Raw genomic sequence first — 71,884 nt, 5'->3', positions numbered from 1 at the left:
TGAAAGGCACAGCCAATGAAGGAACAAGCGGAAGAATCTAGGGTAAGTATTTTAATCTGAGGGACATGAGTCTCCCTCACCCCAGTTGGGATCCGCTTAGGCAAAACACTGATATTAACCCTTTGCAGAATGGAACAATGCACTGGAGTAGCCCAGAGAGCCACAAAATGGAAAAATAAAAATTTAAAAAAAAAAAAAAGGAGAGAGTTAGACTGACATAGTGCTGAAAATTATCTTCTTGGTGAGATTTTCCCCAGTGCTGAGGCACCCATTTTTTATTATCTTCAGCTGTGAAGTTCAGTCTTGTGGGATCCTATTGCACTGACACTTTTTTAGGAAACCTTTCCAGGAGTGGTGGGGCTGGCAGATGGGCACCCCAGGCTGGTTGTAATATGAAGGTGAAGAATGAAGATGATGCACACTCACGCAGCACAGCCCATGGTCATAAAAAAATTAATGAATCAACTTTCAAAGGTTCCATAATGTTTTCCAAAAACATTGTAAATCATCCTGTAATGCAAGAAAGATTACAGAAGAAGGTTTCAATGAAGGTGACAGCTGTCACATTCCCAAATGCAGTGAGAGATTTTGCTGTTCACAAGGTGATAATCTTTTTGGTTGAGGCTCTATAAAATGTCCATTTGTAGGATTCTTTTGTTAATTTTTACTAGCTTTTAACACATGTTTACACTAAAATGATAAAAGGGAAGCTTTACTTCTGGAAATGAGATAAGTATCACAGTGGTATAAATTCTTTCGGTTTCTTTTAACCACTTGTTTTACTGTCCAGCATACTGTCCTACTCTGGCATACAAAAGAGTTTAAAACAGTTCTCTAAGAGAAGTTGTTAAATGTTTTTCTTTTTCTTTGGGGGAGGTGGGATGTAAAATAACTTCATCAAATTCTAGAGAGTATCCCCTCTTCCCACCTTCCCTTTACCCTGTGCTACAAGAATCCTTGTTCAAGTTCAGGATTTTATTCTGTTAGGTGCTTCTCAAGCTTATGATCAGAGATAGTATTATCTTCTCTAAGAATCTAAATGGGAAAAACAACTATTACTGCAACATTGAAGCAACAGAAATACAAGATAAGGAGAATTAACCAAAGACAGATCAGTGGCAGTTCTAGGAATATAGGTCAGCTATTTCAGTGTCCTTTTGGTGCTCTTTATGAGCAGCTCTCTGCTGTGGGGAAGTCTGTAAGACATCTTTTCAAACTAGGGAAGTACTCTTATCTTGTGGTTGTAATCTAAATTTTGTGTGTTTGTGCCTGTAATTGAGTTACAAACAATGCTGTGTAACTGCATCAGCAGCCATTTGGTTGTCATGAGAAACCGAATCCTTCAGGTTTTGGGCATATCGCACTGGCAATTGAGGTTGAAATGGCTCCTTTGGAAATATACCCTGACTGACACATCACATAGTTCTGCCCTATGCTTGCCTGCATTCACTGCTCCTTAACTCGCTCCTCCTGGTGCCCATTCTCTGTGCCCAACCAAGGAACTTTTCGCTTCCTTCGGGAAGCGAGGGTGCTGCCCCGGCTCTCCGCAACCCAGGCTCAGCGCTGATAATGTTTATTACTGAATCACACTGCACTTCTTGGGAGCCAGGGTTTTTTTTTAATTAAAAATGATTGGAATCTCAAACGTAGGGCCCTCTGCCTGCAGGAATGAATGCAGGGGCTGCAATCTGACAGTCCTGGGCAGAATCAAGCCTTGCTATTTCGCTTACGCTGTTTATAAATGCGTAGGCAAACAGACAGGACCCCAGTGGGACAGTTAGACTGTCTTCCTTGTCCCAAGGCACAATCAACATTCCTGTTTGCTTCGCTCAGCATTCCTGTATGGTTGGGCTTTGGTTTAATTTTGAATCTGTTGATTAAATGTGATTTTTTTACGGGGAATTTTATAGTCAGTTTTTACCACATGGAGAATTTTTATTGTTAATTACCATGGTATCATTAGACAGAGTAGATGTTTGGAGAGGGAAAGCTGTGCACAGCTAGTTGCCCTCTGCAGCACGAACATTCAGCTCCCAACATTAACATGATTTGTTTGACTCCTACTAACACCACAATCAAAAATATTGTGCCAGTAGCGCAGAGTGAACTGGAGTTCAAGAGCCAGCACCCCTGCTAATGGAAATGAGTGCTAAGGAGCTGCCATTACTTAAGCCAGCAGAGGATGTTGCCTTGGGTTTTACACGTTTGTTTTTCCAGAAATTGTCACAAAGACACTAGTTTTGTTTTAACTAGACAGAAAGCCAGGCCAGAGTTCTGTCTGCAGATCGTAGCGCTGCAAAGTGGAAGAAGTGAGTCTGCGCCAGCACAAAGTGAGCATATCTCTGAGGTGAGCTAGTTGATTACAGAAGGGAGGGGGACCGGCTGCCAGCTCTCCCCACTGGAGAACAGTTCTGGGCAGCAGCGAGGGAGAGTGTGCCAAGAGAGAAAGTCAAATGTCCAGTATGGGAATGGGGGCCATTAACAGAACTCTGGTTTTGGGGATCATAACATGTGAGTTGGCTTTTACATGTAATCTCCTTCTGCATTCTCCGTTATGAAGTGCCTTGGTACAAGCACTGAAGATAGTCTTGTATCTTTTCTTTTCTGTAATTGTGAAGAAAACCATCAACATCTTCAATACCTTTCTGCAGGCACAGGAACTTCTGAGCAATTAGAACTGGGATTTAGTCTGTTGAAGTCATTTACATGAAAAACACTACAGAAATAAGGAGGGTCTTAAACCTATGATTCTCATTGCTAGAGCATAGTTATATAAAAATATCAGACAAAAAGCTGAAGGTAAATTGGATCAAATAGGATCACTGGATTGGTTTTGCATGTGGTGCAATCTGTGGAGCCTGTATATGTAGTGTGCGTAATATGGAAGGCGTGCACAGCACCCGGGGTGCAAATTGTGCGCAGGATTCCTGCAATGAAAACCCAACTTTCTTACATCTTTTTCAAAGGTGGAACATTCATCTGAGGGATTTCCAACACTACCGCTAGCATGTGTAAGCTACCACATTTAATTTGTATCTGGAGTTTGTACCTATAAATGGCATCAAATATGCATTTGTCTGCTGCTAATTAATTGCAGGGAATAGGGCTTGCAGATGCTGCTGTTGTAGCATGTAGCAAAACCAAATCCTTGCCCAAAAGTATTTCTGGTTTAAAAAGAATTTGCATAGATATTTTGTAAAACTACAAGAAATGGCTACTTTCAGCAAACCAGGTGCCTGTACTTGAGCATGTGTGTGTCTGGTGCTTAAATTAAAGCTTGTGTCACCTTGCTGTTTTCTTAAGTCTGTTCTCATTGACAGTCATTATAAAATGCTAAGGTCCTGTGCCATATATTAGTGTCATGAGCACCTTTACAACTGTGATGACAAACTAATGATGTGTCAAGGTGATCAGGAGCAGCAGAAGCCTTGAACATGTTTCGAAGAGTGGGTTTGCTTAATGGAAAATAACACCTTAAGATTTGCACAAGGAAATCATTTTAAACCAGGAAAACAAAATAACCTTGGAAGAAGCATCTGGATATTAGACAGTTATTCAGAGCTCATAATACACTGTGGTACTGTATGTGGCTCCCTCGGTAGCTAAAATTAGGTGATTATGTAAGGAGACCACAGCACACATCTGAATAGCTACTGTATTGGGTTAATGATGTCACTCATCTTTATTGAGTCTTTAGCTATTCTATGGCTTGGCTGGGGCGCAGTGTGAATTCAGGAGTCATGAAATCATAGCCAAGTTAAACTTCAGTGAAGTAAACACAACAGAGCTTTTACAAGGGAAAGCAAAACAACTCCCAACCAAAGGCCTCCCATTGTGACTCCCAGGTGATGTTGCCACCAGTGGTTATTCCCTGTAAACCTTCAGGAAAGCACATTTATAGCTTTTAAACCAATGATAACAGAAATGCCACAATGAATCTTTCAGTTTGCGATTGGTTTGGAGAGATCAGATAGCTATTGATTTTAGCATTTTGATCGTTGACTATGAAATTTGTTATGTTTGCATTGAGGTCCTACCACTAAGACAATTTATGAACTCTGTACTGTGTACACTGTTGACATGTATAAATAAATATGTGTATGCCAAAGGTAAAACGAGAATTAAATTTTATCCACACATACTAATACGCCTTAGCTTTCACACCAGATACAATCCAAATCCAAATTGAATGTCCTATCATACTTTTCATAAAAGTGGTTTATTTTCTCACCTACGTTACATGCTGTAGCTTTTTCACACTTGGCAGTAGTATATATGCCATACATTTCTCCACACAGTTGCTGAGCCTTTCTTCTGATTAGTTGCCAATTTTGTATCAGGAGACTGAGGAGGACCATCAAGTAAAGGTGTGGATGCAGAGACAGACAAGTTTTCCTCAAATTTTGTGTGGCTAAGCAGCTCTGAGCCATGTCAGCAGTTACTCATTGTCATGGCTCTGGTGCCTTCATCTAGAACGTTCCTGTTTAGACAAGCTTTGGGGCTGCCCTCTAAAGTTTCTCCATGGGTTCTCTCTTCCAGTGGCCTTGAATTCTGGTATCACAGGCTCTGGCAGACAAGGCCTTTACAAGGCAGAAACCTGGAAGTAAATGAAAGCCTGTTTATTCCTCAGAAGGTGTCCAGACCTGCAGAGTCACAGGGCTTTAAAACGCCAGAAGTACTTGTTTGGGAGATAACTTGGCGATGAGCAATGAGTGTCCATGCTGGGAGCAAGGCGTTGATGGTGGCTGCGGTTTGCAGCCCTGGCAGTGCATGTGCGAGCGCCTGTGCTGGCCACAGGCAGAGCTCCGCTCTTCCAGAACAGAAAGCAGACTGCTTTTGGAAACTTGCTCTTTCCCTCGATATCTACTCCCTTCTTTGAAGTAACCGTTCCCACGCGTTTCCTGTCAGGGGGTTCCCTGGGCCCCCACTCTCTTTTCACTCCCTTCTTTTTTAATCCGGGAAGCTGTCTGCTTTGGGAAAGTTTGCCTGGGATTGCACTGTAGCCATTTGTTTGCAATGAATGAGAAGCATTTTTCATTTTCTCTGAATTATTGTTGCCAGATACCATGTGTACACATGTTGCAGGCCATCTTGCAGAGGGAGCTGGCAAATCTGCAAAGCCGATGTGCACGGCTTCGGCAACTGAAATGGGCTTCTCTCAGCCAGACCCCTGCTGAGGTCAGGAAACACACATTTATTGCTCTCTGTAAGATTTCAAAAAGAAGGTTGTCTTCAGCTGGGCTGAAATACTGATGTTGCAGCCCGGCCTCCCAGATCCAACGACCTTTCTGCTTTCTCACTGCACTCTCTTCTGTCCTGTTTGCTAAGCAGTTTTGGCAATTCTCGGCAGCACAGGCAGTCTAGAGCAAGCGTTAGGCTTTTGGGGAACAATTAGAAAGCACATGGATGATGAGATTACAACTGTGCAACTTAATGCAGTATTAGGACTCTCTTTTCAAGTGATTTTCCTCCTCTTAAACTGATGATGTGAAAGTTGTTGCTGTCCTCATCGTCTTCAGGAGGGTGGTTCTGTAGTGGTTAGCTATCAGAAGGGAGTGGTTTTTTTCTGCTTTGTTTTTTTTTTTTTTAATTTTACCATGCCCCAGAAAGTGTGAATATGTCTACCCTGATTAGCATCCCATCAGTTGGCTGATCACAGGACTTATCAGGATGGACACGACCTACTTGCAGACTAGTATTGGAAGAGAAGTGCCGGGAGTGGATAGCTAAGGATTTCCCTGATAGGATATTTCATCTTTGCAAAGCCAGAGCACTTTGTTTCAGCTTTGCCATACAGGCTGAAGTGCTGTGTGAGATCCATGGGAGAGGTGAGCTGAGCTCCCTTTTTTGCTTGGCCTAGAAAGCCTTGGCTGAATGGATGGGTTATCACAAAAGGTTTCCGTTTTGCTGAGCTGACTTCTTCTGATGGAGAAACAAGCAGCTGAGTTTGAAAAAGCATAGGAAAAACAGTCACTCTTTACTGTTCTTCTTAAAATGTTTGTACATGGAAATGCTAAGAAGTCCAAGGAGCAGATTATTTGCTTGGTTCCTCTTGCTAAACAGTTGTCTGTGAGAATCCCTGTAGGTCTAAATGAGACTGGTAACCAGTGAAGCAGCATCTCTCCGCACTGATCCTTGCGTGCAATTCCTTGGATGAGGCTCAGAGGACATGCTTTAACTTGGTCAGCCCTGAACTGGTCAGGCAGTCAGCCTAGATGATTGTTGTAGGTCCCTTCCAACTGGAATAGTCTAGTCTATTCTGTTCTGAGACTTCATATGGACACAGGCAGCCCCACAGCATCAGCAAACCCCTGGGCACAACAGAGGCCGCTACACATTTACATACCACCCCTTTGCAGTGTCATGCCACTGGTATTAGACTTCTGTTGGATGTGAATGCAGGCAACTGTTTGTATTTCTCAGGTGCATTGGCCTTGTTGCCCACAGTCACAGTGTCTGTGCTCAGGGAGGGTGGCAGAGTCCAGGCACAGAGAACAGCAGCCCGGAGCCGTGGATCACGGCATGTGTGGCTTCTGCATTTGTGTTAGTGAGCAGAGCAGGAAAGGGATTTTTCCATGGGGCCTCCTGAAGAAAGGCAAAATCAGTACACACAGTGAGTTTTCACTGCTGCTTACGGCTCTTGTATGGGGATGGATATAAATATCAAGACATCAGCTGGGCCGTTTCTAGAGTGTGAGAAATTATTGAGCCAAAGCACTAAAAAGTGAAAAAGAGGCCCTGTTTTAAAAATATGCTATTTCTTGGGGAAAAAACAGCCATAAATGTCATCAACAGGCTAGAGACAAGAAAGGCAATAGTACCAAATGATGAGTGGGACTAGGGGGGGATGTGTGTTACAGAAACCAGGTCTCTCTCTCTCTCATAAGGAACAATGCTTGACAGTTTGAGAAGAGCTGACAATAAAACGCATGATTAAATGAGCACCAGAGAGCAGACTCAGCCATAAAACTATACATTTAGTGGCTGTCCTAGCTAAGCCACAGCAGTATTTATTGAGTTATAACACTGGAAGAGGTGAATAAACATGACTGAGACCATGTGGGCTCAGAGGGATTACCTTTGTTTTCAAGAGAGGCTTTACCATATTTGCTCAAAAACCTTCACACAGTGTAATTTTAAAGTACACATCTGACCCTGTAGTTAGTGTCAAAGAAGATAGCAGAGATTTATGGTTTATCATGAGATGGGTAAATTAAACCAATACATGAAGCTTTTAATGAACTTTCTTGTCCTAAATACAATAGTGTTGCTGTGGCCTCTGATTCTGGCCACTCCTGTTTTCCATTTATCCTTCAGACAGTGGAGATGGGGAAACAATTTTAGGCTGTGCATTATTTCACCTTGTGCAAAAAGTATGTCAGGGAGGGAAATGTCATGTCATGTAACCGATGTCGTGTAGGAAAAATCTATGCGATTTGTTTACATTAAATATGGCCACTATCACATCTATTCTAAAAGAATAGACAAAGATTTAAAGGGATTTAAAATCATCTCCCAAAAGCAGCTAGCCAAAGAGATATCATGTCACAGAGGTGCTTCGTTGGTTCATACTAGCCCACAATATACAGACTCACTCACAGTCAAATATAAACCATGGTCTACTATTGAGATTTACTTGCATTGCCCTATGATAGTCACATATTACTGACACTAAGAAATCAGCCTAAGGTGTTACCAAGCCTTTCTTAATAGATTAGTGGAGCAAATTCCAAGGTTTTGGAGAAGTTTTTTTTAACTACTCCAAATTTTGTTCCACCAGTTTTCAGAATCACAAAGGGAGGTTTCCATACTCCTTGCAAAAATGCCTTGTTATCACTGGCTTGCTCTGGATTTTTAAATGAGATTTCCACTTGTAGAAATGAAACCAGATATCCAGATATCCTTCATAGGAAAAGACTTGCTGTTAGCAGAATTTGACCTCCTAGATAAACATGAGAAAAAAACTGCTGCAGGACTTTCTTCAGCTTCCCCCTGATATCTGCCCCTTAGGTTGTCTTCATTTCTTCATTGTGGTAGGCACACAGTCCATGTGGGAGCCACAGACACGTTCTCTTTTGGAAACATTTTTGCATTTACCCACTTGTTTCCTGGCCTGACAGAACCCCTTTTTCACTGATTATCACAGCTTGGCGGGGTGGCCTGTGCCACATTTTGGCTTCTCCCTGAACCCCTTGTTTGCAGCAGCACTTGGTCACCATTGCTTGCCTTTGGGCTACTGCCATACCCCTTCCTCCAGTAAGAAGGGCCTACTCATTGCCTATGATGCTTTTTTATTTAAGGCAGCCCTCTGGGTAGCTCCCAGAAGACAAGGTCCCTTTAATTAACTTTCTGTGAGCACAAGACACGAGATTTGTTCCTAAGTCAGCTGGGTGCCTCAAACCTGGAGACTTTGGGTCTCCATGCCTTGATAGCTCTGGGAGGTGGGTATCTGTTGGTACCGCACAGTGGCCCAGCCCTGGTGCAATGCCTTCTGGCCCCACAGTGGCTGCACAGAATGGTTTCATATCAGTAAAATGAAATCTTATTTTGGCTGCCACTCGATATCTTGTATAGATCAACACAATTGTAGTTAGTTGGGTTCAGATCTGATATTTGGCAAAAAGTTTGGTGTTAAATGAAGGGGATTCCCAGAAGGATGCAATGTGTTGTCTCTGAAGCCCTGCCTCTGGTGAGTCCCCATCCAGGACCTGAAAGAAATTATTGGAAACAGAATGGAGAACAGAGCAGAAAGTATCAATGTGCCTCTATGGAAATCCAGGGTTTGCTTCCATCCAGCACCCTGATGGGAGCATCTTCCCCCCAGGAGGAATGTGGTCCAACTGGAAGAGATAGAGGAGGCACGGATGGTGAGAGGTATGAGGGCTCCTCAGATTGGACAGACCCACGTGAACTACGAAGGTGGAGAAAAACTGGCAACTCATCAGGACACAGTAATGAGTGGGCAGTTGATGAAATGGAGGTTTAGTGCCAGCAGAGAAGTTCTTGCTCACATTGCACAGAATTAAATTGCCCCAGAGTGCAGGGGAGCCCGAAAGAATAAATTCACAGAGGAGGACGTTGGGTGCCTTCCCAGGGATACAGACCTGCCAAGGGCTGTTGGACACCAATAAAACATCTGGCTCAGAAAGTTCCCTGAACTGCAAATTGTTGGAGCTGGGGTGGGGTTTCCAGGGAAAATACCACTCCCAATTTGCCTTTTTATTCTACTCTTTCCTTTCCCAGCTGAGGGCCACTACCAGAGATAGGGTATTGGGAGATCTTCATCCTTGTCCTGGCTGTGCAGTCACTCTCACCCCCAGAAGACCTGCCTACTCCTGCGGGTAAGGAGTCTCCATGTCTTTCAAAATTCAGTTATCCAGAGTTGATCTCTAAGGTCTGTTTGGGTTTTTTTTTAAGGAAATTTTTCATCTCCAGATTAAAGCTGCTCTCAAAAATAATACCAAATGCTAACAAGGAGTGCCTGTTGAACCCCTGTTTGTATCTGAGAGGGGAATGATTTTAACCTGTTTACAGTATCTGTGATGCCAGAGATTAATGTGGGAGTGATGAGACAGTCAAGGAAGAGAAAGCTGTGAGACAGCACCAATGGAAACAGAGAAAAGAAGAGGAAATTAGCAACATGGTAAGAGCACAGTGAAATGTCTTGAATCTCTGGAAATCCCAGGGCATGTGAAATAAGTAAGAGAAATTTGGAACAGAAACAGAAAGACTAGGGGGATTGCACAAGGATCCTGTCTTCGTATTTGTATGTGAATATTGCCAAGAAAATCAACAGCTCTGATATACTTATTTACATTCCTGTGAAACTGGAGCGACTCCACAACAGTCAGTGGAGCAGCTCTGGTGAGCACGTCGGTTGCTTTAGACCTGCTAGGACCACCTGGGGATAAGGTGTGCAGCTCTGGGCCAGGGACTGATGTTTTTATCTACCTTCCCTGGGATGACAAAGAGGGAAATGTTCCTCATTCAGTGTGCTGACAGGCAGGAAACCAAAAATTTGGGGCAGCGGGAGGATACCTGCACCTGTGGCCCAGGGCTGGGACTGCTGTCAAAAAGCTAGAGAAGTTGTTCACAAAAGTTCAGCCCTGTGGGTAATTACAGCATCCCTTTCCAGGCTTCAGAAACCCATCGTGCTTCTTGCCATTTCTTCAGCTGCAAAGCAGAAAGGTTTCCACACTTGTGACTGACCCTTTTGGGCAAAAGAGAATAAAATGCCGCAGTTTTGAAGTGAAAAAGCCAACTGCAAGTGCAGACATTTCAGTGCTGACCTCGAGTACTGGTGCTCGGTGCCTGCCCAAGGAAACTTCCCGGCATCAGGCTGAGCTGAGCACTGTGTTTCTCTCACTGGACACTGCTGTGGCTTGTCTGAAAGCCACTGGGGTTAATACTGCTAGAATATATGGTTTGTTTAGCTATTTTTATTGACCCATGAATACAGCTACTGTATAATTTATTGTAACGTTAGTAGTTCAGTCCTGTGATGTTTGCTAGAGAAAATCTTCGCTTCAAGCCAGTGGGAAATTTTGCTAGGGTGAGGAGTAAAGACCTGGCCTCTGCTTTGCCTTTTTTGTTTTCCATTGCAACACAATTAACCTTTTCATTAGAAGAGCTCTGTTCCAAATAAGCAAACTTCTTAATGTGTATTACCGAGCCATTTCAAGCTGTGTCTTGCTTTGGAACAAAACATCTTTGTTCCAGCCATGCGTGACATTTGAAGACCTATTTATACAATGTGTCAGCTCCATTTGTTTTCTTCGTCCCGATATTTTCCTCTGTATTTTTGGTTAGCCATCCAGATTGCAAGGAGCAAGGCCGCTGCTGGTTTCCTCCTGTTCTGTTCCAGACCGAGGCACTGGCTGCCTTTGGCCTTTCTCCCCTTTTGCGGGCAGAGGTGAAACAACCCAAAATCAAACACAGTTTTGCCTGCTTCATCCTCTCTGCACTGAGACCAGCAGCACCAGACTGCTATGGGATGGAGCGCACAGAGAGCTTGCAGAAGGACCTGGTATTATTACAGTTTCTCTCGATGCCCTGCCTGTGGGTGGTGATGCCTGCGGGTGATGCTGCCTGCAGGATGTGCATGGCTGCAATCCCTTCTGCTGGAGGGGACCGAGGGCCAGATTTCCAAGTTGTGTCACTAAATATGCCCTCCTGCAAAATACCTCCTTTTTCCTTAGATGTTCATAATTTGTCCCAAGTCTTAATCAGCCTTCTTGTCTGACAGCACAATGCTAACTGATGCAACAAAACCCGATGCAGAATTAAAAAAAAAAAAATCCATATCAAGATGTGGAGTAATAAAACTTAACGTCCTCCTTATTTCAGTATTGTGTAAGTGTAAATAATTATTTAGTTCGGTCCATCCTTTCCCTTGTAAATAATTTATCTAACTTGAGACACATCTTCTCCTTCCGGAAGGCACCCATGGTAGTGCTGGCCCTGCTAATCAAGCAGCAACATAATGTCTGTCCCAGCACTGGCACTATCTAGTGACAAATGAAATTTTAAGTCCTTTTTAAAACCTTCTACACAACCTGACAGCTGAAGGTTTCAAGCTGCTTTAATGCATGCAGAATGCCAGGGAGATACTGCAAGCCTTACTTTAACCAGAAAATGAGGCTGAAGGTGCCAGCCTAGCAGTGGTGAGCCTGGGATTGCAATGGCAAAGCTCCATGTGCTCACTCCAATATCACCAGGAAGGTCGGGGAAGGAGCGTGAAACAGCTCCATGCAAGCAAATCTGCTCCTGCCATGTATTATGTAGCCCGCTCAAGGCCTTTGATAAGGCCAAGCAAGACTTCAGTGTTGGCCTTGTGCTTCCCCACCCACATAAGAGGAGACAGAAGGTGTGGGCTTAATCTTCAGAGTACCTCATTGTTGTATGTTATGTAGACACTCCCTCCAGCTCTTGGAAAAGTGCACGATCTCCCCTGAACTTGCAGCTGCAGGTCATTTTCAAGCGAAACATTTAATACGTGCCGTATCCAACCAGACTGCAACCAGCAGCCTTTGTGCATGGTGGCTGGGCTTCTGCTGCAAGGAGCGGAGGCGGTGGCACGTGAGGAAGAGTGTCTTCAATACCATGTGCTTCAAAAGCAGCGCTCGGGAGCTTTGCTTTGCGTTCCAGTGGCTGGGCCAGAGCTGCGTGCATGGCCTCACTCGGCACAAATGAAACCACGTCATCCATATGCTGTACATTAAGAGAAAGAGTGTTTGATCTCCTGCTCACTGGCTCACTGCTCAGATGCTCCCTCTTCCTCTCTGTAGCAGCTTCGAGGAGTACAGAGCCTGGTGTCAAAACCTTTAAGTCTGCATGCGTTTATCATTGGCTCTGTGATGGGAGCTGCAGCACTTAACACAAAACAGTTGAGAACATGTTGCTGGCCGCAGCCACAAAACCTGCCCTCATCTTTTCCATGATGGTGGCGGAAAAGAAAATTCCTCAAGTTGTGTTTTCCCATTTAAAGACAAAGGGAAAAGGACTGCCAAAGCAGATGGAATTAAGTCCAACTGATGTAATGCCCAGGTTAGCAAAGCAAAATGCAAATCTCTGAGTGCAGGAATTGTGGCTGTGCCTAGCCAAGGCCACCACAGAGCCACTGCAGCCCCACATGGGCAGGGGACAGCTTGGGTAAGACCAGGCTTCAAGCCTGCCACTGGGTTGATTACTGTGTCGCTGCTTACCATGCATTTTCAAGTCATTTATTGCAGTGGCCCATTAATGTTATGTTCTGCTAAGAAGCTACAGACATCTCTGATCCACATTAAAGATGCTGGTGAGATAGGAAGGGAAAGCTCCACTTTGTAGAGGGCTTGCTGGCCCTTCAGCATTGCCCCATGGGGTTGGGAACCAGGCAATACTGTAACTTGGAAGTGGTACAATGGGGAAGAAGCACAAGCAACAACCAAGTAACAATAGAAATGAGTTTTATTTTGTAAAAAGTTATAAAATGAATATTGTACAAAAATAAAGTCTGTAGAGAACTTTGGTTGATTAACACAAATGACTGAGACATAAATTGCAGGTGAAGTAAAAAACTCCAGAAAAGCACACTCCTGTCTTCAGTAAGGTCTAAAAAACAGAAAAAAAAAAATCACAAACTTTACCCTTTTGTATTTTGAACATAGTGATTTGCTTTGGTTGCAGCCTCTTCAAGCTGCACAGAAAATGCTCTGGGGCAAGGGAAAGCGCACCTCTGAGTGCTGCTGCTGGTCAACCGCCCAGCAGTGCAGCTGACTCTCAGCTTGGCAGGCTTTTATTGCCCAAATCATGCCGATGCTGGTGCTGGTATCAGCTGTACCAGCCCTGCCCAGCATGGAAGGTAAGGTATCCCCATGGCAGTGCGAGAATGGACTCTGTGAGTGGGCTCTGGTGCTGCCCTCCGTCCACCCAGGAAAGCAGTGGAGGTCAGGGCTGAATTACATTTCATACACCTGGTATATCTTTCTATGCCTGTTCTGGACTTTTTTGACCTCTAGACCCTTCTTCTGTGGCGCCCCAAGGGGCCCAGGGCAAAATGAGTATGGAAAGCCGTTGCATGCATGAGATAAAAGGTCAGAGTATCATTTTTTGGTTTTCAGTAGGGATTTTTTTTCTTCCTGTTGTTTTTATGGGAGTTGATGCTTCACGGGTTGTCAGGTATGTCTAGTGACCTGCACTGCTGCTCCTTTGGGAAAAAAAGTCTCCAGAAGAAGAGCTTGCATTAGTGGTCAGTTATAAATGCCTTTGCTGTACAACCTCTCTCATCCTAAGGAAACTGACTGTTCTGCTGTGTGGGTATGATCCTGTAACGTTTCAGCAAATTATACAAAACACTTTGGTTATTTAACACAATTGTTTACCTGCAGGCTATATTAAATCCAGGGCTAACTAGTAAGAGGGATTTAACCTCTTCTATATGGAAATACGGAAGGAAAAGCTTAAATAAATATAACAAGAAATTATAAGGCTAAACGTGATTATTTTCCATCTGTCAATAGTTATATGAGGTCAGTTGGCAAAAAGTGTGAGAAAAAAACGTGGCTACATTTAAATAAGACTAAAATTAGTTTTCCTAACAAATTGCTAATGTTGAGCCAAGTCCTGCAACCCTCATTTGTCCAGAGCCATTGCTGCTCCTGCGCATGTATGGCTGCAGTAATTTGCAAAAGTGTTAGTGAACAGGAGGAAGGGCTGCAGGCTTTGGCACTACATTTTGTGCATATAATCATGATTTTGTTTAAAAGAAAAAAAAAGGTAAAGTAAGTGATTTTTTGCATTCAAGTTAACACTTTCAATCAAACGCATGGACCGTTGTTCCCAACTCCATTGTCTCTCTGTATCCCCTAAGCACCACTTTGGCACCTTTGAAAAGAAACTTTAATAAATAAGGAGACTCATTAGTGAACAGTAATAAATAACAATAACTTAATCTCAATAAATATCTTCTGTATATTTATGACTCTGAATGGATGCATTGCATCAAGTAGTCTCTGCTCACTCACAATGACCAAATAGAAATGTAGTTACGCAAGTGACATTAGTCCTTTGTAAACCAAAAGAAACACATTTTTGTGTAGGCCGGGCTTGTTATTTCTCTCACCATACTAGGAAGAAGTGCTTAAAAACACAACGTTTTCACAGGTAGCAGAAGAATGAAATCCTACACTCGCTCTGAAGAAACACAAGATGGAAGTAACCAAACTTAACCAGTAAGTGGAACTGTTTTGCTTCATATCGATACTGGCCCTAAAAAACTTGAGAACTGGGAATTTTGATATTTGCCCAATATCATCTTACGAGGTTAATCTTACTACAGCTTAGAAGTTGCCCTAAGTGCTTAGGAACCACCCTTCAATAAGCAGCAGCACAATGTGTCTTTCAGTAAAGCTGAGGGCACAGGGGATGACTAAGGTATTCCTAAGCTAGTCCACAGCTAAGCTTCTGGCACAGATGGTGTAACTACAACACAGTGTGTTATGGCAGGGTTGTGTTTTTAAGCACATTCCTCATGGATCCGAGTCTCACTGATGGTGGACTGTGTCAAACGGGAAAGAGAGCCTGCACGCCATCCAGCCATCGGCATCTCCACCTGAGCTTTTATTTACTTTCCCGTAGAACGTCAAAAGCCTCCATCCTCCTATGCTGCCTCACGCCCTCGCCCGGCTCTCACGACCCCTCATTCTGCGTTCTTGGTCCTCGTTTCTCCATTCTGAGCAGATACATCCCCAGGAACCTTGGTCCCACTCTTTGCATCATAGCAGGAATGCAAAACTGGCACCGCTGCTGGCATGCAGCCATCAGACGCATCCACACCTTTTTGCGGAATGTTTTTTCAGTATGTGGTAAACCAGATTATCGTCCAAAAAGGACAGGTCATCATCAAAGGCTGTGGGTCTGCAACAAGCCTGCTTCACTTTGTCAGTGACTAGTTTTTTCTTTCTGGTTAAGTTTTTCAAAATTTTGTCATAGGTGGTCTCAGCTGCGTCACAAGATCCACTGCAATACCGGAAAATTAGCTCTTCTTTGGTTTCGTATCCCAGATCCAAGTCAGTAACGTTTAAATGTATTTCTGTTAAGACGCATCCTCGATTTTTGCCCTTTTGATTCCTCCTTCCCTTTTTGCTGGAATTCTCTACGTTTGCGGCTGCGTTTTGCCGGTTTCTCTCCCGCCTAGAAAAAATCGGAGTCTGTTTATCTGGCGACCTCCTCAGTCTTTTAATGGTGGCTTGAATAAAGTCCACTACCTCATCAAACTGATCCGGATAATCCTCTGGCATATTAGCTGTTTGGGAAAGAGAGAAAAGGCTTTGTCACATGTCAGTTGTCATTAAGTTTGTCCATTCATGGCTCAAGAACGTTAGACACATGCAAGCTGCTCTGCCCATCACTTCACAGTGCATACCCAGGACACTCAGAAATCAGGGAGAATTTGGAATGGTTTAGATCATAATGGAAACTCATTTGGGCAAAACCAAATGAGATATGTATGTATCTCTGTAGGTGTCTGCTGATGCTTGGTAGCACTTCAGCACATCTTTCAATACTGAATGAGCCCTGTCACAACCGAGGAAAGGAAAAGCATGTCATGATACAAATATTAGTTAATGGGTGGATGAAGCTACCGTAGAGAGGTTTTACAGGCTCTTCCCAGCAAAGCAGCAAAAGGACGAGGGTTCTTTGAAGCAATTTCGTGGTTATAATTTTTAATGGTTGTGTTTTCACAGCAGCAGCAGTTAGTATTGTCAAAGCCACCTACCAATACGGTTTTTGGGCAGGACAGAAAGGGGAATTTCCTGGGTACCAGGCTGAGCTATTCTTGGCTGAATGCCTGCTTTTTTACTGCTTCTAGGGGATAATTATTATAAGAGCTTTTGAAAAATTTCTCATTGAAGTATTTTGTATCACAAGATGCTGATTAGACTGAGTAGAAATAGGTCAGAATAGAAGTATTATGTTAATTTTCAAGGGAAATGTTATTAATGCATTTGTTTTTTATGAAGTTAACATAAGCTATTTAATTTTTTGCTTGATATATACCCTACCAGTGATAAATTATTCAAGTAAATTAAATGTTGAAGTCAATGAAATGTTTTGATACTAACAGAACGAACCTCTTCAAGGAGGGTGAAATTGGATGTGTTCTGAAATGTTCTCAGATTTCAGCTTTTCAGCATGATTTGGAAAAGAATTTTATTTTGAAACCTTTAAACTTCCCATAGACTAAATCCCTCATTGTGATCTGCTTTAGTGAATACAGTGATTTAATGGAGGGTCAGGCTGTCAGGAGCCATGTGTAGGTGCTCTTATGTTGTATTATTAATGATTGTCTCTTAAACACATAAACTACATTGCAGTATTGACACTTTTTTTTTTTTCTCATTCATTGTGCCAAAAATCAAGACTTGAGGACTCACTTCCTTTGCAGTAAGATCTAAGAGTATGCTTCTTTCTGTACTTAACTCCTAAGCGCCCACTCACACAACAGACCAGTGTCACGCACGCAGCCCTGCATGTACGGGAGCTCCACCTCCAGAAGGATCCCTACAAATATCCCAAGAACTGCAAACACTGGGAAAGGCGATACCCAAAGCAGTACACCTGGCCAGGGGTTGGTACCTTCACTAAGCCAGGAAGGCTTTCACCCAGTCAGGTGCTGAGACAGAAACAGCTCTTTAGGCAAAGGCTCAGCCCCACGTTTCCCTAATGAGCACTGTAACAGACAGGAGCCCTGATGGGAGACCAGGCAGCACACGCACCCAGCCCATACACTGTGGAATGGACTCTCTTAACATGAGAGAGGAAGACATCAGGTTGCCTCCCATTGCCTAGCAAATGTGTACCTTCATATCCTCAACAGAAGCACCAAATACAGAGGACGTGGGGGCAGCAGTAGTGCAAAAACCTGCTGAAACACAGTCCATCTGCACACAAGGAGGAACTTGGACCCCTCTCCGAAGCAGCCACATCCTAGAGGCCCCCCTCCATGACAAAACAGTGATGGATCAGAAGTAGACAGTCTTTCATGGATGGCTCCAGCAAAATAGTACAGACTGGTAAAAGACTAATGAAGGCAAGCAACCTTGTACCTTCTCATAATAAGGGTAGCACATGGGGAGTGGGATCCTATAGAGTTTGGGACTGGGAAAAGTGAATTACACTTTGTTTTACAGATATCCATGCTAACAGCAACAATCTCGCAGACCAGCGACTGTCAAAAGACATGAAGGAGGGATTGCTGATATCTATACAGCTATACGGGACCTGAACAAGGCAGGGCCCTGCACCAAGCCCCATATTCCTGCGACACCAACAGTAAGCGCACCCTTTTTACACTCCCCTGTCATTACCTCTGTAGCAGGTACCAAAACACCTACTGGAGGGGTGTAGCTTGGATAGATGTGTCCATTGGATGCACCACCCACTTCTGTTGCAGGACAGGCTGGTCTGGCTACACCATATGAATACTGCTCTACTGAGCAAGGTCCAGGTCAAGGTGATGGGTGGGCTACACTCCTTAAAAGCAAGAAGGGGTAGACACCTTGCTAGACTCAGTCAAGCAAGATGACCCATCTGTGTCGGAGATGGCATAGCCCCCATTGCTGAAGTATAAGCTTGGCCCCGACACAGATACAGGCTATGTTGGCTATGGAGAGTGAAATACAACCATCAGGGAAGCCTACTAGGGTTTAACAAAATTCATGCAATGGTCAACCATCAGGAAGGGGACAGGAGGTTGCTACACAGAAACCCAACCTATACGTGGAGATTCTTGTCTACAGCCTTCAGCCTCACACTTATCCTAAGCCTGGTACGCTGCCAGTGCAGTGAGGGGAGTAAGTCTCCCCCACCTAAGAAGGGAGAAACAAAACTGTGGATTACCTGAAGAGATAACAACCCAACTAGGCACATCATTTTTAAACTTGCAAATCAGGTGCAAAAATAGCTCAGTGCTATATGCAGGAGTCTACTTTGGTTAAATATTATTCACACAGTTACAGGGTTCAGGCACTGTCCTGCCCAAGCGAGTCCAAGTGTACCCTGGAGGGTAGATAAGGAGGAGGAAAGTCCCGTGTTGTGGACTGTGTGCCTGCTCAGAGCCCACGCTGACATCTACCCAGGTTCATGCATGATCACCACCCCAACTGCACCAAGGGATCTAACGTTGCTGAGAGCTTTCTGCGCTGCGAGTGGCCTATGATTTTTAAGGTGGAGGAAACATATCACAGAAGAGCCCTATGCAATGCTGCTAACGCAGGCATGGGGTGTCAACACTGCAGAAGGTGGAAGCAGTAGGCCAAAAAGTAGATCAAGTAATCAAGCCAACAGCATATCCAACTAGAGGAGCACTACCTACACACATGGACTTGCTGCAACCAGAAAATGGGGTAATTAGCAGAACGACTGATCCTGCTAATCTCACTAGGGCTCTAACACAAACCATGCAAGAAGCGCTCCAAGCTGTAACCTGGGATGAGGTGTGCATGGCTGATATATCTAACAAAGCTGGGGACCCCTGTTCAGCTCATCCACTATTGCAACATCAGGCCACTTGGGAGACTCAATGGGGGGGATGCCAGCACTATGAGTAAGATGAACGCCAATTTGCTGTCTCCAGGGTCGACTTCTCCTTCAGCCCACGGGACTGGAAAATATCCCAAGCAGATATCCAAATCTGTTGAGAGGACTCCTGCAGTGACCCCCAGTATTTAGACATTACATCACTGGAGAAGACACAAGGCACGCGGGTGATATTAGGGAACCAGTGGGAACAGTGGGCACAGAGGTCTCCTCAAGAAAATGTGCTGGACCTATTGACCGTGGTCAGTGTCTGCTCACCTACAACCACACATGCTGTTATATGTTAACACAATGGCAGCTGTTGTTACTGGGCTCCTCAGTGAGTCCTTGCAAGCTGCTGTAAGCAACAACACCCTCTGCCTGTGGGGCCCCAAACTAGTAATGATCAATGCAACAATACCCTTTGTGGCAGCTTCCAACTGGACTGCCAATATACTCCAAGTTTGCTTCCATAATTTAGCACTGTTCAAGGAACACCTCCAATCCCCACAATCAGCTCACAGGGGTTTTAAGGAAACCTTAACAGCCAAGAGTGAAGTGAGAGTTGACTTAGCAGCCTATGCCAAGGTGCCAGTCATGACCCTGTAGGGATATTCAGCTGTCCAGTAATTACAGGTGCGAAGCCTGAGAGCCCGAAACAAAATGCTGTAAAAAACCTGAAGCATGACCCTGGGCACCCAAGTGGAAATGCCAGCATTAACACCAGGCGTGATGGGTTGAAACAAAGCACTAGAGGTAAGTGCTAAAGAAGCTACCACCAGACATCATAGGCGAGTAAGCAATAACCACTGACCAAGGACTAAAGATGGTAAAAGGCTAATGGACAGAAGGGAAGGTGGAGAAGACTGACAGCAGGACCACCCCATCCTGATGGGCACTTGGTAGACGTGCTCCAGGGATGCTGAGGCCTTTCTGCACCACAGCCACAACATGCCGAGCACTTGTTTGGCCTCTGCACTGTGGTAACTGCTGCTGCTGGTGGAGGGGGTGCTGAGCCGATCTGCAAGGCCAGGGAACACCACCAGTCATATGGGCTGCCTTGGCATCAAGTGCTGGTTTGCAACCTGAATAAAAGCACTCGATTGAGGGGCACTTAGTTACCCCTCTGTCTCAGTTACCCCTCTGTCTCCAACACTGTTTAGAAAATGTTTGTAGTCTCAGAACAAAGGCCAATAGCCCAGCAGCTTTGCTTCTCTAACACTGCATGGACTGTGCTGACTTGACTGTGCAGCAGGCAGAGCGTTCCGTGGGTATTTCACACCCCTGGGAGAAGCACGTATTATCATCCCTTCCCATAACATACACAGTTTGCGTGTGTGTGTATATGTGTGTTGTATTTACACATACACACATACAAATATATCTAATTATACACACACCTTTTTTTTTTTTTTCAAAACAAACTAGTTTACTGACAACACTTGCCTTCTGGTGGAAAAGCTGAGAGAACAAACACGACAGATGCCTGTCACACTGTACAAAGTGCCAGCAGAAAATGCTCAGATACTACAGCAATAAAAGCAGTAAAGGTCTCTGAGCAGGAGTCCCTGGTACCAAGCTCCAGAGTGTGAAGGAATTACAATTTAAAAATCCAGAGCCACCTAGGATAGAACAGGACAGGATGGGAGTAGCCCCCAACAGCATGTGCTGAATATAGGTTAACAAAGGTTGGCTCACACATGTGATGCACCTCAAAGCAGGTATTTCCCGAGGGAAAGGACCATATGTTCTAGAAATATAAAATCCTCCCTCCGGAAACATGGGGCCTCTTCGTATCTTGTTCCCAGCATGGGAAAAAGGCTCACAGACCCCACTGGGGCAGTGTGATGGGCTGAGCCCCACCACTTAGACTATGGTGCCATGAATACTCACAAGGCTGGTGCAAAGTCATGAGGTTTCGGAAAGCTGTTTCCTGACCGACCAAGTCTGGGGAAATCCCTCGAAGGTGTCTGTGTGGGCACGTGCAAGCATTCTTCCACCGCCTTTGCCCAGCACCCCACCGGCAGGAGCGTGGGGTAGGCAGCGGTGCCTGCGGGAGCTGTGGCCAGCACATGTGTCCTGCTCCCACTCGTCTCGTTCTCCTGCAGCTCCCTTCCACGGTCCCTCTTTCAGTGCCATGGCAAGGACCTGACCACCCAGGCAAGAACAGGCAGAGCCTTTTCCTCTGGTGGCAACCAGAGCAAGAGTCTGCTCTCTAGTGCTGGAGTATCAAGAATGGGGGGTATGGATGGCAGCCGAAGTGCTAGTCTGCCTCTGGGTACCTTTTCTGTCTCCCATGTCCAGCTGAACCAGGGCTCTTGGTCTGCCAGAAGTTTCTCACATAACCAGAAAATTAATAAAAAAGCAAAAAAGGAAAAAATGAAACATCACAGCACTGGTGCACAAGGGAATCTAGAAGAGTGACCAGGCTGGCGGCAGAGCTGATGAACACCAAATGTCCAGAACTCCAGGAGTCAAACAAAAAAAAGAAGACATGAGACTCATTTAAAATACTAATTAAAAGACCAAGAATATCTGCATCTTCTGCTTGCAGTTGGCAAGCTGTTTGCTTGCTTTCTGAACCTTTAGGGCACACTCAGATCATAGTTTTGACCTCTTGGGTTAGGAACATCCCTCTTGAATGCAAACTTAAATTCTTGCCTCTCTGCTCTGCTCTCTGGAACCTGAAGCTTTGACCTGCCCGTCCCCGAGCACAGTCCCTGTCCCCTGGGTACTGCAAGAGCTGGCAGCGTGTACGGGAACAGGATCCTGCAGCCAAACACCTGCGGTGCTCCCCACCGGCCTCTGCAGAAAGCCACCCCGGAGCTCTGCTTTGGGCACTCAGGGAAACATGCCTTCCTCCGGGCATCTTCCCCGCTGCAAACCCCCCACGGTCTGCCTTTGCATTTCCAATTAATTAGAGACACCACGTGCCAGCACGAGCGGGGTCTGATGCCTGTGCTTTTGAGAAGAATAAATTATAGTGTTCAGATAGACTTCTACATAAAATAAATCTAAATGAGTATCCAAACCAAACTCGTCACATTCAAGAAAACAGTCTCCATTAAGGAAAAATGGACAATTTATTTCTGTCTGTCTGTTCAAATGTGATCACAATTACATTTTGTAAAACTATTCCTTTGATTTTACTAGCAACAGATTTATTTTAAAGCCAAATATTCCCCCGCAGTGGCAGTAACCCAGCATGGTAGAGCAAGAAACCCTCCGTTTGTACCTGACCACAAATTGATTTCAGTGGGAACAGATGGATCTTCAGCTTTTAAGCAAAAAAACCCAGTTACTCATTTTGGTGCCTGTTTATGGATTTAAAAGGCTAACTACAATCTCTTCTCACCATGCTGTCTATTATGGTTTACAAGAAAAGCTCGAATTATATTAATAGCAAAATAATCATTTATATAAGTGGGTTTTCCTTTTTTTTAAAAAAAAATCTCATAAAACTTGATGTTTTGAGTTATTTGAAACTGTTTGTACTTTATAGAATAGTTTTCCTTACTGGTCTCAGTAAAATGTAATCACGTCACTGCAGTGTCATTTGGGACTTTGCATATCCTGCACTAAAGTGATGTAATAGAAGTCACACAAGGTATACTAAAAATGATAAAATTAGATTTTTGTTTTACACTGTAGCTTTTATGCATGCATTTGTGGCTACTATATCAAAATGCCAGGCCAAACATTTACTAAAATTACCAGGATATTTCACTTAGGCACAGCTGTCTTTCAGTTAGAAGAGTTCAAACAGCAGCATTCAGACTCTAGTTTAAAGTACAATTTCAAAGTTCAAGGGGGTTAATCCAGCTCATTATAATGGTAAGCATTATTTAGAAAATTCAGACCTAGACCTTTGTTAGGATCAAACAGACCTTTTTCAAATACAGTTCTGGTACTTTAATCTGCACCCTTCATTGGGAAATATTTTAACATCCTTTCTTTCCTGGTTATTTTTTAAGATTCCTCCAAAGTTATACTCACAAAGATGTTTCTTTTTACATTATCTGATACTGGGAAAGAGACAATTAATGTGCCTCTAACAGTGACTGCAATGAATCATCCTCATTTTTTCTTGCTTATGAAGATTACTCTGGTATACCATTTATTCATTATTTTTGTATTTAGCTTGCTTTGCAGTCGTGTTTTCAGGTACTTATTATAGTGGACATGCCCTGTCTGAACACAGAATCCCACCACCTCACACCACAAAAACGTGCTTTAGCAGACCCTCAGAGTAACCTGTTTGTGGAAGCGCGACCTTAGTGAGGTTAAAATTACTAATGTGATGATCATTCTGCTTTGCAAAGTAAAAAAGCATCAACTGTGGTGGGGATAAACAATTTATTTTATTGAAAATGAAATATTTTTCATGAAAAACAAAGCCTGTCATGCAGGCATCAAAGCAAAGGCAGGTGTTAAAAATAGTTATGCTAAAAGGTTCTCAGGATTTAAACAATTAAAATACCACCTCTCTGAGGCATGACTTTGCTTTCGCGGCTTGCATAAATATCCGTGGGGCTAAGAGTGAAATGGAAAGCAGTCAGTTGTGTCCATTAGGAAACAGAGCATCAAACACACCAAGGTCAGCTCATCTTTAAATGTTTAATACTCCCTGCCTCACCAGCTCCCAGGACACGCTGTGTCCTCCCCTCTGACTCAGACAGCCCTTAGAAACGGAGCCTCTCACCGGTGTCACTTGTCTCTCATCAAGGAAAAGTGCTAAGTAACCTGGAGGATGACTCTGGGGCCACTCACACCAGTCAGGAACGGTAAGGCAGCACTGGAAAAAGGCACAGGGTTAACCTTCCTGGTGTGCTTGCTCCTGATGGAGCAGCCAAGATTTGTGTTTGTAGCTCACTGGCTAACCCTGCCACTTCCCATGTGTTGGTCATAATGGCAAATTTGCAGAGTACTTGGTATTTTCGCACTGCCATGCTTGGCAGTGCCTCCCCTTGCATCCCGTGCCTGCTTTCTCACAGGTATGAAATGCTGGTTCCCACCAGGAGAAGAAAGGGGAGAAACAACAGGACCATCATCATTGCTCCCAGCTGGGGGAATTCCCCGAGAGCAAGGGGAAACAGCAAGGTCAGATGAACTGGGTGAAAAAAAGGAAGCTGTCTGGCAAGCTGACCTGTCCACAAGAGTTTCTTGTTCTTCATCCACTCCAGGTGGGGTCGTTCACGAGATCCTGCCTGACTTTGGGGACATTTCTTGAGGTTTTGTGACAGCTCCTGAAGCAGCTGCCAGGAGCCTGACTGCACTAGGACCTTACTGTATGAGGCTGTGCAGGTACTCGAGCACCGACGAAGCAGTCTCTGCATCTCAAGAAGTTACGGCATAAAAAGCGTAAAAGGGGAAACAGGAAAAAGTGGCAGTGCTGTGCCTCAAGCCAGTGACGGAGCAGGAGCCAAACCGGGGCAAGGCACATACCTGCCTTATTGTCTCCTTACTATGGCCTTGTACCCCTCTAAATCCATACCATGCTGAGTAAATACTCAGCTTCCCAGTAAAACCTGGGTTTACACTTAAAATTTCATTCTGTCCCAACCCTGTGAGAACCTCAGAGGAGTACATATGAGTGGGACATGGAATCTGTGACCTCTATTAGCAAGAACGCACGCAGCCAGCTAACAGGCACAGTGCTGAGACTTTAATGGAGGAAATACTGTCGGTAATAAAAAGAAATTCTCTTTAGCACCCCTGGTGCAGAAGTGATCCAGCCCAGCCCTCGCATGACATCACTAAAAACCCACATCGGTCACCCAGCCCCACTTTAGTGCCAGCTCTCTGAATGGGAACAGCATTCCTAAATAAATAACAGCAGCTGTTCCCGGGCTGCCTGTGCTCTTACACTGCATCTCCTGTTGGGTATTAGGGGTGTTCCCAAGAAAAAGCACAGGCAGCAAAGCAGCGGGAAGGGACCCTATCCCAGTCTCTTCCCTGGGGACAGTTAAGCAGAGCCATCTGATGCCCCTCTTGTGGCAATCTCTGCTACAATCAGATTTTGATCTGACCTATAAACAATATGTGTTCTTCCATTCTTGCCTTTCACTACCTGCATTTCCCTGTGTTTACAATAGGAACAATACAAAAAGTTTTAATATTTCAGTTTGGAAAATGTTATTATTATAATAATCAGTCCCTGGCTCTAGGGCACGTGCTACGTGCTCTGCTGCAGAAGGTCTCATGTCGGGATGTGGGGACCATGGCCTGCCAGACAGTGCTGGCGTGTGCTCAGAAGAGCAAGCGCCTTCTCAGCCGCTACGCTGGATCCACACCTCCCCGTCAGAAATTTCCTGAGTAATAGCTGGTTTTGCCAAAGAAATCTTACACGCTTGGGATGGGAGCAGAGGTACTCCAGATGTTTTTGTGTAGCTTGTTAGTTAAAGGGGATACAACCAGCTTGCCTCTAAAAACGTGACCACCTGAGAAGATTTGGCATACTTCTGTAACACGGCCTGGCCCCAACACAGGAAAACGAGTACTTTGATTTCGCTGTTTGCTTCTTTTGAAGCTTATTCATGTTCAATAATCATTAAAGCATTTGTACAAGTCCCACTGACCTCAGAGAAATGTACCTGCAGGTTTCAGTTTAAGTGCTGTACCAATACATACACCCTAAATATCTGCTAAATCATACGATGTGGCTTTATTCCTTAAAAAGAATGCTGATATTCGAAATGCCTCATGTAATTAATTTGCTATCCTTGATCTTAAAAACACACATACTTTAACGTATATTTTGTGTCTTAATGCTTTGTTTGTACCCGTCTCAAATAAACCTTTTTGATTCTATTTTCTTTCTTCTTCTTTTAAGCAGGACTGGATTTCCAAGAATCATTGAAATCTTTCCTTTGGTTCCCCTTACCAAATATCACTTAATCAGAGACTACAGCGGGTTTTATCAAAAATGACTATTCTGCAGTGTCAACCACTCTACCAGCACTAATGTGGCAGTGGCCTATTTAGATGTCTGATGGTCCTGAACATGGCTATGCTACAATATTTAGTATTCCTCATTTATTGCTTGCCATTAACTTATTACCTCAGAAGTATGAGAATCCACAACAAGTGTAGTTATGCAGGGTCTTGCCTGTGTACTGCAAGTCTGAAGTTGCAGTTGCTTAGCTGATAGTGTGCAGGGAGGATGAAGACTGGATATTTGCACTAGATGTCCATCCCGATCATCTGCAATTTTGGGGGATGGGAGTCAATGATCCCAGTGGCTTATCTCAGCCTCTGTAACTTCAAATATTTTAAACCCCCTTTACGCAGCCCTAATCAGGAACAGTATAATTTATAAAGACATTACAACCTTTCAATCCGATGATCCTCTTCTAGTGGACAAATCATGCCTCCCCCATCAATTCATCAATAGTTACTACGCAGCTGAATTCTTCAGCCTTTCAAGAAGGGTTTTGCAGATTGTCATCTGCAGACTCTGAACACGGGGATTTCTAAAATATATTGAAAAGGCCTATGAAAGGTAACTGAGAAAAGCATGTTGAGGTATGTTATCTAGCAACCCCTACCTATGAAACATCTAAAAGGATCCATACTTCCACTGGGAAGTTTCTGAGGTCCCTAAATTGAAAAGCAGCAAAGACATAAAACTTTAAACAAAGTATAACTCTTAAAATGAGAATAAAAACATATTCTCTTGCACTTCCACCCTTTCCTCCTTAAGTCCCAGAATACCCTTCATAGGAATATATTCAATATTTATACGTGAGACTGCAGAGAAGCCAGCTTCTAGGCCTACATGCACCTGGATTTAACCAGATGTGTCCTGTTTTTCTTTTTCTAGAATTTTGCCCATGAACAGGCCAGCCTGAATGCTTGAGATTTCTAGATGCCTACATAACCTGGGCGTGCCTATGCAAACGAACTTTACTATATATATGCTGGCCCAAGGACACAGGCACACTCTGTCTGACACTGGCTGGGTGCACCGGCTGCACCAGATACACAGAGATCAAATGACGCAGCGTGGCACCTGCTTGGTGTGGCAGATACCCCTCCGATGCATTGGATTTACTGCACATGGGCAGGTTACCTCTGTAGCTTCTGGGCATCTTAAACTAAAGCGCATCTGCCACACTGTAGGTGTGTTGAGCAGGAAAGCCTGGACAGAAACATGAGAGTTCTGGTTTGTAACACTGAATGTGCCTAATAAATATTGTAGGGAAGGAAATGCATTCAGCTGGAAGTAAAATTTAATACTGGTTTTGCCTTTAAGAGCCCTACAGTATCACTGTTTATTCTAGACACTTTCCATATTAGTTGGTAATGTTGCCAGCTAAATGCTTAACATTAAATACCCCTTAGCAGGGGTATGAAGAATTTTTAACAGAGGTATAATGTACACATACCGTGGTGCCTTATAGCATAACAAACACACCAAAGGAGCTCCAACAACAAATGACCATCCAGTGGCCTTAGAGTAAGTCAGACGTCATAATGCAAAAAACCACCTTTTACTCCTGTTAGGAGGGAAAAGTCCATGGTGAGATTTTTCATTTAATTCTACATGCTTACCACTAGATCTTACTAAAGATGCTCACTTGATCAAGAGACTATATATCATACCCTGGATCTCAAGATACTCCAGTCCTCACATACACGTTGATTATAGCCATACAGCAGCAAGCAGTTACAAAATGTACTCGCTGGGAACTGCATGTAAGTCAAACCAAGTGTTTGGCTCCCTCTGTGCTGTCACGCTTCTGAAGCTGCTGACTTAGTATTCAGTTTATAATAATTTGGTTTATCTTTGCTCTGTCTGCACTTGCTATTTAAGCTGTGTTCTTCCCCCCAGCAGACTGCAGCATGCGGGAAACACAGAAAGGGTTTTCTAACCTCACAAGCTCTACGCTGCTCTTTGTGTGAAATAAGCTACCCCACGAACACTGACACCTAAAACACCTACGGATTCATCTCAAATGCACTGCATTTATGGAGGCTACTCTCACTCCAGTCTCCAGTCCACTAAAAAATGCAGAAGACTGCAATTGCCAACACCCTCTGCCATCTCTAATTACTGCCCTGAACAGCAAAGGTCAGCACATTACACCTGATCAGCACAGGAGGTTAGGACCTTGCCCATAGGCTGGAATGAAGGAAGGGTTCAAGCCAACCTGAAAGGGATGGGGTAACATCAGGTGACCTCAGAGCACTGCAAGGAAAGCAATCCCACCAAATGTGAAGACAAAAAGGTGTCAAGGGCCTGGGAGAACTGATCTGTGCTCCAGCAATGTGTTTCCAGCAATGTGTTTGGCCTGCCCTTAGGAGCAGGACTTTATTTCTAACCCCCACCAACCCCCGCTGCAAGCGGTATACGGGTGACCTGACCTCTCTGGAGTTAAGAGCAATGCACACGGAGCATGGCTACTACTCCCCACCCAGCCTGCATAGGGATTGCTTTGGGGGACAGTACTGCACCCCGCTTTGAATGCACACAGCACCCAAGTCCTGCTTAGCACCCACACACGGCCCTATGCAGATGAGCCAACCTGGGTTAACGACAGCACTCCCAACTGCTTTGTGAGCTGCCTCTTGCAAAGGCCCTCGGCGAAGCTGCTGACCAACAGCATCCACAGAGATATTAATACAGGGCAGGTCCACCAGCAGATGAGCCAGGGAGCTGCAAGCGTGCCTGCATGCTCGTGGCACACTGCCCTCTGCTTGTAAGAGACCTCGAAGAGGACAGGGAAGTCAAGATGGTGTAGACGTGACTCCTCTTCTGTATACTGTTCTATGTCTTCCATGTGCTGAAGGGTGCATGCCACCAAATGGTAAGCAGAGAGAAACAAATATGTCAGAGACACTGATGGTGGTGACTTGAACAAAGTGCCACTGCAGTGGGAAGGCAGTGATGTGCCCAGGTAGGATCAGCCTCATGGGCTCTGTTGTTTGCAGACTGTTCTGCAGGCACCACACACTTTCAAATCAACTAAAAATGGAGTAAAAGTGGATCGAAGTATTTCACTGCTCTCTTACAGCTGCCTTTCTGCAGGTCTCCTCTGACTCATCCGACTTGGCAATGTAGCAGAGAGGAGTTTCTGACTTTTGGGCATGGGTGCTGCACAAACTGCTGCCATGCAAAGACCACAGGAACTCCCTGGGGTTTCCTCAATTTCCCTTGTGAATAACAGCACTGCTTACTTTCCCCTTACAGCCAGGCCTGTCTGTTTGTGATCTCCAGGGTTAAGAGACTGAGACCAAACTATCAGCCCTTTCTCAAATAACTATCCTGGGCAATAACCTGTGACCCAGCTCTGCCTGGCAAAGCCTACGTCTGTACCCTGGAAACACAGATTTCTGGAAGAGGCTGTCTATTGCTACTACCACTGCTCAGTTACAACACAGTTCATCTTTCTTCCCGCTTCTTGTTTACCCAATCCACAGGCAAAAAAGATGCAACAATGAGAAGTTTTGGACAGTAGGAACAGACAAGACTGCTACTGCTGCCTGTGCCCTTGAGCTGCTATGGTGAAACCAGCTCACCAGGAACCATATTCCCAGAAGTAAGTTTCAAGATAAAAGCAGGCATCATACTAATACTATCACCCTGTAAAGATGGAGCATTAATGTTCTGCCACTCTGCAGCTTGTGCCAGACCTACAAACTGACTGGTGCTGATCCCGCCCCCCCCGACAATGCTCTTCTTGCCACGGGTGGTGCAGCAAGCTTGTGCAGAGGGGACCAGCACAGTGGCCTGAAAAGCTGATCACTGCCTTTTGTAGGACAGTACCTATCCCACCATGCAGCTTGCCGTGGACAAGGTCACCATGACGGCCCCCCAGCTGTGGCAGGCTGGAGCCCTGTGAAGAAGCACTTTTGGCCAACCTCCCTGCCTGGAGGGGCTGAAAACATGTCAGGGGCTGCTGGTCTGTGAGCAGCAGGAGCCCGGGCTGGGACGGGCGGAGGCAGCAGCCTAGGCAAGATTCCAGCAGGGGGGGAAACACAAGGAAGGAAAGGAAAGAGAGAACACTAAATGAGGAAGGACAGAGATGTGGGTGCAGAAGAGGAGATGGGTGTTGGGGAGGGAACTAAGGAGTCACGGCACAGGATTCCCCACTTGGTGCCTCCACGCTGCGTTAGCCTGGCTGCTCCCAGAGAGACCATAGCGGGGCTGCCTGTGGCTGGAGCTGCAGCAGGCGCAGAGAAAGGACATGCCTCCAGCTAAGGCGATAAAAACGAATCCCAATTACTGGATACTTTCTGCATCCTGCAACGAGCTAAACAGAGAGGGCTGAGCAAAGGCAAAAGCAGCAACCTCCAAGCTGCGTCTGTGCCTTTGCTAAGTGAACATCTCCACAATTCATGTGAGTATTTTGCCACTTCTTACTGAGTCATATTAATTCTCACTTTAAAAAGCCACCAGAGTTAGCGTAACGCTCACATACCACTGTGAAAATCCTGTATCTGCTATTGTAGGAGACCTATTATTAGCGAGGCATTATTATTATCTGTCATTTGGACTGTAAGCTGCCTTACTGTGAGCTGGTTCATGTGGATTGCTCTGCACCAAGCTCCTAACCCTGCCACCGCTACTATTCTGTAAATTTCCATGCAGACACATTAATTTCAGGATCAGGATCCAAGGAAGATTTAATGGAACTCAGCAGCACTCTAGGATGTGTACAGTGCCTCCCACCATGGAGTCCAATCTCCATCAGGACTTGCGCCCACTACAGGCAGTGAATAATTGCACTGGCAGGTCTGAGCAGGGAAAGGTTGAAGTGGTGGGGAAGGAGTTTAAGTGCCTGCGCTGCGAGGTGTATGCACCTGATCCTGCTCCTGGCTCCTCTGCATACAACTACCTTTCCCATCTCGCCAGGTTTTTCAACCAAAGGGATCTTAGGACTACCAGGAAAATAGGACTGGAGGTGGGGGGAAAAAGGGGGGCATTGCCACCACAATTGCCAACCCCAAGATTTGGAGGATGACTTGGTTTGGAGCTGCTGGAGCCAGACCAGAACCAGTGACCCTGCCTGGGCGAGAAGTAGGGGCAGAAAGTGCGGGGGGGGTCCTTTCCTCACCCAGATACCTGAGCAAAGGGGAGCGGATATAGCAAGACAGACAGCAGTGGCTACAAAGGGGAATGTTTCTTACAGTCACTGTGCACAGCATAGGGAGGCAGCAGGCTGGTGGGGGAGAGATCGTCTTCAGGCCCCTCTACCACTGAAGGGGGCCCCTTGAGAGGCGTCTTACCGGTGGGCAGGGGCGAGGTGGAGACCGTGTTGAGCAGCACCACGCAGACAGCCACAACATCCCATAACTTCATCTTAGATCTCCTTCCAACACGGGCCCCTGGCAGAGAGGAGAGACAGGATTAGCCCCCCGCTGCTGCGCTCCCCCAGTTCTGCCCCCTCCCTGCCAGCCCAGAGACAAAGCTGAGCAGCCTCGCACCCCAGATCAGCCTGGTCCACGCCGGCCAGGCCTGGGGACAGAGCTGGGGGAAACAACCTGTGCCCAGCTCAGCCTCCCACCCCTACTGCCTCCCAGAGCGAGGGAGGTGGGCTCTCCCCAGCGAGAGGTGTGGGAGCGGGAGGCACAGGATGGCTTCCAGCCCCTCTGTGCCCAAGCAAGCTGCTTTGGGGGATATGGGCAGGCAGGTCCCAAAAGCCTGCGGGTGGGGGTGTGACCGTCTCCCTGTGCTGGCAGGCAGGTCACCTTGTGCTTGTCCTCCTCCAGCACCCGGGCAGCACCACGGCACCTGTCTCCGGGCTGGGCCAGGGCAGACCAGGCTGATCCGGGGTACGCGGATGTGCAGATTTGCTGTGCTACAGGCAAACCTTCCCTCTCCCTCTCTTCTCCTTCCCCTCTCCTTTTCCCTTTCCCTTTCTTTTTTTTCTCCTCTTTCCCCTTTCCCATCCCCTTCCCAGTCCTCTTTCTCTTTCCTTTTCCTCTTTTTCATTTTTCTCTCCTTTTCACTTTCCTTCCCTCTCCACTTGCCACCTTTCCTTTCTCCATCCTCCTCCTGTTTCCCTTCCTTTCCCCTTTCCCTTTCTCCGTTCCTTTTCCCCTTCTCTTCCCATTTCCCTTTCCCCTTGTTTCAGTATTTTCCCCTTTCCCCTTCCCTTTCCCCTTTCCTCTTTGTTTCCACCTCCCTTTCATCTTCCTCTCCTTCTCGCTTCCCTCTCCTTCGCTGTTTCCTCCTCCTCCACGCTTCTTTCTTCCCCTGTTCCTCTTTCTTTTCCCTGCTCCTTCCCCTTCCCTTCTCCCCTTCCCTTTTTTCTTCTCTCCTCCTCGCTCTCCGGTCCCCCCGCCCGCACTCAGCCACGGCACGCACCCGATGCCCGCCGCCCGGGGATGGCGGCCGCCCCCAGCCCGGTTCCCTTCGGCCCGGACGGCGGCACAGGGCAGCGTCCGGCCCGGGAGGGGCGCAAGCCCCGCCGGGGGGGCACCCGCGGCGGCCCCCGGCTCCCGCGGCGGGGCTCGGCTGCCGACCGGGGCCGCCCGCCGCCCGGCGCCCGGTGCGCGCTTTCCCCGTCGGCCGCTGCCTTCGCACCTCGCCGGGTCCGGGGGCGGCGGGGCGGCCCTGTGCCCCCGGGAAGGGCGCCCAACCCCGGCCCGCCCGCCCGCCCCGCCGCGGCCCCCGCCTCGCCCTCACCTCTGAGCTGGTCTCGTCGGACCCGAGATGGACATTAACGCCGGGGAGCCGAGTGGCCGGACGGGCGATGCATGTGGGCCAGGTCGGGAGCCGACCGCCGGGACCCTCTTTGCGCGGGGGGGGGCTGGGGGGGGCAGGGGGAGAAGACCGGGGGGGTGGGGGGGTGGGTGGGCAAGGTCGCAAGTCTGGATGGAGGCAGAGGGGAGCCGCCAGCACAAGCCCCGGCCGCCTCCCCCGCCGCCGCCGCCGCCGCAGGTGCTGTATCCGCGGCAGGAGCGGTGCCGCGGAGGTCTCTGCCCGCTCCGGCCCCGGAGCCGCGCTCAGCAGCGGCGGGAGCGGCCCGAGCCGCGGGGAGCGCCGCCTGGCAGCGGGAGCTGGCTCTGGGTGCTGCTCTTGGGACCCTGCCTGGAAATCTGAGAAAGACACTCCATCAACAACTGCGGGGAGTCAGATGAAGACATCAGGGCTCCTGTAACGCCAGCTGGTCCAGCACCGCGGGGAGCCGCGCACCGCTCGGACACGCACGCAACGGCGGGAAGGAAAAAAAAAAAAAAAAAAAAAAACCCAAACAAAAACCAAAAAACCAAACCAACCCAAACCAAAAAAACCCACCAAAAAACCTCACCCCAGCGGAGGAGGGGAGGGAAAAAAATAACTAAAAAAAAAAAAAAAAATTAAAAAAAAAATCAAACCACCCCCCTCAGCCTGCTGGGAGAATCAGAGGCCGGCGCTGGGATTTGTAGAGCCGGTAGCAGCAGCAGCAGCAGCGAGGCTTCCTCCTCCAGATCGGGGGTCCCGTCGCGGCGAAAAGCTTAGATCCAAGCGGGCAGCGCGGCGGGAGGCCGGGCCGGTGCCGGGGAGCACCCGCTCCGGCTGCCCCGGCTGGGCCTGGGCGCTCCCGGCTGCCCGGGCGCCGGCGGGGCTGGGCGGGCGGGGGCGCGGGGCTGGGCGAGGCGCGGGGGGCGCCGCACCCGCGGGCGGAGGGGAGCGCGGAGCCGGACGCGCGGACGCGGGGGCTTTGCCAGGGCGACTCGGCGCCGCAGATGGATTTATAGGGCCCTTTGGCAGTGACGCGCCCTCCGCTGATTCGCTTTCAGACCCAAACACACGCTGGCCCCCCGCACCGGACCCCGCGGAGCCTCCAAATATCTCCCGGCTGAAGTCACCGGCCCGACATACCGTGGGCTGCGCGGCCGCCGGCGCAACCCCGCGGCACCCGCTGGCCCCGCGGCGGCCGGGCCGGGCCGGGCCGGGCCGGGGTAACCCAACACCGCGTCGTCCCCCGTCCCCCCGTGCCCCCTCCCCCCCCCCCCGCCCCAGTGCCGCTCCTCCGCGCTCCCGCCGCCGCGGCCGGGCGGACGGACGGACAGACGGACGGACGGCGGCGGGCGGGCCGCCCCCTCCTCGCCCCTCGCCGGCCGCAGGTGCCGCCGGCGCGGGGTCGTCCCCCGGCAGCCGCGCTGCGCTGCGGGGCCCCTGGGGCGCAGGGCGGCCCCTGCGCGGCGGGCGGCGGTCGGTCTCGCCGGAGGCCGCTGCAAAGTCGCTGTAAACAGTCTCGGCTTTCAGCCCTCCGCCGTGTATTTATGACTCACGCAGTTGTCCGGAGGTATGAGGTCCTCATGTCGCCGGTGCTATGAAATTAACGCGGCGCAGCCCCCGGGCGGGCGGCGGGGGAGCGCGCAGGGCTTGTGCGGCGGCCGAGAGACCGGTCGCTCCGTCCGCCCTGCGCTGCTGGCTTTTTAAAAATCTATTTATTTTTCGCTTTCGGGTGTTTGTGTTGGAGGGGAGGTGCCGGGCTATGGGATGGAGCCGCGAAACCCCCAGGACACCGACCAGCTTTGCTCCCGGAGCGCGCCGCGCCGGTACAGCGCCGAGCACCGGAGCTGCGGGGACGGAGGGACCCGCGCTGGGCACCGCCGGGCCGGGCCGGGCCGGCGGCAGAGCTGCCCCGAGGGTTGTAACCTGGCTGCGGGTTTGTTTCCATATCCCTCCCCCCCCCACCCCCCCGCCGCCCCGGGTGTGTGTATGTGTGTGGTCATGGTCGTGCATTCACGTGTGTGGTTACGGTTGTGCATTCACACGGGTGCGCACCGGCTCGTCCCTCTCTCCCGGGAAAGGCGAGCAAATCTGCCGGCAGCCCCGCCGGTGACTGCTGCCCGGTCCCGGCCCCCCCCCCCCCCCCCGCGGGCGCGGCTGCGTCCTGCGGCGGGGGCGGCCACGGCTGCTGCCGGGGGGTCCGGCCGGGCGGGGAAGAGGGGGGAGCGGCGCCGAGGCTCGTCCTGCCCGGGCACCGTGGGCTGCCTTTCCCCGACTCTGCCCCTTCCACTTTCCCTTTCCCTTCCCTTTTCCCCTTCCCCTCTTTCCCTTTCCCTTCCCCTCCCCTCTGCCCCATTCCCCTGTGTATGTCCCAGCCAGCCCTAGCCCCACAGTGAGAGGATGCAGGAGGCAGGTGGGACCTGCTCCAGCTGCCTGTCCCGGGCTTTCTGCAAAGTCCTTGCTGCACCCCTTGCAGCCTCTCTGCACGCCTTGGCTAGGAAGTAGGATGAGAACCTCGAGCACGGACCCCAGAGCCAGGGGTGTGCACGCCAACAACCCTTGTTTGCTCTTCTTCATCCGGGTGAAGCAGGCAGAATCCTCCAAGCACCCAGTTCTGGAGGAGATCTCGGGCCAGGGGCTGTAGGTCTGTAGAGGGGGTCATAGTCACCTCACCGGGTGAAATGGGAGGGACATGCAATCCCTGTGCCCTCCACGGTCTGAGAAGTAAAGGTTTTTAAGTTGTGTTTGTTGGAAATTTGGAGGGGTCTGCTAACGTCATCTGGATGGGCTGCCAGGACAAATTTTTCTGCAGGAGGCATCTTCTAAATTTCCATCAGATGACAAGACGGAGAGATGAACACGAACCTCCTCACGAAGCCCATTGAGCAGCATGGCTTTTCCATCGCTGCAGTCATCCGCCTGCTGAGGGGAAATTTCACAACTATCTTCCACTAAATGGGGCATTTGTGACGAAGGGGGCAGCCTTTCTTGGAAACATGTCCCCCTCTCTAGAGGGGCAACAGATTTGTGACTCAGAAATAATATCTGAATGAATTACTTTATTAGATTTTTTTAAAAATTTCAGGCTGTGTGTTTTTGTAACGGTGCCAGTTGGGGAAAGACTAATTTGCACAAAAGAGATTTCTCATAAAAACAGTGGAGTAAAATACTTCCCAAAAGTTTTCTGCCGTTATAAATTTGAAACAGTATTATACATCAGTACTCAGTTAAAAGTCATCTTAACTTTTTTTCAGTACAGACAATCCAGTGATAAGCGCCTGGAATAAAAGTTTCTGAAGTGCAGCCTCTACAGACAGCAACAAATGAGTGGAACAATGACAGAACAATCTGTTAAAAAGAAACAAGGTGTATGGTATCCATACAATAAAGACACAGCCAACTGATAAATGCATCTGTTTATATACATGTGCACACCAGAAGGGGACAGGAGAAGGCATTACAAGAAGCAGTGGTTGGTTTGGCTCAGCGATACCATTCAGGTTGCGCAACCTCTGCCACAAAGTTATCTACGCATAGTTGTGAGATGGGTGATGGATACAAGAGCCGTATGCACAAAGTGCTGTATGGACTGAGTGCCATATGCACAAAAACCCATTCCCAGCTCCCAGCCTGAACAGGGCAGGCAGAAGGGTTAGAGGCATGGATACAAGGTGGTACATCTGTTGGAGGTCAGGGACTGAGACGTGTTGAAATCAATGTCTCAGTTACCCCATTAACATGCAGTGAGATGGAGTCCTAGCATTTAACTGAAAGACTATTCTCTAAACCTTCCCTGCACATACCGGATAAAATGAGCTCAATGCATTATTCCTTTGCATAGGTTTTGTCAGTGCAAAGCCACTAATTTTCTTTAAATAACATCAGGTAATGAAAGCCAAGACAGAGATGTGGATCTGTAATACTGCAGGAGTTTATTTTTCCTTGCTATTAAAAGCTGCTGAAAGCCTGGGTTTTAACATATGTGTTATTTAGCTCACATGAACCATAGCAAAAGGAAATGTTATGCAGATGTCTTAGCTGCACTAATAGGATGGTCAAAATAAATGCAGAGTAAACCCGCTAGTTCTTAATCACAAAAATAATGTGCCTGCCTCTCCTTGCACCGCTGTTGTGAGTCTCTTGGTAAGGTGGGTTACTAAAAGCCCTGCACACTCTTGCTTTGTGGAAACTAACGCAGCTGCAGGAAAATTTCCATAGTTCTATTAAAAGCTAAACAAAAGCTACAAAAACTTAAGAATTGATTATATTTTTCTATAGAGGTCATGAAGTTTTAAGCACAAGTGTTTAGGAGCTGCTTGAGAGCAAACTTTGGTGAAGAAAAAAAAAAGAATTTCAACTCTCAGGTGAAAAAACAGAAAGAGAAAAATGACCCATTCAGACCTAAATAAAGTGTGTCTTTACATTGTAAAGGTTGCCTCTTTTAAAACAAGCTAAAAAGCAGCTTGACGTTATGCAGTATGGCCTCATTTTTTGTTTATGTATGTCAACATGATGTATAGATCTCTTAAGATGTCAAGCACTCCATATTGTAATTTCTGTTACCTTTGAAATATGAAACATGATTTCTTAGTTGCAGTATGACTGCTCAGGCAATAAGCAGTTGTTTCTTTGGTATTAGTAACAGAGGAGATTGTGCTGTTGTTGAAGCAAGTGCCTTCAAAAGTCATCAGACTACCAGGGAAGTGTGCCGAGCAGCTGCATGCCTGGGGAAGCAGTAGTGTTTTGGGCTACAGCTGCCTGATTGTGCATGATGTCTAACGCCCTTGGTCATCCCTGGACCTGCAGGAGCTCCCTGCAGGATTGGGCCATTGCATGAAACTCAGTTTTGAGCATTCATTCCCTTTCTTTGATTTAAGATGATTAAAGTTTGTATGAATTCATGTGTTTTGGGGACATGGGTGGCCATTCTGCCCTGCACTGGCATCCAACTCTCGACCTGCGGTTCCTGCATCCTATGGTATGTGTATTATGGTGACTTAACTGGTGGGCAAGGGGTGAGACGTTAATTTAGGTTAAGAACCAGAGTGAAAATGTGGCAGCATAGATAGCCCCTCCTTGAGCAGTGCAGGTCTCTTGGAGCCTGTGAAGATTTGCTCAGGTGCCCAGCCTCTCCTGGAGCCCAGACTACCTGCATTGCTCAAGCAATCTAGTTAAAGCTAGCCCTAATTGCTGTGTTTATTAGAATTATTGTGAGCCAGTGCCAAGTTCTGTTCCTTAGCCTGGGGGACAGCTGCTGCCATTTGACCACATCCCTCCCATTCCCTCCCAGAGAGGGTGGCTGCACGCACATAGCCTTGGGAGTGGCTCCTGATCCCTGCGGACTCCTGCACCCATGTGGGGATGGGATTGCCTGGGATAGCATGAGCCCCAGTACGCCAGCAACCATTCTCCCAGCTTGATAGCATCAATGGTTGGGCCTGGCAGCATCCCTGGCAGTGTTTATTTTCCCAGGATAGGCATAGTCAGAGTGTCTCCACATGCTTCAGGCAGACCTTCCAGTAGAGTGGAAACAAGTCCTAAGCAGGGGCTCTACTCTCACTGAGGTGTGAGAAGGAGAGAAGACACCCTGTTTCTAAAATTGGTCTGGGATGTGGCAAATGGGGCTTAAAAGCAGCCTTAACTTTTTCTTCTCTTTGAGTAGGTATTTGCAGAACTTTATTGTAGATACCTGCTTGTACTGTTTAACTTGTATTTTTAAAGGTAAAGTTGAATATGCAACCGCGAACACTGTAGGCAAGTTGTGTTTAACAGTTCATCTGGGCAGTGTCCTGTGCCCAAATTCCCCCCATAGCTGAAGTTCCTTTATCCTTTAGGAGGCATTTTTCGGGGAAATACTAGCAGATCATGCAAAGCTTTTCTGCCAAAGCCTTTCATGCAGTAGTTCTCTAGCAGAAAGCTACTCAAAGGAATCATGTATTTGGGACCTATTCTCATTGCACACTGCAAAGAGGTGCCTGATAACAGAGTGTTTAAAAACTTGCTAATTAAAAGTAATTGTAAACAGCTGTGACATGCTGCTACTGTTTTAATTGGCATTCATCACAGCTGCATCTGTATTATGCTGTCACTGGGATCCTGGTGTATTTACTCTAATCTCAGAATGTGTCACCTTCTGAGAGATTAGGAGGTCATAAAAGCATGAGAGCAACATATTTGTCAGGGTTGAAGGTCGCTAATCTGTGCCGAAAGCAGCCAAGAGGAGGAAGCCATGCAGAGGGACAACTGGAATAAGCAGCGACATTTTGCAAAAGCAGTGAGCTTTTCCATTTGTATTTTCTCTCCCAAGGATTTTTTCCGTATTTCTGAATTTGTATTCTGCTGTCAGATGTCAGTGTAAGACATAAGGAAGGTGAATCGGAAGTATTAGCTTGCTAAACTTAACTTCTGCCAGGCCAAGGTGGTAAAAAAAACATACAACACCTCCGCCCGCCCCCCCCCCCCCCCCCCCCCAAAAAAAAAAACCCCATCAAATTTTACAAGATCTGTAGCAGAAGCTCAGTTCTTTTGGATGAACATCCCTCCTAGCCTGTTACTAAGGGTAGGAAGAAGCACCTCAGCAGTCTGAATCACTGTGATACATTCAGCAGAGTATTCAGCTGTTTGCTTATGGCAGAGTTGCAGCTGTAACTGCGCTGTCCTTGTAAACCATTGGAATGTCAGATAGCAGTGGTTATCCCTAGCCTGGGTGGTTAGACAGATGTTTCTGTTAGGGTGAGCAGAGACATCATAATTGGGATTGGTTATGAGACCAACTGGGCTATAAATCTTCTGCTCCTTGCTTATGTGTGCTTTGTCATGTAGAGACAATTAAATGATACTTTTTCTCTCCTTGTGAATGTGGAATTATGGCAGTGTTTGCTTAATTTTTTATTTTTTATTTTTTTTACATAAAACAGTTATAACGTGTGCTGACCATCAGTTTGTAATGCTTCAACATGCTAGCTTACATTGAGAAAACGTCAGTATTTCTGAAACTAGAAACATTTCTTTGGTTTCTCTGCTCAGAAAGAGGCATTCATGAATATACTTTCACAGAGCAGAAGACTTAGGACATTACAAATTCAGAGGGAATGGCTGACATGCAGAATAGGTATCACAATGATTAATAGAGCTGTGAACTTACCCATCTGAAAATCTTCAGCAGTTAGGAAAAAAGTTTTGAAATCTTGAGGCTGTAATCTGGCACCAAAACGCAAACTGACACATTTTATTTATACCAGGCTCCTTTTAAAGTCACTCAGTAGGAGCCAGTCACTTTTGCTTTGATTTTTGTCAAGTCTTTGCGTGCATCATGCATAGACCTCTATCTCTTTTAGCAAGGAAAAGCGTGGGGTACTGTACCATGCTCTTGCCTACATCTCCGAGCTCTCCATAGTTAGTAACACTCTGAAATGCAATGATGTATGTGATCTTCAAGGAAGTTCCTCTGAAGATTACGTTTAGCATCTCAATTCAGCAAAGCAGTGAAACATTGACTTTGAGCCAGGGATGATTAGCATACTTAGACACATGGAAGCTTCTTGCTGAATTGGTTCCTGGATCTTTAAATGTCTCAGCATAGAGTTATATTTACACTGCTTTTCTGCAGGCGAAATGAAAAAAAAATAGACAGTATTAATCAGCAAACTGAAATAGAGTGCAGCAATTTAGGAATGTAGAGGTGTGTAAGTGAGGGAAGGTGTGAAAGAATCCTAAATCACAGGAAAGATACGATCAGTCATTTGTAGGCTGGAAAGAAATGTCAGAAATGTTATAATTTGCAACATGGCTTCAGAAAAAAAAAATCAAAAATCATATTGTGTATCTTGGGATGGTAGGATGCTACATGGCTTCATGGATAACTGTTGCTAAATTTGCTATAAACCTTTCTGAGTATCAGCTGTCTTAGGTCCATGAAAGTCAATACAAAATCAATATTGGCAACTGGTCTGCTGTTCTTACTCCAGCAATATTTCCATTGGCTTCATTGTGACAGTTTCCTGAGGGACTGGTTGCTTCCAGAGTTAGTATGGTGCTGCTTGATGAGGGATAGTTCCAGCAGGCTTGTGCAAAAGCTATTTCTCGTGGAGAATTATTGCAACCTTGGGTCAAGTCACCCCCTCATTCCCCTCCCTCTTTTCAGATCCTGTCCCAACATCACTCTTCCTGTAAAATATCTCACTTGTACTTTCTGAGCCACTGTATCAGGTTTTTGAGAACTTCTGAGTTTGTTGGGGGAATGGAAATGAGAAATGGAAACAAGAGACATTATTTTTGTAAAAAGAAATTCACTCTTGTGCAGGAGTTAAGATTATATCATTATTAGCTAAGATCCCAAGGAATTCACTTTTCTGGAAATGGGTAAAAGGGGAATTTCCCCACAGCCTTCCTTCATTATGTTTCCCTTTGTGTTTTTCTTCTGGGATGTTTAGAAAGGAGCCAGGGAAAAACTGGCAGGTCTCCTCAGGAAGAGCATGTGATATCATGGTGGGAGCTGTTAAAGGTTGTTGGTTCAAGGAATCAATTATTTTTTGCTTGGTGTGTTTGAAGCCAAACTTGCATTTTTAGAGGGGGGATGAACCTATATTGCAAGACACTTCCTTTGTCTGTTCAGGAAAAAAACCCCAGTCCTTCGCTATAGGAACGGGGTCAGATGTCAGAACAGTACAATGCATGAGGAAAAATCCAGGGAGACTAATCAAGATAGCTTTTAACATGAAATGAAATTACCCCAAAACATCAACAGATTCCTTAATTCAGAGATGTTCCCAAGATATCAAACTATCTGTTCCTGAAATCAAGGAGTCTTCACTTTCTGACAACCCAGGACACAAGCCCAATTCTTGCCCCAGTGTCAGTCAAGATTTCAGTGGCATGTGGATCCTTCGATTCTCCTTCACACTTGTCTGACTGTGTCAGGATGGCCACAGCAGCTCTCACCTTTCCATACCGCAACCTTGCCCGCTTCACTCTCTCCAGGTGCTGCAAGCAGCATCTCCTGCCCGCAATTAGTGACGCTTGCATTGCTTTTCACCCCTCCCTTTATAGGTTCTCTTCTGTGCCTAAAACCTGCTATCTCCTCCTCTGCCACCCAGTCTTTAGTCTTCGATGATGCTCTCATCATGGCCACGAGGGGCTTGTGCCTGGGTGCTGGCAGCCAGCAGGTGTGCAGCTGGGGGCACCCATTCCTCTGATCCTGGGAGCACAGGGTGCAGGTACCAGGCACTGGTCCTCTCTGCTTGCAGCTTCAACATTTACCTCTCTGCTGACAATATAAGAGGAAACAATCACTTTAAAACAAAACAAAACAAAACAAACCCAAACAACAACAAAAACAACCCCGAAACCCAAACAGAACCACCCCACAAAACCCCTGACCTCCTCCCCTAAAAACAAAAAAGAAACCCCAGACCAACAGAACTGTTTGGTACTGAATCCTCCGAACACGTCATTTCATCTCTGTTCCCTTTATGGGAATTCCAACAGTCCTTATCACGTTTACCACTTTGTGCCAAGGTGGCTACAGCTTTTAATAATTTTTTCCTGTGTTTTTGGGGGGGAGAGAGGGACTAGGGGAATGGAAGTAGACACACACAGCCCCTTGACACTGATGCTTTTGGATCATCTTCTGCCCCTTTGATGTTGCCTTATTTTGGGAAAAGCCCACCGAAAGAGGTTGAGAGAGAGATGCTGTGGGTTAGCAGCACCCCCCACCCCCTCCAGGTTTGGCAGGCAGCTTGGGTGCCCAACTGAGAAGCCAATTTGCCAAAGGCTTTTTCAGTAGTAGTTCATAGAGGGTACAGCCTCTCCAGAGGGCAATTCAGCCCACCTAAGAGACGAGCAGCAGCTCTGTGCGTCTCTTCATTGGTGTTAGAGAAACCAGAGGTGACCAGTCTCATCAAAGAGGCATCTCTGCAAAACGAGCTTGGATGTGAACAGGTCTATAGCATGGGAGCAGTGGAGAGAGGACCTGTTCTCTGATGCTGGGGTACGCATTGTCATGAGTACTCAGAGGTGTATTTCCCACACAAGGCATTTGTTCTGTGTCCTGGGCTGGCTGATATAAACACTTGCATCCATGTGGAAACACACACACTTGACCTGCAGTGCCCTGCAGTCCTGAAAGCCCTTCCCTCCTCTGGCTCCCTCCCCTGCAGCCGCTGCTGCTGGGATGGCTTGCCCACCTAATTTCTGACGTATTTCTGGCCTAAGTTTTCCTCTCCTCTCTCTCTAAGCAGTGTCCTGGGATGAGTGCTCCTCTTGTTCAGCCCTTGCTGCGTTCATACACCGCACGCATGTACGCAACATATAGATATTCCTTCCTCCATAATTCCCCAGAGCACAGTGGCCAGAGGGGACTTAGCTGTGCTTCTTCTGTCCTCAATTGTGCCAGGGTTTCTTGGCAGAAAGTTTGCAGGCAGCTTCTCACTGAAGAAGATATAGCCTGAGGAGAAACATGGATCTTGGCTTGTTCCCTGGCACCAGGGGAAATGCAACACAGGTGAATGGGAAAATGCAAGAGCATAGGCATTGAGCACAGCAGGATATATTTAAGAATCACCAAGTTTAAGGAATTCTTGCTAAGCTGATGATACCTTAGAAGACAAATGCTAACGGTGGTGTTAGGAGTGTGCAATCTCTCAGGTAAGATCCTCTGGGATGTCAGCGCCTGTCTGATGGGCAGTGGGAAGCAAAGTGCCTTCAGCTTTCAGCAGCTGTATTCCCAATAACTGGCTGTACAACCATCAAAGCTGAAACAAGCTCTGCGTAATTTCTCTGTCTGCTCTCTGTGTATCTGCTGCAGTTTATGCTGACTAGGAAATGGGAAACACATGGGAGTAGCCCGCCCCCTTGGCTTCATCACAGCTATATCAGTTTTCCTGTAATACTTGGAGTTAACTTGGCACAAGCAATTTTAGCAAACTTCAATACAATTAATGCAAGAGTTTTGTGTCATTGCCAGTCTGTGAAGAGAAAATTAATTGCAAAGGTAATGATCGGTCTGAAATATCTGATTAGTTTTTGGAAATTATCTGAAGTGTTGGTTAATAGGCAAGTTTTTACTGTCATCTGTGCTAATATTAAATAATATTAAATCCTACTGTAAAACATGGTAAGCAGCTGTATTCCTGGTGTTTTACCTGGGAAGAGACCTAACCCAAAATTTCTGCATGGGGAATAACTCTGTAATAAAGCCTCTGAGACGGGGAAAATCAGAGTCTCTAAGGGCTGATTTTAGACTGACAGCCCAAGGAGCCTGGGACAGTGTTCAGAGGAGTTGGCTGCTATATGCTGTGTTACATTTATTTCCCTGTGGACTCAGGCTTCCCGTGTGTTGGGAAGGTCATTTGTTTGCTGCTCTGTCTGTGGGGATCCCCAGAGGCTTGCAGCCTCTTAGCTGATGGTCCTTGCTCACCTGAGACCCTTCATCTCCCGTGGTGGCTCTCAGGATCTCCTTTGGGGTCAGTCCTCAGGCTACTGTGTCATTGTCTTGGCTTCTGCTCTTAGATCTGTACATGCTTCACTCAGGAAAACTTTTCTATCAGCCACCGTTTCACACCAGCCCCATAAGGAAACCCCCCCTCGGGAGTGCAGGAAGGGACAGGATTGGTATCAGATGTTATTCATAAGCCTCTGTGTCACTGCTTTGTTTCAAAATTCTTATTCTTTCTCTATGCTGCATCAGGGACTAGAAAATCTAGAAATTTACCCTTGGTTACATCTCCAGCAATTGCCTGGGGATCTGTACCCCTTTTCCCCTGACCTGTTTGTCTTGGTGCTATTTCTTAAGGACCTTTATCAGAGGAGCATAGTTTCAGGAGGAAGATTTAATGTTTGAGTCATTGGTTTTTCCTGCAATGAACTCTAACCTTTTTAGAAATACCAGCACTCTGTCTCCTGGACCTGCAGCTCTCCCATTTGAAATACTTAACTGTGTATTTGTCTCGTTTGGATATGTTGTAATGAATTGAGCTGGCTGAAGCTCCTTCCTTAGAATATAATAGTAACTTCTTTGATTGGGTGTCTTTAAATTGTATTCATATCTGATAATTTTTAAAAGTTAAGTAAGCATTGCATCTCCTAGCTATTGCATTAGGAGATTTAAGCAGTAGTGTGTGCACAAAAGCATCATGATAAAACATAAATGTCAAACCAATAAAATTCAAAGCAAAATAAAAGGGTTCTTCGCAGGCTGATGATAAAAAGTATGTTTAGACTTTTTAAAGGGGATTTTCCCAAGGCTGGCACAAGTTAATGAAAAACTGTTTATTTTTTGCCAGTGCACCTTTCATTGACAACAAACTGTTTGTTTCTAGCTGTTTTTAACAGTGGTGCTTCTCATGCTGGTTTCCTGCATGCAAAAATTTGCCATATTTTGTTTTGCACATGCTTCCAGGGTTCTGCTAGCCACTGGTGAATACTATCCTACTTCTTTGCTTACATTCAGTTTCAGTATTTCCTTTGAGGTAATTTGCTTTCCACTGACTCCGTGAAGCCCTTCAGGTTTCTCTCTGTGCAATTTGGTCACACCTTGCGCACTCCAAAGGGCCAGCAGATAACAGCCTGTTTGTCTCACCAGTTCATAAATTTATGTGGACTAGGCAGCTGCTACTTCATCCATGAAAGTCTCTGCCCAAAGATGCCAGAGATACTGCTGCCCTTTCACTCTTTAAATCAAAACTGAAAGCTTCTTTCCCACAGTGCTCTCATCTGTCAGCTGGATGCTGCATGCCGAGCTATTCTATTGTGAATCATTTGGAAAGCATCTCTTAGCTATGATCCTCAGAGGAGCTGAGACCCCCACTTGTCTGTGAACTTTGGTGGGGGTGAAGTGGCTTTGCAGGGAAGACCCCTGTGCTGGAAGGGGTGGCAGGTTTCCCACTGACCTGAAAAGGAGCAGGACTAAACTGTTCTGTTGTGTTCTGCTTAAAAATCAAAGGTCAGTTATGATCAGGATGTTCTAAGGAACATATCTATTAAAGGAAAAAAGTGTTCCATTACTGGGCACAGGTGACAAGATAAAACGGTCCAGCAGCTTGATTAAAATAGCTTTTCTATTTTTAAGGGCAATTCCCTTAAAAGAATGTTTGGCTGCTTTTGTGTGGGTGATAAAATTCTGAAAACCTCTCAGGACAGCACTTGGATTTTGATTTCCTTGATTATAGGACAGTAACTATTGTGCTTATAGGCTTTCAAAGCAACACTACTCTGAAATAAACCTGCTGGACTAAGTACATTCATTTGGTTGAGACATATTTTTGAGCCCTTAAGTTTTACTCATTAAATACAAAACCTGATGCAAACTGACCTTTAGCTCTCAATTGAGCCCAAACTATTAGAAATTCAACAGTTACGTTTCCAGTGACAATATGAGTTGCTGAATGTTCTGTATTTAAGTGCCAGAATAACACACGCACTCACATGCACGTGCCCCCCCCCCCCCCCCCCCCCCCAAAAAAAATACACAGGAGTGCCAACAGTAGCCTGGCTAATGCCATGGGAGATGCAGGATGGATTTTGCTAAAGAGGAGAGGTATAGGGCTGGTCCCAATCTGGTGAGTTTGTTTAGTCATTCCGCAACAAGATCAAAACAGTTTTAGTAACAATGTCAGCACACCACTACTGCTGTTGACAGCAGGAATAAACACCACCTGAAGGGCATGAAAGATGCTGCTATGCCCCACTGCCATGGGAGGCAGGATCACCTCTGTTCTCTATGCAGGATGTGCCCAGGAGATCTCATAATGGGTCAGGCTTCTCTTACACTAGGCACTATATGAAGAGAGAGGAAAAAGATGAACTAGATAATCGACCTGCTGTTAGGATGTTGTCTGCTTGTATGTATTTAGCATAAAAATATTTTTTTGTGTCTTTTAAGAGAGAACCTAATGGCTTTTAGGAGTTACCAGTCAGACCTTGAATGCTGGCCCTGAGAAGCATGGTGAAGAAGCTGGAGTTCTTGATATTGGCTGTGGTCGTTAAACCATTGGTTCACATCAAATTTTTCTGCCAGAAAAACTGTTTTTAAAAATGCATTAGCTAAGATTCTTTTATGAGCAGAAATCTTAACTTCTGGTGGGTTTGAAATATTACACCATCAGCAATCAAAATATTGTAATCAGTCATTTTACATTGTGGTGAAAATGAGCAGGAGGAAAGGAGAAATGAAAAGTAAAAAAAAATCTCTGTTTGATACAAGCAGTGTTCACATCTGCATTTTGGTCAACTCCATATACTAGAAAAAACCCTTCTGCATACAACTAATGACATGTATTAATCACTCTAGATGCTGAAAAGAGCTGTTTTCTGCATGCAGAGAATAATTATTTCATACAAATGACTAACCTTTTCCTCTTCTGAGTTTACCAAAAGTCCAGTTATCACTTAGTATATGCAGATGCTGAATTACTGAGACCAAACTTTTAGCCTGACTTGATCAGGTATGACACTTATGCCATACAGAAATTTGAGTTAGTTTTGCAGTGAGTAATTTGCACCTTCATTTGCAACTATCTTGGAGTAAATCCTTATCTGCAGCCAAAGGTTGGGGTGCTTAGACAACATGCCTTCTGCCTGTGCATGCAATGACTTGTAAGCTTGGTTTGCTCCCCATGACAGGAGAAGTTGGTGCCTGAAAATTTGTCTCTTAATTAAATGCAGGTGCAATTTGAATTTTGTCTTTTCAAACTATTCCCATGGAGTGTGGGGAGATATTTTTTCACTTTCATAAGTTAAAAGCACCAAAAAAAAAAAAAGAAAGCTAACTGCTGAGTTTTGAAACGTGTCCCAAATGCTGTGGATAGACACAGGTAGAGAGAAAATGGGTAAGAGGACAAGTAGGCAGAGAGCTGCGCTGTGGCTGCAAACACCATATTTGTTCTGTTTCAGGCCCTTGGGGTATGGAAAGGGAGGGTGGGAGCAGCTTGGCTGGAAGGGGAGAAGGGAGATGGCTAAGAGTGGGTGTACGGTGCAGAGGAGTGAGGGGACACATGGGCAGTGCAGCTGGAACGGGTGTGGGGTGGGACCTGAGCACAGGACCAAGCTGCACTGGGCAGAGGATGTCCAGCCAGTCGCAGAAATATTACTGGGGCTTGTGGATCCTTTCTACTACAGCTTCTGGTATTTGTGAGTGGTGTTGCTCCTTAGTCAATGTATTTGGAGGGAAAGGTAAAACTACACTTGAATGCTTCCTACTGGACTCTGGGAGATATCCTCTCCATCACTGTGGGAGAAGGGGGGTGATGATCAGCCACTTAGACTTTTCTTTCTTCCTTCTCTGATGTGCCCAACCTTGGTGCTGCTGAGAGCATGGGTAGAGCAGAAAGCAGCCCAGGACAGTTCCTAAAGAGGAACCCTTTATTTGATGCAGAGAGGAACGTTGCCACCAAAGATGAGGAACAGGCTAAGGTACTGAATGCCTTCTTTGCCTCAGTCTTTAATGGTGAGACCAGTTATCCTCAGGGTACCTTGAGCTAGAAGACAGGGACAGAGAGCAGAATATACCTCCCATAATCCAGGAGGAAACAGTTAATGACCTGCTACACTGTCTGGACACTCACAAGTCTATGGGACCAGATGGGATCCATCCGAGAGTAGTGAGGGAGCTGGCAGAGGTCCTTTCCAAGCCACTCTCCATCATTTATCAGTGATCCCGGTCAACAGGGGAGGACCCAGATGACTGGAGGTTTGCCAATGTGACTCCCGTTTACAAGAAGGGTTGCAGGCAGGACCCGGGGAACTACAGGCCTGTCAGCCTGACCTCGGTACCAGGGAAGATTATGGAGCAGTTCATCTTGAGTGTGCTCACACGGCATGTGCAGGACAACCAGGGGATCGGGCCCAGTCAGCATGGGTTCATGAAAGACAGGTCCTACTTGACCAACCTGATCTCCTTCTATGACCAGGTGACCCGCCCAGTGGATGAGAGGAAGGCTGTGGATGTTGTCTACCTAGACTTCAGTAAGGCCTTTGACACTGTTTCTCACAGCATACTCCTTGAGAAGCTGGCCACTCATGGCTTAGACAAATGTACTCTTCGCTGGGTGAAAAACTGGCTGGATGGACGAGCCCAGAGGCTTGTGGTGAATGGAGTTAAATCCAGTTGCTGGCGGGTCACAAGTGGTGTTCCCCAGGGCTTAGTTTTGGGGCCAGTTCTCTTTAATATCTTTATCAATGATCTGGATGAGGGGATCGAGTGCACCCTCAGTAAGTTCACAGATGACACCAAGTTGGGAGAGAGGGTTGATCTGCAGAGGGTCTACAGAGGGTTCTGGACAGGCTGGATCGATGGGCTGAGGCCAGTTGTATTAGGTTCAACAAGGCCAAGTGCAGGGTCCTGCACTTGGGTCACAACAACCCCATGCAGTGCTACAGGCTTGGGGAAGAGTGGCTGGAAAGCTGCCTGGCAGAGAAAGACCTGGGAGTGCTGGTTGACAGCTGGCTGAATACGAGCCAGCAGTGTGCCCAGATGGCCAAGAAGGCCAACGGCATCCTGGCCTATATCAGAAATAGTGTGGCCAGCAGGAGCAGGGAGGTGGTTGTTCCCCTGTACTGGGCACTGGTGAGGCCGCACCTCGAGTCCTGTGTTCAGTTTTGGGCCCCTCACTACGGGAAAGACATGGAGGTGCTGGAGCGTGTCCAGAGAAGGGCAACCAAGCTGGTGAGGGGCCTGGAGCACAAGTCCTGTGAGGAGCGGCTGAGGGAGCTGGGGCTGTTTAGCCTGGAGAAGAGGAGGCTGAGGGGAGACCTGATCGCTCTCTACAACTGCCTGAAGGGGGTTGTAGTGAGGCGGGTGCTGGTCTCTTCTGTCAGGTGGCTGGAGATAGGATGAGAGGAAATGGCCTCAAGTTGTGGCAGGGGAGGTTTAGATTGGATATTAGAAAAAATTTCTTTACTGAGAGGGTTGTCAGGCATTGGAACAGGCTGCCCTGTTGGGGGGCATGGTGGTGTTGGGTTGACGGTTGGACTTAATGATCTTTAAGGTCTTTTCCAACCTAAACAATTCTATGATTCTATGAAACTGGTGACGAGCAGGGGGAGTGCTCTGGGGAGCAGACAGTGTGGTTTTCACCACCCTGGAGGCTGTGAAATGAAGCTCTGCGAGGTGAGTGATCTTGGCAAAGGTTGCAACATCTCTGTTCCAGAGGTTATTAATCTAAATTCTGCTTTACCTTCGTATAAACTATTCCTCTCTGGAGCAGCCTGCAGTCCTGCAGCTACACATTTGCTTTCACAGACCCCAGACTGTCAAGCAACCTCACACAAGCATGCCTTGAACTCATGTGACTGAGCTACATGTGTTTACTTTGTTATAGGTCAACCACTTGAGCCTACCCTCAAGATGAACTTGATGTTTGCGGAGGAAGGGCAGCAGCTATGTAATACTGGAACAGGCAGAAAACAGAATCATAGCTTTGAACAATAAGAAAAATGCTGTCTGTCTTAACTAGGTATGTTATTGCATATGAGTATATACACCTATAGAAAAAGTTAAACACTGTAGGAGAGTGAGATGACTAGAATATGGAAATCAGGTAGGTGAGGCAGGAATTTCGCAGTGCCAACTTCTCATAAAATTGGAAACAAGATCTCTACAAAGAAGCATCCATCTGGTAAATACTACAGAAAGGGAGCAAAACACAGCCATAAATAAGTGTTATTTTTGGCCCATTGAATATGGCTTAGCTTTGCACATGCTTAACTGCTTTACCTGCAGTGGTTGATTATGATGGTGAGTCAGGGACAGAAGAGTGAGTTATGTGGTGGCAAACCTTCCTTGACAATAAGCTTGACTGAAAATACAAATAAAATTTAAAATGGATCTAAATTACACTCACCCTGAATTTAAGACTATATTTTTTTATGCCACAAGAACAGTAGTGAGGGCTTTGGTATGACTCATTAAGTTGTACAGAAAAAAATTAATATAAACTCTTGTCTCAATAACAGAAATTCATTTGTTCTAAAATGTTGCCATTTTAACTTGAGGAGAAAGGCTTAGTTAAACAGACAATTCCTGTTCCTTTTCATCTCCCGAGATTTTAAATTGAAGAGCCAAAATGACCCACTATGTTGACTAGCTTTCTCAGAATTAAAATCACAAAACTTACTACTGCAAACAGATATTCAAGCTTTTTCTATAAAAACCTACACAAAGATAAACACTGCTCTCTGGTAGCTCTTATTTGCATCCTAGCCTTACAAGTAAATTGAGGATTTGGGAAACAAACATTAAAGACTGAAGAGAGCTCATTCAAGCAGCTCTAAGAAACCAGTATAAGTGAAAAATTCCATTCTTCCTAGGCCTTGGGCTGTCTTAGGGTGGAAAAAAAAATCCTGCGTAAGAGGCTAGGAACAGACTTGGTATTTTCTGTGCAAGCTGCTTCACAGACCTTCCACCCTTTGTTAGTTCTTAACCCTTTAAAATAATTTCCTAGGTGACCCAACATGGTATTCTCCCATCTCTGTACACTCCTAGTTCCCTTTATTCAGTGGCTGGAGTGGCATGGTAACCCTCCAGAGCTGTGGTGAGGGATACTGGATGCTCACTGCACAGCTCCTGCTGGGGTTTGCAGAGGGCAGCTCTTCCCTTGATGCATGTGGGAAAGCAGCCCTGAGGCTGGTGGGAGATCCTGTTCTGAAGCGCTGCAGGGATAAGGGCAGCATTGTGCCTTCGTTTGCTGGATGGTGGAGAGCAGCCTATGTGTAACTTTTAGTCAACACAGGCACGCACAGATAATAGACTGTTTCAGCTGCCTCTAGGGAGCTTCTGTTATAATCTGCCAGAAGATTCCTTCTGTGGTTTAAACTTTGGCATATGAAGAACGCCAATACTTTATATATACAAAATGTCAGTTATGTGCCCTCAGGCAGCAAGCTAAAAATGATATTACCCTGTTGATGGATACGGGTTTAGATAGTTTCAGCCACAATAAGTTTCTTGATTTTTAAATCCTGAAAATGGCTGTGCCTCTTGGCTAAAGTAAAAATTGCGGGGTGTCACTGTTTTTCCACTGATTTCAGAGGGCTTTGAATAAATCACCAGGGAGAAAAATAATTTTCTTACAGGGACTAGTATCCAATGCACCAGTAATGCACAGCCATGATGCCTTGCGTAATGCAGCAGGATGAATGAGCTGCTACTGAAACTCTGCTGACCCAAAGCCTGATGGTGCTCCTGCTGGCTTCAGCGGCATTCGATTGTGCAGTGTTACTGAGTTTGCTACAGACAGTGATCCATAACAAGAAAGCACTTGATGTCTGTGGTCATCGCTGCAGGAAAATTGCTGCTGCCCTAGGGGAAATTGTGTGTGACAATGAACCGCAAGGCAAGGCTCATGGTGCATACTCCCAGTGCTGCTGCCAGAGTAGCATGCCCTGAGACAGGCGAAGTCAACAGGGGACAAAAGTCTCAATAGCAGAAGCCAATCAACAACCATATGCATCTTATCCACAAGATGAAATCACTGTGCTGCAAAGAGTTACTGACAATAAACAGCAAAACAATTGCTAAACTTAAAGTGCCCATTTCTTACTTAGAGCAAAGCCACTTTATATCCATCCCTCTGGAGTGTGTAAGTGGTCCTCAAAGGGGAGGACACTGCAGTAATTTACAGCCAGTGTAAAGCTGTGTTATTTTACAAATGAGACTTGGACCCCAAACAAGTAGTAGTTTGCTGATTTTGAAGTTTCTCATGCATTTAGACTTATTAAAAAATTTTGACAACACTTTAGTAGAAGCTTTAAATTACTAATAGGAATTTAGGCTGGAGGTTTAAACTGCTTCAGTCAACAAAATTTCCTGGGATGGACAGCTGATGTTCCACAGCTGGAAAAGACCATGGAGTGCCAGCCTCTGTGAAAAAGCCTGTCTCCAGTTTTAGTCAAACTATTAGCATCTAGGGTTGTGTGACTGGTGAAGTCTAAAGTGAGTGAAGATACAGAAATCCTGGGCCAGACTTTTGTCTTACTCATACCGATGTAAATCCAGGCAAATTCTCCTCAGATCAGTGGAGTTATTCCAGGCTTATATAAGCTTAGCCAATATCAGAGTCTGAGCATTTTATTTTGGGCTACTGGAAGTCCCTAAGTAAATAATATGGACAATTGTGCAAATTCCTATCATGGAATGAAGAAGTTTTCTACTAATACCCACATCAATCAGATCAGGAAAAAAAAGGAGAAGAGACAGATGGTAGATAATGAACAACGCTAATGAAAGAACTGAGCTGGGAGACAAAGGACAACTCCATGAAATCTACAATGACATAAAGGAATTCCTTAAGCCAAGTATAGCTTGGAAAACAAAGATATAGATAAAAGACCGGTGTGAGCTGAGTAAGTACTTCCCTCATGCTGTCCCCAGTCTGGGCGTCCTGTGTTTGCAAGTATGGCACTGCTGAAGATTTTACCTCATCTGCTGTAGCTGCTGAGTGTTGTGTCATTTCTTAGGACTGGATGACTGCAAAGATCCACCAGGGCCTGCATCCAGTCCTTCCTTATATCTGGCCGTAAAGAAATGTAAGATCTTCTGCTGGCATAAACAGCGCAGTCACCCCAGTTACTGGACAGCCTCTGGCAATTGCAGTTCTGCCCCTGAACTCTTAACTATGGGCGTAGGGCAAATGTAATTTTTTGATAATTCTTGAAAGGGTCCTGAAAGTCTTGTTGTCTTCTACAGATCAATATGCAATTGTCTGTCTGCTGCTCTTTTTACTTAAAAAAAAACATTTCTGAAGTTTGTCACTCATCTGTGAATCAAGAAAATTATATAAATATATGGAACTGTATGTTCTAATATGTGCTTAGTACAAGGCCTAAAATTATATCTTCAAATAGTAAGTTCTATTTTGGTTATATATGTGGTAGTGTAGGAAGTATTTGCATAGCATTTTTTTAAATTTATGCAGAAGGACATAAGTAAAACAGTGTTTCTAAGACATGCTACATGGCTTCATGAAAGAGTCCTTCCTGTGTGGGTAAGCAGGTGCCTCTCTCTGGCTTACTGACAGGTCAGCTGGGTATTTTCCCCTTTCCCTCAAAAGATAAAGAGAGTAAAACTAAAGCTGGCCGGAGTAGATGGCTTCACACTGTGGGATCAATACTATAGCCCTCCTGTGAAGTTCTATACCAGGAACTCTTTCAGAGCAGAGTGCTTTGCCCCTGCCTGCATCTGCTTTGGGGAGGTTGTAAGTGAGCTCTGGTTGATGTAGTAATTTCACCGATGCTTTTCCAGCACCAGTTACCACAGAAAATGATTCTTTTCTGAATCACTTCCCTCTGTATGCAAAACTCAACTGAATGGAGCAAGAGTTGGAGAAGAGAGACACTAGCAGGCGGTACTACCTTTTAAGAGTGATTTCACTTTTCTGAATACAGTAATGAAATTCTAGGCCTACTCAAAAACTCCTGTAAACTATTGAAATATGTGTGTGGAGAGCAGCTCATTTAAAATGAGTAAAGCTTGTTGAATCTTCACAACTTGCAACTTTACAACAAGCTGGAGAAAGAGGTCTCAGTCACCAGTGGATTTGCCGTGTGACTAATTCAGCGTACTGTCTGTTTTGCCTTGAAAATGATAAATTTGCTCTCTGATTTGACAACTGATAGAAAATACTGTTGCAGCTGGCTACGTGGGACTTATACAGAAAGCCAGTGTTACAAGGCAGGTGGCTGACCATAACAGCTGTGTGCACCTTTTAATGGAGCCATAGATGGTTGAAGAACTGACCAACCAATTTTAGCATCTGTTTTCCACTTGGTGCTTTTTTTTGCCAAACTATTTTTCTTATGAAGCAGCCCTAATGAAGTGAATGTCATTAAAAGCTCTTCCACAATTGCTATTGTTTTAGAAAGTTGGGCAGGGATATAATTTAAAAACACACAGGGTAGTAGAAATTTTTTCATGTCCTGAAGACAAACAGGCTTCCCATGGCAAGCGTGGCCAGGAATTTTTAAAGGAGCCCTGGGAAAGGATATGAATCACAGCTTGGATGGCTTTAGGGGTGGTGCATGAGTGGGACAGGACATACGTAGTCGTGTCTATGCAGGAGAGGAGTTGTAGCTAGGACAAGAATAATAATTTCCACAATATAATCTAAGGGCTGTATAGGCAGGGGCAAAACTGGAGTGGCTGAGTGGCTCTTCAGCCAGCACAGGGGGCTTATAAGAAAGACAGAGACTTTTTACCAGGGCCTCTAGTCACAGGACAAGGACCGACAGTTTTAAACTGAAAAAGGGTAGATTTAGGTTGGACATAAGGAAGAAATTTTTTTACAATGAGGGTGGTGAGACACTGGAACAGGTTGCTCGGAAAGGTTGTAGGTGCCCCATCACTGGAAGCGTTCAAGGTCAGACTGGATGGGACTTTGAGCAACCTGGTCTAGTGCAGGGAGGGTTGGACTAGATGACCTTCAAAGGTCCCTTCCAACCCAAACCTTTCTATGATTCTATTCAGCTCCACCAAAGTATCACTTAAAACTCCCCTGGCTCCTTTCTCACCTCCCTTCCTGGGTATTACCTTTTTCCTGGGATGTATTTTTCAGATGGGTATAGGAAGTAAGCAACAGAATGAAGTGTGAGGTTGGATATGAAGATGTTTTGTATACCTTCATATATTATGCCTCCTGATGATTATACAGCTAGTTTTCCAGATCCCTTCCATGGAAGAGAAACAGTAAAATGCTGAGCATGTGAACTTGTCTTCTAAATCCTCCTGAGAAGCATGTGAACAATTTTCCATTCCCAGTTGCCCTGTGCTAGGGAGGTAGAGGGCCCAGGTGCGCAGTGCTGGATTGCAAGGACCTGGACTTGTTCTGATCCATTCTTGCTGCTGTACCTCTGTGCTCTGCTCAGCTTCAGAGGTCTTTTTGGCTCTTTGTGGCTTTTTAGAAACTTTACCCTATGTTGGTAACGCTAAAGGTGTGTTCTGATCACCTGTTCCAGAGAGGAGGGTTCACAGATGTCCTCACATGTTCCTTTCTACTGCTATGATTGTATTTATTGTAATCACAGGTACTATTTTAAGGTAACTTCTGTCTCAGCAACATATACCAACTGCTTGGATTGTACACTTGTCCAAATACAAGGCATGCTTCACACTGCCTGGGGCCTCCAGCAGAGATGCTTTGGGGAGACCAGCTGAGGGCCAAAAGATGAAGTGAAGGCCTGATCTTTCAGGACTGCAAATTGTCTTGGGAAGGCTGATAAAGCTAACTGGTTTGATGCTGTCCTGTGCCTAGGAACTCCTGCAAAAACCTTACTCGGGGACCAAGGTTAATCTCTTAAATGCCTATTGCCTAAATCTCAGACTGAAAGCTGTGTCCCCCATTTTGTGAAGAGTTACAGAGAAATTAAGCTGTCAGCTGTATATGTGTGTGTGTGTATATATATCTATACATATACACATGCATCTGGGAGATCAAGCTGCTAGACATTTCCCTCAAAGATTGCCCTGTTGAAGTCTATAATTTCTGTGGGGAGGTAGAAGGAGACAGATTAGCCTTCATACAACACAAATGTAGGGAGGAAGCCTTCGCTGGCCTTGAGATTGTGATCTAGACATAAACAGTAATTTGGTTCCAGCACTAAAATGTACACCCAAATGAAATTTGATTTTACTGCTGCAGGCAAAAATTTGCTCATATGATTTGTAACTACCTACATAACTACCTCTTTTAACTTCCTGTTTAAGGATTTATGAAGATTTATTCCCTGCCATCTCAGTTTGACAATCTAACCAAAACGGCCATTTAATTTAAATGTTCCTGCTAATTTGTCTGTTTGCTGTGGTTTTAACCTCAGTTTTTTAGGGCTCATTTAGATGAATAATATTAATAGCTATTTAGCCTTAGTGGCACTGTAACTCAGAGTGCACTGAGAATTACCTCTGCTTCAAGTCTAATGAATAGGATAATGAGCCTGATGATTAAAATAATTAAGGCTAGTGGAAATAATACTGGTAGGGAACATGGTTAAAAAGACTGCTAGGCAAAACCAAAGGTTGATAGAAAATTCTAACCCTGTTCCAACCTCTTTTTGCATATGAAATAGAAGAAAAAAACCCCAAACTCTCTAAATTCTTAAAACCATATATGAAATTGGGAATATCATCCCTTTTGTGATATTAAGAACAGAGCTCTACCTCCCTGGGACCCTATTGCGTGAATTATCTTTTGGAAGGACACCTCTTCCTTGCTAGGTAAGACTGGATGTACATGAGGAGTCATTGTATATAATCCAGGATGGAAATTGTAAGTGTGATTCCTTACTAGCTCCTACATGAGCATGGGTGCTTGTCAGAAGGTTAGCTTAACCCACTTCAAGGCAGGCTGCACCAGTGGGATGATGCATCTCCTCTGTCTGCTCCCAAAGGGCACTGCATCCTTCAGCTACCCCAGCTACTGCCAGTCCAGCTGTGTCCTCTCCATCTCCTTGCCTTCACAGTCTGGGTTTGGCCTTTGCCTCCTGCAGCTCTAGGACAGCTTATTGTAAGGCAAAGTCTGTTCCATCTGGTGGTACCCCATGCATCTCATAATGTGTCTGAACAATTTCTGTAAAATATCTTATTTTAGCAAGGATTTTTTTTTTTTTTTTTTTTTTTTTTTAAAATGTGGATATTTCTGTCTGTTTAAGGAAGGGAGGATAAGACCAGAGAAAGACCCTTATGTGTAGAGTAGTGAGTATTGAGGTACCCAGGGTTTTACTCCTGGTCTTTGAGGAAATTTTTCCTACCTACCCTTAGCTCATAGCCTTTTATATATCCTGGACTTAGGCAACAAGCATACCTTGAAGATAATTATCAAGACCTTGGAGTTGATTTGAGCCCATTTGTAGCACGGGTAGGCTTGGTATCCTCCTACCTAACCAGATATACAGAAAGGGTTATTCATGAATACTGCTTTCAGAGCATATGTTGAATCCAGCAGAGTTGAGGCAGCTGCTTGGAAATGTTCTGGCAAAGATAATAATTTTATGCCTGCAGATGATTCAGGATGGATAAAACTACCTTCAACCATTGTTAGTGGGTTATAATCGTTCTTCACTTTTAAGCCAGCATCGTCCAAACTCTAGACAGCAGGTGGTGATATTTGGTATTGATACTTGGTGCTGACTGTTATCCAGTGTTAGAGTACTGCTTCTGTATCAAATTTATTATTCACTGCAGTATGATACACAGCCATAGGAAAAAACAAAGAAAATACTGACCCAAGGGAGATGTTATGAAGACATGCTATTTGCTATTATTATTTAGTTGACTGAATTTCTCCTATTGGGAAAGACCAAAACTATCTTAGCATAGTTCTCAGGACTTTCACCACTTGTATGGTGAAAGTATTGCGAAAAATTATTGTGAAAACACTATAATGTATCAGCTGATGCACAGAGGTAGCAAAGAATAGCAGTCAAGTGAGGAGGATGGGTATCTTTCCCTCTCCATCATACTTGTAAAGGTGACTTAGCTCCATGTCCTGCCTTGAGCCAGGGTTGAGAAAGCCTAGAATTTTTTTCTCTAGGCTTTCCCTAGAACAGGGGGTTTTGTGCTGGGAATATAGCTGGGTAGGACCAGTACATCTGGGATGGGTGTCTGGTCTTTAAAGAAAGAAGAGCTGGGTGCTCTCAATGATGCATTGGCTATTTCAGTCTGAAATTTCACCAGTTGCTCATGACCCTTCTCACAAGCCAGGAAGGGCATGGGTTATATTCACAAGTCTTGGTTTAAGACTCATGGATAGACAGTAGATCTGACATAAGCTGCTCTGCCATGCCTCAGATTTCATAATCACAGGACAGTTGGATTCCTGACTGGCTGCACTAGGCAGGAATTTTGGGTTCCAGTTTACGCCGGACGTGTCAGAGACATGCTGGCACTTTCAGCCACTGATTTTATGACTGTCTCACATAAGGATTTCTGGTTCAGTTATTGTGTTTTGTAAGTGATCTATACAGCACAGGAATAACTTTAATACCCACTAGAGTAATTATCAAAGCATGTGGTATCCTGATGACACACTTACAGCTTCACATGAGCTGGTAGATGCTCTGCTGACTGTAGGCCAGAAAGTTAAAATCCTCAGCCAGTCAGCTGGAAAGAAACTCCCTGCATCTTGTCTCTTTGGGCATTTGCATAATTTTCAAGTTTGGAGAATGACTTGTTGGGGAAAGCTTGGAAGCATCAGGCAGCAGGCTTCAGTGTGGCTCTCATAAAATTCAAACACAAACACCTGGACTTCAATGACAGCAGGGTCTGGCCCAGGTGTTTGAGGGGAGCCAGGAGCCTCATGGTCGCTGAATCAAGTGAATCAAAGGCCTTGTTCAGCTCCTTGGAACTGCTGGCACCGCCATGTACAGGGAAAGAACAGCCCTGCAAGGGAGAGTGTGCAGGAGTGGAAGACAGCCTGACAGAGCTAGTTAGGGCCAGCACTGTGACGCGGACAATGCTTCATCAAGGTGGTGGGGTGTGCAGGACAAACCTGCACCTTCAGGAGCTTCTTGTTGAGAACACAAGTACACATGCTGCATGAGCTCCTCTGCGTGCATGCAGGGAGATATGAAGAAGGTATATAAACATGTACCCTTCACATGTCTTCCACACACATCAACCCCTGTATTGCTGTCTTGGTGGACTCCTTCTACCAGATGATTTCCAATGTTTTGTACCATGCCCTGCGCAAGCAAAAGCATTTTATCATTAATCTTTCAGCATGCAGAGAAAAAGAGGATCATTGAGCTCATCTGAACATTGGGCTTTTTATTTATCCCTGACCTTCATCTGGGACTTACAGGAAGACAGAAATTTTCTTGTGTCTCGGATCTCCTTCTTATGTGGTGAGGGGACACTTGGTTCTGACTGTACTGTGGCCTGTACATATAAACCTGTTTCTTAGCAGGAGAGTGTTCCAAATGGTGGCCTGCGAAGGCATGTCGTACAGCTGGCACACACAGCCACATTTTCCTAGGAGTTCAACTAAATGTTTGACTGTAATGGTGATTGATGGCATGTAAGTAATGCTGAGAGTTGACAGTGGGGCAGGGTCCAAAGCAGTTTGGAAGCCATTGCCTTGGAATGTGTACTGAAAAACGAGGGCTGTGATTTATCATTTCCTTCAGTGAAAAACATTTTAGGCAATTCTGACATGAAACAGTTAGCTCTATCGGATACTTGTGAAGATAATCTGGTGTTTGCTATCATAGCTCTCTTCAGCAGATGGTAAAGGCCAGGTACTAATTAAGAAGCACTAGAAGAAGAAAAGAAAAAAGCTTTAGGTTGACAAAATGCTACATCATGTAATAAATAGCATCTTATTTATTATTTCTGCTAACAATTATGGACTGGAATGAGACCTCTCATAAGGAGTAGATCATGCCTCCATCTGTCTACTGCTGGGTTATTCGCCTTGCATTTTCAGCAACTAGTTCTGGACTTGTTAAAGGCAGATCCTGGAACATTTGGATGATTGGGACCAAACTTCAAGAGCAGTTTCCCTCCTGTATTGTTATTCACAAGGATAATGGCTGTTCATGGGGCCGAGACAAACCACTCATCCATTTGCAACTCTTCTAGGTCCTCTTTAGAAAAAGTGCTGTTTTGTTCCTGGATAAACCTCTGCAGACCTGAACCAGATTTGAAATATGAAGCCTAAAATGAACTTTATGAATCAACAGATCAGAGATACTGAGTTGTTGCCAGAGAATATCTAAAAAATGAGCACACGAAGGAAGAATGTAAGTTGGTAATGAATAATCAGAAATATTTTTCAGTTGAGGGTTTGATCTAAAGTTCTCTGAAGTTTCTCAATACAAAGATGTAAAAACAGCTTTGACTTAGCCTTTCACTGCCCTCCCTCTTTGCAGAGGACAGACTAGAATGAGGGTGTGAGTGCAGACCTGGGGCTGCTTTGAGGTGTGGAGACACAGTGGTTCTGAGGTGCTGCAAAGCTCTTGGTCCACCCCTTTCAGTCAAGCTCCCAGAACTGGGGCAGTGCAAAATTAGATTTGAATACTCTGGGCTGCATTATCAAATTGCACCAATAAAGAGCATACAGCTGAATCTGAAAGAGTACTGCTAAGATGCAAGTACAAAACAACCTTAATTTCTATGAGCCTGGAAAATGGAGAGAAGCTAAAACCAAAGAAGGAAGGAAAAGACCAGGCAATCCTGTATCAGCTAGTAGTGTCAAATGAGGCAAAGTGAGGGAAATTCTCTGGGTATGTGCAACAGTTTAAACCACTGAAATCAATCAATGAGGGCATCGGTACAGTCAAAGCTGCAAAGTTTTATCTGATAAGGGCTGAATAAAGCAATTTAATTTCTGATGTATACTGATTGGTGTTACACCAGAGAAGGATTTGGCCCTTTCTGTTAAAAAAGGAGAAAAGAAAAGAAAAAAAGAAAAAAAAGAAGAAAAGAAAGAAAGAAAAAACCCAAAACCTTGGCTCAGAAGAGAAACAGAAATGAAATAATCTGCTGAAAGTTTCTCAGAATCTGTACTGAAAGGACATATTTTTCCATGAGAACAATTAAGAAGTGCTCTAAAAATAAAGTTAAAAACACTCTTCAGTGTTTCTAGTGATCTACCTAACAGACATTCCTATTTTGGAAGGAATAGAAGCAAATTTTTTTTTAGCTCAATAAAATGCAAGCAGGTTTGCCTCATCATTAAATGTATTTTCATTTTCTTGTATGTCAAGCCATGCTTTAAACAGGTTACTCTTCTCTTTAGAAAGGACAGCTTTTTTTTTTTCCCCTCCTGGCTTCCAGAAACAAAGCTGATTTTTTTTTTTTTTTTTGTATTTATGCGCATTATTAACATTGCACGTAAGTGTTTGACTCATTTGGGAAAAACTTAGTGTACCAAGAAATATTTATCAGATGTGATGCAGATCTAGATCAAATAAATATTTTTTCCTTGTATAGTAAATTGGTTTTGTTAGTATAAAATATGTGCCTTTATTGCATGCAGCTGGCCCTCCTTTAGTTGCCCATATCTGTGGGCAGTTGTGGTAGCCTCTTCCTTAGGTTTCTGGTAGTTTCAGGATGGAACATTTGGATTTTTTAAAATATCACAATTATTGGATTATTTTGTGTGGCTTAACCAAGTCATTGAAAATACCATGCGGTCTGTATTTATTAACAAAACACACAATCCCTTAGCTTCCAGTATATCTTAATTTATTTGTCTCAAAATATTGGCAAAACACGAGTTGTAATTGTAATTTCCATTGAGCAGCAGTTAGCTTAGACACAGAAATCTAGGTTCAGAGTAGCTAGCAATACTAGCTCTGCAAGGAATTCCTAGCTGGCCATGGTCCTCATGCCCCGCCAGTCTCCTCATAGGCTTTAAAGGTATAAATAGAGAGACACTGGCATATCTTTCTTCCTGCCCTTCCAAGCTTCCAGAAGGAATGACTCCTACTGTGCTTTGTTGCTATAGAAAGGTCTGGCTCAAGGTTTGGCAGCTCAAAAGACTGTATAGGAAAACATGTTTTTGGCAGGGGTTAAAAATTACTATCAGTCTCCCTTTCCAAAAAAGACCGGACAAACCTAATGGCATTGATGGACAAGGCCTCAGTATCACAAGTGACTTTGGCTGGAGGTCCTACAGAAGCTCCAAACGCTGGATGATTTGAGAAAAGACATGTCCTTTCTTCAGTGTTGTTACTGGCAATCTCCTCCTTCCTGCCCTGTTACTGAGTATGAGATAAAATGCCACATTTCTGAAGTGTTAGTAATGCCACAGGATGGTAAAAATTTAAGCCTATCAGACTGGAAATTCAGAGGGAAACCACTTCTATTTAGACTCCTACTTGAAATTCTGCAATTTCTTCAGTGTAATTTTTCTGTCTTATAATTCTCCATCATTTTCCCATGCTGTACTTGCAGGGCTGGGATTTGTTTCTAGCCAGTAAGGACTTTAATATAAAGAGGAAGATGTTTACAGGAAAGAAATCCTTACTCCTGCAGTGTGTAAGGATCCCTTTGAACATTCTCTCTTTACCACTCCCTTTGCATTATTTTTAGACTTTTCTCTGGCTTATCTTTGTAATTTCTCATTCTCCTCCTGGCAAAGGTTCTCTTCTCGAACTTCAAGGGGCGAGTAATTCCTGGTGAAACTACTGGATTTTTCTTATTTTTTTATGAGAAGGAACTGTAGTCTAGTATTAAATCCAATGAACTTTTTGCTATATGAAGCTCTGGGGGTTTACTACATCCTCTTTTTGGTACTTTATTTGGCATATCTGAAAGCTGTGGGGTTTTGGTCTTATTCCCCTCATCCCCGTATGAGAAGTCTCCACCCTAACGTGGAGTTTGGAAGGGCTCTTGTACTCAGGGAGGTTTCTGAGATCATAGAAGTCATTGACAAGCTAGAATGTGTTTTAATTAAACCCTTCAATATTGTGTGAAGAGGAATGGATATTGTGAAAGGAAGAGCTACCCTCATTTCTCAGTTTTACTGATCATTGGGATAAGCCCTCATGCCTTAAGGGACTTAGTGTGGAAGAAAATCAGCCTGCAGCTGGACTGGGAAGAGGGGGCTACACCAAAGTCTCAGCGCTTCGCCGTTGTCAGCTCTTGGTGAATATCACCACAAAAGTAAATTTTAGGGAGGAATCTGAAGGAGGACAGAGAGGCAGCTTTGTGATTGCTTGCAGGGAGCTGCTCCCAAATGTGAGGACTAATGTGATGAAAAAAAGAAGGTACTTGTTTCACAATTTAGCAGTAGATTATGGCAGTTTGTAATGGGGCCATTAGGAAGGGCCTATCTCTTGTGTTTCATTTGGCCTCTCAAAATTGGGTGGGACCTGCAAGGCAACTTGGGGTAGGCAGTGTCTGGCCTTGCAAGTGCAGATGAGGAGTTATAGCTGATCATATAGAGAACAATATGCAGGTGATGTAATCTATAAAATTACAGGAAGGAAGCAGCAGAAACTCTGCCAACAATGACGGCTGCCTCCCATTTACTTATTTCTCCTTCTATTTTTAATTATTTTTTATGTGTCTGAAACTACTAAAGGTGATTGTAGGAAATAGTGGGGATGATGGAGGTTTTTCTTTAAAAAATAATGATGCACTCATTATAATTTCATTAGTGGTTTTGACAGGTACAGGTGTCGAGGACTTAGTGCTTTCTCTTTTTGGCAGCATGTTTAGCACATATGTTATCCTGTAGATATCATTTTCCATGTCAGGGTTTTCTTTCCTTATGTGAAAGTGATAAGAGTCTCTGTGTTTTTCTGCCTTTAGGATTAGAGCTAGTTCAGATCAGCACCCAGACACTATGCTGGCAGCCTTTTTTCTATCACACTAGCAGGGACAATATGAAAACTCCCTGTAATTGATAAAAGTCACTTTGTAATCTTACTTGCTTCTTAGTCATTCAGCATGGATAGCCCTGAACAGAACAATACAAATAGAAACTAATACAGAAAGCAGAAAATATCACCACTTGTGAAAGGGAAAAAGAGGAAAAAAGTAACTTTTATAACATGTTTACAACACTATCAATGAAACAGTTCAGCTTAACAAGTGTAAGTTTCTTTCAACCAAATCTGAGTTGTTCTGGGAGTATATAGGTGCCCAAACAAAGTTCCTTACTGGGTCAGTGAAGTGCTTCTAGATAATATGATAAAAGTAATTGCAGATTCCCAGAAGTTTGGTGAACCCAGCAAGTGATTTGTCTGTGTTGCCAACAGTAAAACTGCTGACTGGAAACACAGCTTACTACTGTGCATGGGAACAACTTTTTTCTATTTATTTTTTCTATTTAACATTATTTAATGTTGTTTGATAAATAAATATTCAATTGTTACCTTAATAAAATGCTGTAGAAATCCCTGTTGTAGGATCTGCTTAATGCAGTCTGTCCTGTGCCACCTGCTGTGCTTGCCTGATGGATGCCATGCTTCCATTCAGGACTTCTCCCTCGTAACTACAAATGTGTGAACAGAAAAGCTTTTCCAAGTGCTCTTATTTACAGTCCTGGAAAATGGACTGAGATCAACACACAAGGTCATGAGGTGCCTAGGGAAAACTGTAGTGCTTATTTCCAGAGACATCATAGTGGCATAGCTTCTTACTCACTCACAAGCTGCATATGACATTGTCATTTAAAATGCATTCTCTAGTTTATCCAGAGCTGGTTAGCAATTCAAGGTATGTGCCTTTCATGGAGCTGAGTTGTTCATATGCTCTGTAGAGCATTGATTTTAATTGGCTTGAAACAACAGAGCATTTGGTAGTTGGTTTGGATTTCATAAAAAGACATACATGCCTAAAAGAGTTGGCTAATTGTGTGTTTGAGTGGAATGAGAGGAGTAAATAAATGTTCTCCCAGCATGGGCTATCCCACTGAAGGAAATACAGAAGAAAACCAAGGGTCTGGGTTTCGTGGCTTTGGAAGAATAAATCTGTTGTTGTTTAACCCCAGCCAGCAACTAAGCACCATGCAGCCACTCACTCACTCCCCCTCCCCCCCTGCCCTCAGTGGGATGGGGGAGAAAATCAGGAAAAGAAGTAAAACTCATGAGTTGAGATAAGAATGGTTTAACAGAACAGAAAAGAAGAAACTAATAATGATAATGATAACACTAATAAAATGACAACAGCAATAATAAAAGGATTGGAATGTACAAATGATGTGCAGGGCAATTGCTCACCACCCGCCGACCGACACTCAGTTAGTCCCTGAGCAGCGATCCGCCGCTCCCACTCCCCACAGTTCCTATACTAGATGGGACGTCCCATGGTATGGAATACACCGTTGGCCAGTTTGGGTCAGCTGCCCTGGCTGTGTCCTGTGCCAACTTCTTGTGTCCCTCCAGCCTTCTTGCTGGCTGGGCATCAGAAGCTGAAAAATCCCTGACTTTAGTCTAAACACTACTGAGCAACAACTGAACACATCAGTGTGTTATCAACATTCTTCGCATACTGAACTCAAAACATAGCACCTTACCAGCTACTAGGAAGACAGTTAACTCTATCCCAGCTGAAACCAGGACAAAATCTTACTCAGAAAAATAATCATACTGACTTCAATGGGAGTAGCAACACATGTGACTGGATTATTCTTAAAGGAGTAACAGAATCAGACATACTTGCTGGTTTTTACCTGAAACGTCATTGTCTAAAGCAGCCACAACAGGGGAAAAAGAAGCCCTGCTTACTAAAAAAAAAATTAAACGAGGTTGCTTTATTCCTAATTTAAGATATATCAGCCAGCAGTCTTGGACCTGAGAGACTGTGTTCTTGCAGGATTCAGCTGGTTTAGAGAAGCTATGTTGATCACTGCCCATGGTTATGTCTACACGCGGTAGATGCTACATTACAACTTACAGTGGGTTATACACAGAATATATCAAGCTTTGAGCGCGTGTAAATGATACACGAGTTGGACAAAATGGGTGTCTACATAATTCCTAACATGGGAAGAATTTCTTAATGTGAGGGGAGTACCATAGCACCGAACACAGTTTGAAGAGAGCTGTATTAAGCCAAATAGTGCCGTAACATGGACGCAATGACTTCCCTGAAATGCTGTTGTGGAGGTGTTAGGGCAAGGCTAGCTCAGGACTTGGCTGCTGCTGCTCTAGAAAGGTTGTTCCCACCAGGGGCAGAAGTGGATGTTTCTGGACAGCAGCTTGGGTTGGTGTGGCAGTGACGTGCGGGTGCCTGGTGCGAGGAGAGAGGCCCAGCACCCAACTGCTCTCACCTCTCCCTTCACCCTGGCTGCAGGTGCAGACTAAAGGAGCAAAAGGGCCAGGCTCGCTCTGCTGCTGCTGGAGGTTCCACAGTTAGTTGTCTACTCTGCTTGTAGCTGGGGCTGATCCTGCTCACTGCTGCTACAGGTGTGTGAAATAGACGGTAAGTGCACACAGTATTTCACACAGCTCATTCTCTAACGAGTGCAGCACAAGCCCCTTCTGCTGGAGAAAGGCTGCAGCCCTGGCTCTGCGGCAGGCTTATTTGTCTGTCTGGATCTCAGTCAGACAGACGCTTGTTTGCTAGATGGACAAATTGTCTGTCTTTAAAACCCAGTGTGAAGGATATTGTGAAGAAAACAACCTGCTACCATTCTCTCCCATACCGGTATTTCAATGACTAATGCTTGCTCGGCTTGTCTTGCGTTCAGTGATCCTTTCCTTTATGCTATGTGCATTCATGTTGCTTAGGATCATTTGTTTTTATTTTGGTCTTTCTAGGAGAGGCTGTGTAGAGATCGGGCCCAATCTGGCTTCCTCTAAAGTCTGAGAAAATATTGGCCTTGAACCAGCAAAGCACTTACGGTCTGATAATGCTCCTATAAAATTCAATGGCAAGACTCCCACTCACTTCAGCAGTGCAGCCCAAAGTCCTGGGATTGTTCAGTTGCTTGAAGTTATGTGTGTGCCCGAGTATTTTGCTGTTTGGAGCGCTAACCAATAAAAGCAGGTCTGGAAATAAGGACTTCCATGAAGAAGGCCACTAAATATTGATCATAAAATATTTTCTTTATCAAAGCTAAAATTTAGAATGTCAATGACCTTTTCTGCCCTGGCAGCATTGGTACTTGGCACAAAGACTCAGCCTTTTTGATCTGCCTTGGGCAAAGTTCCAAGTTGCTATAGTGTTATTTAATGGTTTTGATATCTGAAAGAAATGAATTGTGGGATGTTTCAGGAACTGAATAGAAATGGAAACTGTAAATTCTTTCCTGAATCTGAAATTCAAAATGAAATTGAATTCTGTGAAGAGAAACCAGTGGAAATACTTGCAGGGCTCCAGAGACAGCACAGCCATGGAGTCCCATCTGCTTTACCTGACAGTATTCAGCTCCTTTGGCTCTAGTGGTATCAAAGTCTGTAAAGAAAAGTAATTTTTAGTACTGTTTCCTGTTATTTTGACGTCTTCTCCCTTCTCTTTACTCCACAGAGCAGATGCTTGTTTGGTGTGTTTATCAAAGTGTCAGCCCAGTCTTGCCATAGCTCCCATGAAAGGCCATGCAGAAATGGAGACTTAAGCATTGAAAGTTTTGGCACAAAAGCCATTACACTGTGGGAAGTGGAAACATAATAGGCTTTGAACAGGCCCAGATCAGTATCATTTAGACAAAAGGTAGTATATCACAGCTAGAAGGCGATTGTTTCATTCCGCTCTTGGTTAAACCCTGATTAATAACATACTCACACTGACAAATGTTGTGTGCGCTGGTGTCAATGGAACTTTTGCCACTGAATTCATCTGAGCCATGGTTTTGCCCACAATACATAAGGCTTCTTGGCATACCTGACTTCTAGGTAATCTAGTTTCCAGGTGTTTTGCACCATAGTCTGACCAGACTTATTAAAGGACTCCTTATTAAATTCTGGTTTTGCATAAGCTAATGCACAAAAACGCATGCATATGTAATAGTCTGGTTCCCATATACATTTGCTGTAAGAAATTGAAATTTTGGACAGTGAGTGATACAACTATTGCATGTAACTATAGTACCTCTGGCTTCATATCTGATGAATGACTGCAGCTACCACTCAAAGTGAGGCCCTTGACTCCTGAGCTGTTGAAAACTGAGGCTACCAAAAATTAGTGCTTTACAGAAAGCGCAGGATGTTCTGATAGTCATCAGATCCCTTTCAGCAACTGTTCCGCTTTGCATTCTGCCCACAGAAAATGTGTATTTATAAAAAAGGAGTGAAAAAGATCAGCATAAACAAATATGCCTAATCCCTAATAAAGAGACAGCCAAAAATAAAAATCTACCAATAAAAGTAAAGAAAAAAAAAGTTGTGGTGTTGATGCCATCATTTACTTGCATAACACCACCACTACAAATCTGCATATATACTTTGCCTTTTCAATGGAAATGTTGAACTGCAGCCCTTGGAAATGTAGTTTCAATTGAGCTAGGAAGTAATATACCCCACTGAGCTGGCAGGTAGCTGCCAAACAGGAACTCATGGCTTCGGGTCCTAGCTGTATTTCTGTTTTGCTGTCTGACCTTGGGTAGGTTTGTTAAGAGGAGAGGCAGTGGGTTTTAACTGCACCAGCTCTTCTGCATTTGCTTCCTTTGTATCTCCTTGTCCCTTAGGGGATAACAGAGCTCAGGGGAACCAGTGGGACTTCCCCATTACAGGGGCTCTATTCTTAAAGGCAAAGAAAGCCCTGTACATAAATTATGTGTACTAATATACTGTTCATCCCACACTCCCCATGACATCCATAATCACCCAGCAGGATTCAGTGTGTGTTTCAAGTGAACATGAGCTACTCTAGTTTAAATCAATATGTCCAGTCGCTTTGCACTATCTCAGTATTGACACTCACCCCAACGTGCTGCATGACAGTGAACAGCTGACAGAATAAATCAGGGATCCTGGACATGACAAGAACTCACTTGACCTTACTTGACTTGACCTATAATATCTTGTTGGCGCGGGAGGAGAGTAGGCTTTCTCTAGTAAAGTAATCATATCCTCACTAATTTTTCTTCGTCCTATTCAGAGCATGGTGTTGTGTGTGCATGGAGTGAGGGGATTTGTGAGGGAGGAAATACCTTTTCCTTCTTGAAGATTATTCTAGGAAACCACAATATAAATCTTTATTCGGTAGAGAAGTATTTGTCCTCTGAAAAATGTTAATAGAAAAGATCTTGTATAAACTGAATTGGAGGGAGAGTGAGAAAGGTCCAATGCTTTACTGCTGAGCCTGATCATTATTTTGCACTGGAGAGACTACAGAAGTGTACATTTTAATGACTATATTTCTACAAATTATCACATGGGGTTAACTTTGCATGCTAATCAGAAAATAATAACAATAATCTACTGCAAGAGGACTAGAAAATGGGACAAATTTCTCAAACTTGCGCACTCTAGCTTTTCTGTGCATTGGAAATCTGACTCAACCAACCATGTGTATGGGGGGAAGCGTTCAAAACCTAAAGGCACATGAAGTCTTTGCTCATATAAACTTACCTGTGCCAGAATGGAGATTACTGAGAGACTTGGTGAACTAGACCATCAGGCATCTATTTCTGCATCTTCAACAGGCAGACATCAGACAGATGAAAGGGATGCTAATAAATGCTGCTCTGATAGTATGTTTGTAGATGAAAAAAATTGTACAAGCGCATTACAAATTGATTTGTATTTTTCCCACACTGTTTTGTTCTGTTTTAACTAAAGTTATTACAATTACAATAGTGGCAACAATTTATACTAAATATTACTTTAGGTGATGAGGCATCTTCAGCGTGCTAGGCTCGGGGCAATCCAAAACCTTACAGTAATGTAAAATATATTTCAGTTTAACTGCCGCAGGTCTTACAAGTCCATTCAGACTGAGACATTGCACATTTAATTTCTTGTGCTGTTTTCATTTTTCTGTCAAAACTGCTTTTCTTTTAATGGAAGCTCTTGTGATTTCTGAAAGAACTTAGTAATAATATAACAAGAAGTATAATTTTTCCACCCCGATTCCCAGTGAACTATTAAATAATGCATACCATTAATGCTTACACAGAAATTTCTTACTGAGGTTCATGACCTGCTGGACTTAGCTCCTGAATGTTTGAAATGATGGTACTCATTTTTTATACATAAAACTTTGGCATGGATTCTTCCCTTTGTTTCCAAGCTTTGTATGCTCACAGTCATGCACAGGTTTTTCCTTTATATTATGGGTATATTTATATTTACCTATTTGCTCTTTAGTAATCTTGCCAACACATATGAATGTTTGACATATAATATTTGAGTCATACAAGTGCCTACATTTTCTGGAAATAAGATGCAGTATCAAAGTACTTTGAGACAAGATCAGTCCTCATTTATCTGAAGTGAGTCACAACTGTGCAAGAGTGATTTTAGTTTACTAGAGATAAATTAGCCATACCATCCTGAGAAATTAATCCCTACTTTTGAAGAATCATTTGTTTAGTTTCATCTAGGGTGAGAGAAGTATTGCAGCTTCAGTAACACTCATATGCGCAGAGAATATCACCTGTTACCTTGTCTAAACTGCTAGGGGTAAAGGCAATATTCATTAAATAGATTATATCAAGGTAACAGTGAGAGCTTACAGTTTCAGGGTTCTGATTTTCTTTCAGACACTTATTCATCCAATACCTTTTTTTTTTTTTTTTTTTTTTTTTTTTTTTTTTTTGTCTTGAGGAATTCAGGTTTCATCCTAGGATATCAGCTTGGTACTGTGTTAAAGAGAATGATAGACTCTTGGTGAGTTTTCTACTGGCAAATCTCCACCAGCTTCAGTGAAGTTATGCTTATTTACATGCACTGAAAATTTGGCTCAGTGCCTGGATGTGTGATAAAAGTTATCTACCTGCTCCTGCTTTTTCAGATAGAGACATCCTGTGCATATATTGGCTTTCTTCTTTCCATCCATTTAAGTCAGAGGAGGCCGCCAGATAAGGAAAGCCTAGCAGATATGAATAGTGTAAAGCATTAAAGTGATATGAGTTTAGCAGGAAGCTGCTTTAAAGAGGAGGACTTGGAAATGTTTGCATAAGGGCATAAGGATTGAACAATGACAAAAGTGGCTTTTCTACCCCAGATCAGATGCTGAGGTCTTTAGTTGTAACCATTTCATTTGCTGTGTGTTGTAAGCTTGTTTTGGAAGACATACTTTCACATTTATGCCATTTTATGGAAAAATACAAAACCTTTGTCTCCTGGAAAAATCATCTTTCCCCAACCATAGTACCACATGTCAGTGGCAGGGAGCACTCTCTAGATGGCAGGTCTGCCTAAAAACTTCTTGTGTCCATGTCCCAGCTGTCTAACAGCCTGTTTTTCTAGTGTGCACCCAAGTTTTCAGTAATTTGCCAGCATTTTCCATTTAGGATTGGTACTGCAAATTGAACAAGGACATATTCCTTCTTCACATTCTGTCACTGGTTTTCATTTAATTTCTTCTTCTTTTTTTTTTTTTTTTTTTTTTTTTTTTTTTTTTAATAGCCAGAGGCCACAGTCCCTCTCTTTGGGAAGTAAAAGTCCTGACTTGCAACTGGTGTGGACTTGGGAGATGTATGCCCTGCACTCTCCTGCTACATGTCAGGGAACATATTTTTCTAAATTCCATTTCAATGCTACTTATTTTGGAATTATGTGTTTGAGGTTTCTGTGGAGCTTCTTGAATTACTCGTTTATAGCAATGCTGCAGGG

General features: G+C 44.8%; 1 protein-coding gene across 2 annotated transcripts; it reads right to left on the bottom strand.

Moving 5' to 3' along the window:
- Positions 1 to 12,930: 12,930 nt before the first annotated feature.
- Positions 12,931 to 32,792, bottom strand: GDNF (glial cell derived neurotrophic factor). Of its 2 annotated transcripts, none has more exons than XM_049794332.1 (3): positions 32,693 to 32,792; positions 31,291 to 31,389; positions 12,931 to 15,784 (listed from the first exon to the last, which is right to left on the bottom strand). In XM_049794332.1, exons 2-3 carry the CDS (start codon positions 31,361 to 31,363, stop codon positions 15,300 to 15,302), a joined length of 558 nt encoding a protein of 185 aa, XP_049650289.1. In that variant the 5' UTR covers positions 31,364 to 31,389; positions 32,693 to 32,792; the 3' UTR covers positions 12,931 to 15,299. The 2 variants fall into 2 exon arrangements, with proteins under 2 accessions (XP_049650289.1, XP_049650290.1); XM_049794333.1 differs by having other exon boundaries at positions 13,008 to 15,784; positions 31,192 to 31,389.
- Positions 32,793 to 71,884: the final 39,092 nt, after the last annotated feature.

The sequence above is a fragment of the Accipiter gentilis genome, chromosome Z (genome assembly GCF_929443795.1).
Source record: "Accipiter gentilis chromosome Z, bAccGen1.1, whole genome shotgun sequence".
NCBI classification, from domain to species: Eukaryota; Metazoa; Chordata; class Aves; order Accipitriformes; family Accipitridae; genus Astur; species Astur gentilis.
Note: the sequence above shows the minus strand (reverse complement) of the source record. Positions and strands in the feature narration are given on the sequence as shown.

Excerpts from the sequence above, each read along its gene's own strand:
- GDNF (XM_049794333.1), bottom strand. The coding sequence starts at position 31,363 with ATGAAGTTATGGGATGTTGTGGCTGTCTGCGTGGTGCTGCTCAACACG. Across the intron at positions 15,785-31,191 it reads CTATGCTGTGCACAGTGACT|CTAATATGCCAGAGGATTAT; the intron begins GTAAGAAACATT and ends TTTCCCAAACAG.